General features: G+C 45.8%; 1 protein-coding gene and 1 pseudogene across 7 annotated transcripts in view; one reads left to right on the top strand and one right to left on the bottom strand.

The window, feature by feature from the left end:
- Positions 1-21,245: 21,245 nt before the first annotated feature.
- Positions 21,246-26,560, top strand: LOC101617564 (annotated as a pseudogene).
- Positions 26,561-60,731: 34,171 nt separating this feature from the next.
- Positions 60,732-72,089, bottom strand: part of Syndig1 (synapse differentiation inducing 1) — a 202,966-nt gene continuing 191,608 nt past the window's right edge. For all 7 annotated transcript variants that reach the window (XM_045155723.1, XM_045155720.1, XM_045155722.1 and 4 more), the window contains exon 4: positions 60,732-61,875. In XM_045155723.1, the coding sequence (XP_045011658.1) occupies positions 61,717-61,875 (159 nt within the window). In that variant the 3' untranslated portion in view covers positions 60,732-61,716. The remainder of the gene's footprint in view (positions 61,876-72,089) is intronic.

Below are 72,089 nucleotides of genomic sequence, written 5' to 3'. Positions count from 1 at the left end.
CTGCCTCAGCCTCCTGAGTGCTGGGACTCCAGATTTTGCTACCAGGTCCAGCTGGAGAGGCTTGTTACAGCACAGTATTGTTAGGTTATAAGATACATGTTCACTTTCTAAACATATTCCCAAAGAGGTAGAGGGATCTTGATCGTAATGTAAGATGCACTCCACTGACCCATGCTGACCTGTCCTGGTAGCATCGCTGGAACCCTGGTGTCCCTCAGAGGTCACGCGGCTACAGTGAAACAAGGCCTTGTTGCCTCTGCAACGTGTAAGATGCATCCCACTGAAGCTCGCACTCCTCCTCCTTCTCCTCCCTGTACCTTGTTTCTGAGGTTTAAGGTTAACACTCCATGTGTCTAACACAGAAACTCTGATGAATTTGTCAAGCCAACAGCATGGCTGAATTGCTAAACACACCCTTGGTGTCTTGGGTGGCTTTGCTTTTTTTATTTATTAAATTATTTATTTATAGTCATGTATCCATTCACTTACTTGTTCTTTTATTTAGACAGGGTCTGACCTGATCTGGTTTCCCAGGCTGGCCTTGAACCCATGGTTCCTTTGTCTTAGCTTCCTGAGTGCCAAGATTAAAATTATACCTAGATTTTTATTATTATTAACTTTCACTTCATTGATAGTAAGAACTTTTTACATGGCGTCTGTTCTTCCAACAACTTTTCCAGTTTTATTGAGGTACAATTGCCAAAAATTATACATTAAATAATTTCAGGGCTGGAGTGATGGCTCTGTGGTTAAGTATGCTTCCTGTGCAAACTTGAGGGCCCTGAGGGGGCCTGAGGCTGCCTGAGATCTCAAGTAAAACAGACTTAAATGAGACCAGCAAACAGGAGAGAGAGCTCAAAGAGATGGTGTTTATCAACTGTTGTTGGGCTGCTTGCCAATTTCAGGCCCCTATGGTCCTAGAACCCAATTTAAGGTCTGGGAAGTAAGTCTCCAGCAGGCTCAGAGGTCCTAAATCCTGTCTCTACCCCATGCTTGTCTTCTAGCCTCCCAGAGATGCCCTTGTTCAGGATCTACCCTCTAGCTCCATCTAGTCTTCCAAGTGACACTGGAGCTGAGCTTGCTCCCAGGACCCACTTCTCTGTAGTCACTGGCGTCGTAGGTGGGCCCAGACACTGCCCTGGTCAGTTTTGCAGACCACAACCCTGCCTCTACCCTTCACAGTTCACACTGTCAAGTGCCGGATCTTCTTCAGGTCTCTGTGGAAAGCGCTGACTTCATATTTGCTATTGCTGAAAGCTGTGCAAGTGCAGAAATCCTGGAGACAAAGCGATCTCTACGAGCTGGCCCTGTACAGCGTTTTCCCTCTCTGCACTGAAGTTACCCTTTGGATGGAGCGCCACCTCTCTCTCCCTAGACACCGGTGCCACGCTCTCACTCTCTATTACTGGAAGCCCTTCATTGGATGTCCACTTTCTGTCATGTTATGTCCTTTCTCTTTGTACCAAGAATCAAGCCAACTTGTTTGGGAACAAAGAAACATCACATAGAGTTGGGTGTAACTAGTACTGTAGGCTGGAAGACACATTCTATTAGCCTTGAGTTGTGCTCTAAGGTTCTAGAAAAGTGGCTGAATTTATAGCTTTAAAAAACTGCAAGGTGGACTGGAAAATTCCATCACTACTCTAGAGTTATAGTTGGTGCCAGCAAGAGATAAACTGTCTTGCAAGGCCTAAATCAGACACAGTCTCTGTTTCTGGGTAGGGTAGGGAAACGCGCACTGTTGGCAGATGTTAGCAAACAGTTCCAGAGAGTCGCAGCTCCACCCAGTTCGTGTTGGGTGTATACCCACAGACAACATAATCCTGGCTGTCAAACATCTCTATTCACTGCCTGGCCCAATTTTCAACTAGATATACCTTGTTAGTTTATGCCTCTGCTTTTTCCTGTCACATGGCTAGTTTTCATATCTTCTCTAACAGTACTGAAGCACTGAGAAGTGACAGTGGAATGTTTGGTACTAAATGAGACATCTCTATCACACCCTCCAGGGCTCCGTCGCTATTGTTGAAGAGATGTTAGAAAGAATGTAAGAGTCAGAGGAAGGGGAGGAGAGATTACAGTACTATCTTCCAGACACAAAGTGGCCTTGATATTCATGACTTCATAGCAGCTGATGCTGCCTACACAAGATCTGCGTAGTAGTAGGAAAAAATCATGCAATTAAAACAGAAGGATAGTTGGAAAGAAGAAGGGGGGATTTGGTTTGAGAGTGGGGGGAAAGGGAGGGTTGTGGGAGGGGCATATGTTTATAGTATATTGTTTATATATATGGAAGTTGTCAATAAAAGTGTTTAAAAAATAGAAATAGAAAAGTGTGCCAAGGGCAAAACAACAGCGAGGAAACATCATCCACCTGCCTGCATCCCACAGCCAAGCAGAGTCTGTGTTGGTTTCTCATCCAAGGGGGGAAAAGCACAAACAACAGCATCCACGATCCAGAAATAGAAATTGAGGCCATTAAGCAAATGTCCAGTTCTGTCTCGCAGTGGTGGCCTAATGTCCCGTCTGCTTTCTTCTCTGAGCTCAAAGCAGCTGCTGCCTTTGGCTGTGGCTGGGCTGGCCTCTAGTGCATGCAATAGGATATTCCACCCCTGGCGTGAGTCTATATTCTCAAGTGTGCTAATAAAAACAAACAGTGTTTGTTTCCATGCACAGACAGACATTTATTTCATCAGAGGCAGAAAAGTCCGTGTATTCTATGCAGCCATCCTGTCAATTTGCCCACCACCACAGACCCGGCACAGTCCCTCTGGGTAGAACTCCCAGGGCCTCCTCACTGGGTTTTCTGATGGCTGCCAGATTCCTCTGAGACAGTCATTATATTGTCATCTCGGAGGGAGGAGTTTATCTCTCTGGAAGATGAGCAGCATGAACCAGGCAATGTTATCCTGGTTGTATTTGCAAGATATGAGAGGTGATGGGCTGGCCTGGGGTGAGCAGAGCAGTAGGGTGTGTGTGTGTGTGTGTGTGTGTGTGTGTGTGTGCGCGCACACTTGTCTGTGGCTTGTCCCTTGTAGCATGAGCTTCAAGAATTTGGATTCCAGCCTGTTCCTGCCAGGCTTTCCAGTGGGGAGACACTTTCTTCTCCTCCTTGGTTCTGGGGAGGCCTCTTGGCTCATTATCGCACAACTCCTGCCAATATTTGCTGCCACACTAGTCACATCTCCAGTGACAGCCACCTCAAGGAACATGGATGTACTGCTTCCTTTCTGACACTAACTTTGGAACCATGTATCTTACAAAGGATTTCTGGGTTACTTCCAAGTCTGAGGAAGTTTAAAGATGCTGGCTGGATCTCAAAGCTACTGGGCTAGAATTTCCAGGGCAGTCAGGTAAAGTTTTCAATAACTGGTGTGTTTTTGAAGTCTGAGCTGATCACTGTGATAGATACACAACTTAATCAGGTAAACCAGTAGTCAGTGTTATTTGGAGTGTGTGGACTCATGTGGGTTAAATACCTGGTTGACATGATGGTATTTGGTGTTGTCAAACACCTCTCAGAGAGGTGGGCTGTACTCATGCACAAATGGTGAGGCTGGGGCTGGGAGGGGCTGAGCCCCGGCTTAGGGGCAGTCACTGTGAGAAGAGGACCTGGCGTTTAACCCAAGTTTCTGGCTCTGGCGCTCACCTTCTTCACCAGCATCTTACTGGTCTCTTATTTCCTTCCTGGACCTGGACACTTGATCACCTCCTGACTTTGTCTCTTCCTTTGGTCCCTTTAAGTATTTTTTTTTAAATTAAGTAAGTTAGTGAACAAATTTTTAGGTGTGTTTTAAGTCTACTTCAGTGATGGTCTCTTAGGAGCCTCTGGGTCTCTGCTTGTTAGGTGTTGAGTGTCCTCAGTGTCTGTGTCCTTCACCCTGGTGCTGATATCAGGTCCATCATGGAAGCAGCACTCTCATTCATTTCCCCAGTTCCTCTGTGGTGTCAGCTGGGGCGTGGATGACGTGTGATTAGTTTATCTCCTTGGGTCTCACTCCCATCTGAAAAAGAGAAGCAGATTATCCAATGGAGAGTGAAGATAGCACAGGATTTTTTTTTTTTTTTGAGGTAGTGTCTCATTTTGGCCCAGGATGACCTGGAATTCATTATGTATTCTCAGGTGGGCATTAAACTCACACTAATCCTCCTTTCTCTGCCTCCTGAGTCTTGAGAGTAAAGGTGTGCACCAACTTGCCTGGCCCAGTTTACATTTTTGAGGGGAAGTTTTATCCTGGTGGAGAAAGCATGACAAGAGCAGACAGGTAGGCATCACATCTCCATAATAGCATGGAGGAAGGAGAGAGCGTGAACTCTGAGTACCCAGTGGGGCTGGAATAATAGTAAACTTCAAGGTCTTCTCCCATTGCCACACCTCCTCCAGCAAGGCTCCACCTCCCAAAGGCTCCATCATCTGGGGATTAAGTATAAAACTTAATGACAAGCACATGAGGCTGTGGGGGGTGTTTTACATTCAAGCCACCACATACGTGTATTCACCCCTCGATAGGGCACTGATAACAGACCCAGGGAAAAATTCCAATCAATTCTTGCTTAGTTAACTGGTCAGTTTACTAGGGCTACTTATAGGAGTATGGCTAAGAAATTACTTACGGGAGTGTGGATGACTCAAAGACAACTGGGTCACTGATAAAGCCTACTCAGCCATCTTGGAAGCCAACTCATGGGAGCTGTGTCCCTGGAGCTTATGTCTCATCCTGTAGACAACTTGGTTGGTCAAGAAGTCTCATCTCCTAAGCAGTTATTATTCTTTATATCACCTTAAGCAGGGGCCTTTTCCTAAATATTAATGGGTGTAGTGGTTTGATTCAGGTGTGCTAGGTTCCCAGCTGATGCAGATTTGAGAATTAATGCTTCCTGGAGGCAGTGTATTGTTGGGGGCAGGCTTATGGGTGTTATAACCAGTTTCCCCATGACAGTGTTTGGCACACTCTCTTATTCCTGTTGTCCACCTTATGTGGGCCAGGGGGTGATGTCCACCCTCTGCTAATGTTGTCATTTTCCCTATCATTGTGGAGCTTCCCCTTGAGTCTGTTAGCCAAAATAAAGCCCTTTTCCCTCATAAGTTACTCTTGGTCACGTGACTTCTTCCAGCAACGTGAACCTGACTTCAACAATGGGCTTCCTTCCAAAACAAAATGTGTCCTTTTTGCCCTTTCTCTACCCACTTCTTTGTCATCTTTTATTGTACTCTCTTGGTCATTTTTCTTGCTTTTTAGGTTTTGTACACATTTTCCCTCCTTATACACATAAATATAAATACTTATAAGCAATATTTATCATATGCAAGCTAGAATCTGCATATGAGCAAGAACAAGTGGATTTGGGTTTTCTGAGTTTGGGTCATGTCACTTAACATAGTTCTTTCCAGATATATCCATTTCTGATTGTATAGTTAATGATTCTATAGAATTTGTATGAAAATGACTAGATCTAGTAAACTCTTTCAGTAAAGTTGTAGGATAAAAAAATCAACATACAAAAATCATACATACCAATAATGAACTCATAGAAATCAAGAAAAACAACCATTTAATTCTTGAGCAGGGAGTTTCATTATTTAAATTATTTATTTATGACAGAGAGAAAGAGGGAGAGAGAGAAAGAGACTAGGCATGCCAGGGCCTCCAGCCACTGCAAACAAACACCAGATGCATGTGCCACTGAGTGTGTCTAGCTTATGTGGGTACTGGGTAATCAAACCTGGGTCCTTAGGCTTCACAGACAAGTGCCTTAAAAGCTAAGCCATCTCTCTAGCCTTAAATTCTTTTAAATATATAACTTAATTGAGGTATTGCCAGTGGACAATGGATCCAAATTGTGCTGGCTTCTTGAAACCAGAATGCTAAATTTCAGAAATTTAAAATTAAGTTATATAAAGTCGCAGTAACTAAACTCTATTAAAACAAAGGTACAGACTCATCATCTCCTCCTCATCTGCCACGTTGTGGTATCCGTTATCCTGGGGTGATTTACACTTACTGAATGTGCCCCTCTTTCAGACCTGTGCTCAAGGACATCGTATTTGTAGCTTGGAAGTCGATTTGGAAAGACATTGTATATGAAAGCTTTTTGCATCCCCATTTTCTGAGGCTCCAAAGGACCTGTTGTTCAACTGTCCTATTATTTTGAATGCTAAACTAAAAATTGATAAAAAAAAATAAAATAAAGTTCCACTGACATACGGAAATTAAAATTTAAGTAGAATGTATTAAAATTCAAATAGACCTTGCCTATCCAAACTATTGTGAAAGCTCAGACAGGATTCTTGCATAAATCCTGCTAGCCTCACAACAGTACTGTGCTGATGAGAAATCAGGTCAAGAGGAGACCCTTGCTGAAGACGTCATAGTACTGTTATCCCTCTTCTGGTAATTTCTGATCCAAGCTCCATTTTGTAGTCGACTTTCCCTGAAGCCGCTTGTTAGACGCCCAGGTCTCTCTGGTGCAGGCGCATTGTAGCTCTGCCCTCCTCCGGTTCCCCAGACCAGTCAGTGCCTTCTGTCTTCCAAGGGAAGAACAGCACTAGGTCTGGATGGGAGTATTAGGAGGACGCTGAAGAACTCCTGTCTTCCTCCGTCAAGAACTAAAGACTTTCATTTTTCCTGGTGATCCAGTGCTGATAAACAAATGTGGGAAACCTTCTATTTTGTTCAGAGAACCCAGAAACCTGTAGAGATGATTCCATTGATTTCCTCAAAGGGAAAGAGTATCAAATGACAGGGGATAGAGTTACAGTGAACTGGCTATTGATGGGGTATGAATTACTTAACTAATGGCCACTGAGACTCTACCCAGACCTTCCCAGAAGACAATTAGCAGGTGGTCAGCTGGATATTGAAAATACCACTGATATATGGGCTATACCACTAGTAGAAGCCCTTTTCTGTGAGGATCCATACACAAGACGCCTTCTGGACCTCAGAGGAGGATCTTTGGGTGATTCTTGCTATAGAGGTACAGAGACCATGACATCTATTTGTGCTTTGAGGAGCTGGACAAACCCTTGGGTTCTGAGTCAAGTTCATGGCACCATCAATCTATCTATCTTCCCCACCAGAGGCCAAGATTACCTTCCCTTCTCAGACCTGAGCTACATGTTCATTGGTTTCCCACTGAATGAGCTCCCAGCCCCGTGTGACCAAATGGACAGAGATCATCACTGGGAATGCACAGGCCCTTCTCAGCCTGTCTAGTGTCCGCCCATAGCATTCTATTCTGTTCCACTCACTAGGCCATTTAAGACTGAGTTGCATTCTGTCCCTCCAAAGAGAAGCTGAGTCCATGAATGTGTACTCAAGGACCTCAACTTTGTGTCGAGGTCTCGGAGTCCCCTAGTGATAGCTGGTACTTTGGGGATCTGCTGATGGAGCAGACGTCAGAGCCAAGGGTTGGCTCACTGACAGGAAATGATTCATTGGTACCAGCTCTTCACCGGAGTGCAGTGTTCCGAGTTAAAGACAGGGAACCGTATGCCATTAGAGCTTGTTACCAAGCTGAGTAAGAGAGAGAGAGAGAGAGCCGGGCGTGGTGGCACATGCCTTTAATCCCAGCACCCAGGAGGCAGAGGTAGGAGAATCGCCATGAGTTCAAGGCCACCCTGAGACTACAGAGTTAATTCCAGGTCAGCCTGGACCAGAATGAGACCCTACCTCAAAAAACCAAAAAGAAAAAAAAAAAAAGGAGAGAGAGAGAGCGAGCGAGAGAGAGAGAGGGAGAGAATATGCATGTAGAGAGCAGACCTTCTTTTAGATAGCTCTGAGATGTTTTGGAAACAAAGTAGTGTTCTTGCACTAGTGTTCCTCACAACACTGTCACTCAGAGCAGGCCTCACTTCCCCCTTAATTCATCACCACACCATTGTCCATTGTCCTCTTGTTACCAGCTTCAAGTCATATTTTCTAAGTCTGAAACCATGATTCATTTTCAATGCATATATGTGTATGTATGCAGGTGTAGGAGCATCTTTGCATGTGTGCATGCATGTGCAGATCAGATGACAGCTTGGGTGTCATCCTCAGAACTATTGTCTACCCCCCCCTTTTTTTTGAGGTAGGGCCTTTCAGTGGCCTGGAACTAGCCAATCAGGCTACCCTGGCTGGCCAGCAAGCTCCAGGGATTCTCCTGTCTCTGCCCCCTCAGTTCTGGGATTATAAGCAGGCATCACCACACTTTACATGGATTTTGAGGATTGAGCTCAGGTCCTCACACTTTCAAGACAAATACTTCATGGGCTGATCTATCTCTCAAGACCCTTGTGATTCTTTTTTGACAGTTTTGTCTCCTGACTTATAAACCCAATTTTATGAAATCTTAGCAGGATACAAATTTAAGACATCACAGTTAGTGGTGTATCAAAAATTCACTTTGGGCTGGAGAGACAGCTCAGCAGTTAAGTATGATTCCTATACATGAGGACCTGAAGGAGCCTTAAACAGCTAAGTGTGGCTATGCATGCCTGTAACCCCAGCTCTGCAGAAGGGAGCAGAGGCCATGAAATCCCATGGGCTTGCAAAAAGTATCAAGCTATAGTATCAGTAAGAGACTCCAATTCAAATAAAAACAGGCAGAAGAGTGATGGAGTGGGACACCTGCCTGTCATACTCCAGCCACTGTAGGTGAGTCCCTTGTGGGCACCACAAGGGCACATAATATACACATTCAGTTTTATCAAAAGCCCACATCTTCCTAATTTCCTTAGGATTATGATAATGGTTCCTGTCACTATAACTCCTGTTTTGGGGACTTTCATGCATGACTCATTATTTAGTGGCCATATCTATTAAAAGGTGTCTCGCAACACTTTTATATCCCCCACGTGAGTAGCATAGCGTGTAACTCCATGTGAGGTAGATCTTCAGTAAATGCTGACATTCATATGCCAGTGCAGTTCTGTGGGATTCTCTCTGAAGTCACCAAATCCCAAGAAATGAATGAATTTCCTTATCTGCTTTTCCAGGCCTTACGAGCACAGCATACTGAACCCAACGGGCACAGTTCATGCTTCCCCAGTTGGCGGAAACACAAGCTAGTTAGTTAATCATATGATTCACAGCCAAGACCATTAACCTCTAATTAAATCATATCCTCTTGACACCTATAATGTTGGGATTATGGTAATGCATGAGGTTATTAATTATATCTAATTATTCAATTAATGAAGAGCAAATACCAGTGGAGATAAAAGTTTGTGAGTGATTTACTAGAAATGTCAAGATTGACAAGCTTGGAGCCTGCTGCTCCTTGCAAGAGAGGATTTTCCAGGGCACCATGGTAGAGAGGAGATACATGCCTGCTTGCAGTGGCCTAACATGCTTTTGGTACAGTTGGTTCTCATGAAACTCCTGGTGGAAATCAATCCACATTATGCGATGTGAAGAGTTGGGAACTTTAGGGGTGTTGAGGGCTCTGCCCTCATGAATAGATGAATCCATTCATTGAATTTGATGAATCAATCAGTCAGTGAGCAGTTTCCAAATCGCTATGAAGGCTGGTTTGGCTAGATCTCTTGCGTACTTCCTGTCTCTCAGCATGTTATGCTTAATACTGCTGTGGGAGTGCAGGCAGAATGATGGCCACCAGATGTATGGTTTTTAGAAAATTATTTATTTATTATTTCCAGTGTGTGTGGTACAGTGTGTGCACGTGTGTGTATGGTACATGCAAGTGTGAATACTGTTGTGGTCAGCTGGGGCTACTATTGCTAGGATGAATTTCCAAATCAGGCACAAGCTATGGGAGGAAGAGATTTATTGAAGCTTACAGATCCAGAGGATGTTCCATAATGGCTAAAACAAAACAACAACAAAAAAACTGGCCTCCTTTCACAGGTCCAAGCAGAGAGAGAAACAACCACCAGCATCACAAACAGGCACACTCCAGGAACCCCAGGCAGAGCTCAGGCACCCTGAGTGTCTTTAGACTGGCGTTCTCCAGATCCGCCCCCAAACTCCTTAGAGCTGGACCCTGGGATCCAGCTAGTGACACCTCCTCCTCCAGGTGGCTGGAAATCCAAGAGGCTTTTATAAAACTCCTGAATCTGTTGAGGAACATCCATTGAAACGGCCACAAATACAAATGCACGTGTCCTGTGCATAAGCTACAGAGTTCAGAGGAGGATGTCAGGTCTGTTCTTTCATTGCGTTTCCCTCTTATTTCCTTCAGACAAAGTCTCTCACTGAACCTGGAGCTGCCTGCTGTCTTTTGATTAGGTTGGTGACCAAAGAGCCTCAACAATTCTGTGTCCAACTCTTTCAGCACTGGATACACAGGCATGTATAGCCTTGCCATCTGTGCATGCTGGGGATTGAACCCAGGGCCTCATGGTTGTACAGCAAGCACTCTTACCCCCTGAGCCATCTGCCCAATCTCTCCAGCTCCCAAATGTATGACCTTTGATCTTGGGTCAGAACAAGCTAACACACCCACCCTCCCTCGCTGTCCACACGTTACCTGGTCTGCGGTATTATGATGCCATCAACAAAGAATGAGGTAAGACAGCACTTGTACTTAAGAAAGGCCAAACTGGTCAAGACCAGCCAGACAAGGGCCTGCCATCTTTCTCCCAAGCACCAAGGCAACCTCAGGTTCCAAACCCAGACTTCTGACTGTGTCTCCCTGGGGCTGTTCTGGCCTCTTAGCAAGTCTTAGCTTATTTCTTGAAGGTTGGCTGGGTGCTGAGTTGGGTAAGATAGTGAGAAATTCTATGCCAATTTAGAACGAAGCAGGAGAGATGGTGTGTTTCACACAGACACCCTTGATCCAAGGGAGTTGTTTTTAGCAACAGGAGAGAGTCAAATCTTCAGCTTCCATGCCCTGTCCTCCCTAAATATGACCTGGCTGGTGATCACATCTGAGATGCGAATCCCTTCGTGTTCCCTGGCAATAATTCCAGGCATTTTCTCAACATCTTGCGTGGACAGTAGGATTATTCAAAAGCTGTAGGTTGGTGCTGAGCCCCATCTCAGGCAGACTTTGTACTGTCTCATAGGCATTCTTTTTAAGCAGTAAGAAGTGGAGTGTGCAGAAAAATCACAGAGCAGAGCACAGTTTGAGGAACTTCTGTACAGATAGATTATTGCTACTGACTGCAGAGGCTTTAGGAGCAGTGTGTGTGTGTGTGTGTGTGTGTGTGTATGTGCACGTGTGCGCACATGTGTTTCTACCCATGTACAGGCCAGAGGACCACCTTGTGATAGCCTCTGGTAGATTTTTTAGCTCTTTTTTGACACAGGTATCCTGGATCTTGCCAATTAGGCTAGACTGTATGACCAGCAAGCTCCGTGGGTCCTCTGGGCTATTCCTTCCCAGTGATAGGATTATAGACATGTGCCAGTATACCCAGAATTTATATGGTTATTGGGGATTGAACCCAGGTCCCCATGCTGACTGAGCTATCTCCCAGCTCTGTTGTTTGTTGTCTTGATGATAGCCATGCTGGGGAGGTAGAATCTCAATGTAGTTTTTTTTGTTTGTTTATTTTAATGAGAGAGAGAGAGAGAGAGAGAGAGAGAGAGGGAGAGAGAGAGAGAGAATTGGCATGCCAGGGCCTCTAGCCACTGCAACCAAACTCCAGGTGTGTGTGTGTGTGACCTGTGTGTGTGTGTGATCTTGCACTTATATCACCTTGTGCCTCTGGTTTATGTGGGACCTGTGGGAGTCAAACATGGGTTCTTAGGCTTTGTTCTCAGGCAAGTGTCTTAACTGCTAGGCCATCTCTCCAGCTCTCAATGTAGTTTTGATTTGCATTTCTCTGCTTTAAGGAGCTTGAACATCTTAAACATATATTTATTCATCATTTACATTTATTCTTTTGAGAACTTTGATCTCAATAGTCTTTCTTAAAAGATGTATTTCACAATTTACCTCTCAGCAATTTTTATGGTCTTTCTTGAAACACACACTTTGCACACTAATTTGGGTTGAACAATGGGTGTGCCCCTCAATGGGTGTGCCCCTTCTCCCAGCAGTGAGTCCCATCTTGCAGTTGGCTTGAACCTATAGAATCTGGAACACTGGCCTTTCAGGCATGCCATGGGTGGAGCCTCTGTTACAGGGACCGGCTAACCCTCAATGGTCTTCATAAAACATGTTCATGCACATTATAGAGCAAGATACAATTTTCCTCTTGGAGGGTTGAACAAAGGGCCACTGAGCATAGGAGGAAAGGCCCACAGAGCAGGCCTCTGAGAGCTCTGCAATGAGGCCTTCTGGGTAGATTTCCAAGACATTGACCAATAATAATTTGAATGACTAGAATCAATTCCCTTTATGAAGACAGTTGGTTTCCAATTCTTTGCTTTCAACAAAATTAAAAGGCAGATCTAACTGCTTTAACTTAGGAGGTATTCTAAGAACTAGGTGATGTTGGTGTGATAGAAGTCTCACCTACCCTCAGATCTGATTCAAGCTTACCTGGGATTACAGGGCTGACAGGGAAACACTGAGAACAGGCTTAAACTCACACCAACAGTACCCGCTGGTACAATAGAAACACATAAGTGAGGGCGGTAATCAACTGCTTTCTAATTTGATATGAAGTCCACTCAGTGGGAGAAAATTCATGCCTGGTACTGGAACAAAGTAAAGAGTTTAGAAGGTCACAGACTCTAGAGGGAAGGCTTCCACTGTTTGTTGGCTAAATGGAGTTATCCAAAAGTCTTCTAGATGTCTGTGTTTATCCTCTTTGATCAATACTTCTCTCACTCTATTTTAAAAGTATATTTTATTTTTATTTATTTGAGAGAAAGAGAGAGAGAGAGAGAGAGAGAGAGAGAGAGAGAGAGAGAGAGAGAATATGGGAGTGCCAGGGCCTCTAGCTACTGAAAATGAACTCCAGACACTTGCACCACCTTGTGCATCCGGCTTATGTGGGTCCTGGGAAATTGAACCTGGGTCCTTTGGCTTTGCAGGTAAATGCTTTAAGTATTAAGCCATCTTTTCAGCTCTGCTCTCACTCTTAATTAGAGATGAAGACAACTACCAGGGAGATCCAAGACCCATCAAAATGACAAGCAAAGACAGCAAAGTGTCTAGCATTGGGTGAGTCATTTCTGTCATACCTGTTAGGTCTCAGAAAACAGTACAAAGGAAGTGGTGGACTACATATGAGTTCTGTTCTCACTGCTCAACATGGAAACTTTCCTATGGAGATGGTAGACTCTGAGAAGACTCAAAATTCATTAAAGCAGAAAATAAGAGGCTGCCTAGAGCCCAGCAGTAAAGGAGACTTCTAACACGGCCTCCAAGGTTCAAGAAACATTGTGGAAGGTGTGTGGGGGGGTGGTGAGAATGTAAGAGCCACAGGGTGGGATGGTGTACTGTGAGGCATTGTCTTCCCCACAGGAACAGACTGGTGTACTCATGACCTTATTGGTGATTACCAACAACCTCCGCCCCCACGTGGAGGAGGGCTACCAGTGACATGGGAGAAGGGGAGAGGGGACAAAAGGAGGATAACCCAGTGAGAATATGACTAACTTGCAGTATGTGCATATACTAACGTTTACCATAAAGCTATTCAAAAGACATTAAAGACGGGCTGGAGAGATGGCTTAGCAGTTAAGCGCTTGCCTATGAAGCCTTAGGACCCCGGTTTGAGGCTCGGTTCCCCAGGATCCACGTTAGCCAGATGCACATGGGGGCACACGCGTCTGGAGTTCGTTTGCAGTGGCTGGAAGCCCTGGCGCGCCCATTCTCTCTCTCTCTCTCTACCTGCCTCTTTCTCTCTCTGTCACTCTCAAATAAATAAATAAAAATGAACAAAAAACTTAAAAAAAAAAGACATTAAAGACAAAAATAGCAAATAAAATTAAAGCCAGATCTTTCTTGATTACTTCCAGAATAAGCACCATTCATCTAGGGAAACACCTAGTTTAAATGGCAATTCATATACTTCAGCATAAGTAAATTCATATCAACATGAGCCATAGGCATGGAGAGCAGTCTCCAGGTTCTCTCTAAACTACTGACCCTGTCAGTCCTAGATATGCACTATCTCTTCATCTGCTTATCTGAAAGGACAGACACAAATACCACGCCAGAGCAACTATGACATCATTTCAGTAAGGAAGGCAAGCTTCATATGATTTATTTTTATGCACAATTATTTTATCAAAAATTTCATTGCAATATCTTTGATCATTCCATTGTCCATCAATAACCATCTCAATGATTACTCCATCCAGAAAAATACTCAGTCACATGGAGCTTTTTGGTCACAGGAAATGAAATAATTTAAATTTACATACATGTTTTGGTTGTAAAATTTTATGAATTGGTGGTGATTAAGCCCTTTCAAGCATTAAATTCTATGACCTTGAGATACAAACTCAATGAGGGAAGTCAAATGAAACTGTGAGTAGCAGTAGAACAAATAAAGATAAGGTTGAATTTCCTCTTGCTAGTGTGCAGATTGGGCACGTGGTTTTTGAATGGACAGTGGTGGCTTTTCAGGAGCTGCACTATTGATTTTTTTCACTGCATAAATTGTGAAGAGAGTCACATTTTATTTTAAAATGCTACCACTTAAATCTGAGAAATTATATGGTTATATGGAAAAGTTAAGTACTCCCTCAAAATATGAGAGGGAAGTTTCCCAGTTTTTCAAAATTCTCCATAGGAGTGAGTTGAGTGGCAAGGTAACGTGAGTCCCTGGGCAAGGAAAAGCCTGGCAGGGCCAGGGAGCCAGGGCAGAGCCACTGTTTCCAGGAAGCTGCAATGGATTTGGCCTTTGAGCTTTTGTGGGGGTCTGCATGGGAAGAAGGCAGCTGCTGTGAGCCTGGCAGGTAAGATGATGGCTGGTCACAAAGGTCCCTGAGCATCCTAGAGTTCCCAGGGAGCACTGGAGCGGAAGGCCAGTGGTGGTGCTGGCCACTTCAGAGGTATGTGTGCTGCTCTGACGACGCACTAAGTGGCATGGGGGAGGGCAGAGGGATGGGAAGCAAGGCTGGGAGAAATTAAGGTCTGAGAAATGAGAAGGCAGAAGCAAGGCAGGAGAGGCCACAGGGAGGAAGGGAAGTAGCAAGGCAGATTTTTGGCAGGAAAACCTAACAGGTGTTGGTTACTCCCAGCAAGAGGCATGGATGGAGGAAGAAGGTTCAGTCTCAGGTTTTTGACTCACATTTTGGGCAGAAATAATGTGTGTGTGTGTGTGTGTGTGTGTGTGTGTGTGTGTGTGTAAGGGGTTATTGGAAGCAACCTAAAGTCATTGGATGATACCCCAAATTTTCAGGCTTAGAGAAAGATGAAGTTTTATTGCCTATGTTAAAGCCAGATGTGTGTGTAAATAAAAAATACAATTAAAAAAAGATAGAAACAACCCAACTGATCAGCATGATGTGACTAATTAATACAACAAAATATTATTCAGCTAATAATTGAAGCATACTGCAATCTTGCTCTACCTTGAAGACATTATGCCAAGAGGAAAAGAAGTAGATAATGGAAGCCACTACTAGTGATCACATTTATATAAAATGCTCACTGTCAGAAAAATCCATACACAGAAGGCTGATCAGTGGTTGACTGAGGGTAGTAATTCGATCTGACTGATACTGGGTTTGGGCTTTTATGAGATGATGGAAGCGTTCTAGAATTGGACCATGGTAACGTTGTACAATCTTGTGGATATACTAAAACCCCTTGATTTTTCTACTTTAAAAGGATGAGTTTTATGTTGTGTGAGACTATGTGAATCTATCTCCAAACTTCTCTGCATGTTGTGATGATGCCAAAATCTCAGTGAGGACAATTTCCCAGTAAGGAGCTTGGCTAGTATCATAGATGTAATGTATGGATTCACAGACATTTTTCTTTGTGCATATGACATTTTCTTCTCAAAGAGCTTTGACCTGGAGCTGGGAGATCAGCCTATCCTCTGTGAATGTCCCACATTCCTGGTGGTGGTCAGAGGGGACAGCCATGTCTGTGTCCCCCTGAGTGGGCCCTCAGTGTGCCATTTGGCACAGAGCACGTGCTTAACTGCAGGGAACTTTGCTGGATGCCTTCACGGCACTCACTCATCTGCTCACCCCTCCGTCACCCTCACGTTTCACACTTTAATGTGCATATGTGCCAACTGCTGCCACTTTGATTCAGTTCAGCAGGCATTTATTAAAGCACTTTCCATATTTCAAATGTCACAAGAGGAGGTTGGAGAAGAATGAAAGCCAAAGTGAGACTCATGCCTCCCAAAGGATCATACCTTCGGAAGGTACAAGCCCCAGTATTTTATACAAAGGCAGAGGTAAATACAGACTATGGTGGATATATAAACTAAGTGTCAAAGGCCCTGAGACTGGCTGGCTTATGTGACATTTGAGCTATTAATGAGAAGAGAGATTTCAGAAGAATCTCTGACGCCAGGTCGTTAGAGTGTGAATAATGACAAGGACTGACATGGAAGATGCAGGATTCCTTTGCTCAGTGTTCTGATGTCTGCTCCCTGTCAGGCCTTTGCCGTGTGTGGAAATGGAGTTTCCCACTTCAGTCTTGAGCAAACAAGAAGGGTCCAGAGCATGTCCTTTCTAAAAACTGGGGACAGGGACTGCATATAAGAACATACGTCTTTGCAGTATTCTACAAGGAAGAAGTCCTCAAGCATCCTCACTCTGCAAGGAACGGCTGGGACACTCAGGGTGACAAGTGGACCTTCACAAGGGCACCCAGCCACAGATGGGAGTCATAGGGCAACAAGTGCCACTGTTTGTCATTGTTTTAAGCAGAATGGGGACAAAAACCAAAGCTTGCCAATCACTTTCCCAACATTTGGTCTGGTCCTTACCAAGAATGCCTGAAACACCACCACTCAGCACCCGTAGTTAGCAGGGGAAGATTCCTTTTGGGGGAGATCTGCTGCGTTTACTGAGCCCACCACACGGTGTTCACATTACCATACATGTAGGCTGAGTGTGGTGGCATGTGTTTGTAATTCCCACGCTCTGGAGGTTGATGCAGGAAGATTTCAAATTCCGGCTCAGTCTGGGACTCACAGGGTCTGTCTCAAAGAAATGAGGAAATAATTTTTGCCTGACTTGCTTGCAGACAAGATTTCAAGTAGCAGATAAAGAGAATTCAAGTAGATATCTTTATTAGGGGAAAATGTAAAGAAACACATTGGAGGGCAAACAAAGGCCTGCAGTCTTTGAAACTGACCTTTATATTTTAGTCTGCATTTCCCAAGAGCTGCTGCAGTAAAAAGGAAACAGTAAATTACGTATGCACAGAAGTCTTTCCTTGCACTAAATTTCACTGCAGTGAATTACCTTGGGCTTTGAAGAACTCTGGAAGTTCCACCTGCCCTCCACATGGCAGGAGCTATTTCTTTTCTTTTCTCCCTAAATCTCTTTTCGCCTTTCTTCTAGGCCCACCCAGATGGGCTCTCAGACCATGTGAGTGTATTAATTTTCCTTCCCTTGGTTTTGTACTTCCATAAATACATATAATAATTTAATAATTTAAAAATAAGGAACTCTTGTAGAGAATTATTTTAATGGTGTTCTGGCTTCTGGTAGCACACAGCCATACAAAGCTCCTCATGCTCTCTCGCCCCCGTCTCTGTCCATTGTCTGCTAATACAACAAAAGGCTTGAGACTGAGTATTTAAAAAGAAAAAAACGATATTTTAGCTCATCATCCTGGAGCAGAGAAGTCCAAGAACATGGCACTGGTGTCTTCTGACGTTTGGATGGGAACCTCGGTTTTTTCCCATCATGGCAGAAAGTGGAAGGACAAGCAGGTGTGTGCAGAAGAGATGAAGTATTGGGGACAGCCTTGATACGCAGTACTCCCCTTGGTAACCCAGTCTCTGCAGGGCAAGAGCTCATTCCTACAAGTAAAGCTGTACTCACTCTTAAAGATGCCTTCTTCATCCCCACAACGGCAATCAGACTTCCATGTGAGTTTTGCAAGGGACAAACCATATTCAAAACCTAAGCTTTGCCTACTCAAATTAGCTCAAAGAAACAGACACAATGGGGACAAAACTTCCATATTCAGATAAACTATATATTAAAAAAACACCCTGCAACTTCCAGGTATACACTGTGAAGATGAGAAAATAAAATGAAATTTTGAACCAAACAGACAAAACAATTTAGTCAAGAGCCTAGATGTGCTTTCAGGTGTTGAATGTATGACAGTGTTCTCAGCAAAGACTGAGGTGGCCAGGCAGTCACTAGGTACCCTGACTCTGTCTCTGGTGGCCACATTAGGAAATCAAAGCCAGTGCCACTTACAAGAGAGCTACTTATATTAAGAGAAAGGAAAAATCAAAAGCAAGAGAATTAAAAAGTATATAACTAAAGAAGTAATCAGACATAGATATGTTATATCAGATAATGTGCACTTTAAGGTGTCAAACACTTATCAATGCTTCAAAGTCTTAATCATAAAAGGTAATAATTCTATATACACCTGTTAAAATAACCTAAGAATAGCAAAACTGATAGAAGGGAAAGGCAAATTATCTGAATATACAATGACGTGTGCAACTTTAGCCTGCATCTCTCAATTATTGATTGATTAAATAGACTAAATGTACACAGGGAAACAGGCCTCAATGAGATCAAGAAAATTGACCAGAGGGATGTCATAGGCATGGAACCAACTTCCTCAGGAGGTCCTTGTTAGTGAAGCAAGCGCAGACACAAAGCATGTCTCCTCAAGTTTCGGAGGACTGAGATCACTCAATGTATGCTCTGTGACAATACCAAAACTACTAGAACATTCCCACTTATCTGACCTTAGTCACTCTACTTCTGAAATCACCCACAGACGCATGAAGAGATCTCAATAGATTCATGAACTATTTTAAAATTTCTAGCATATTAAAACACAATTTCGTAGCTAAAACTGTGTTTAGAGGGAATTTTATTACCTTCATAGCACATATTAGGGAAAGATACAAGGCTGCAATTCATGGAATCTATTCAAGAAATTATGAAAATAATATGAAATTAAACCCCAAATGCATAAAAAACTCAAAATAGCTAAGATAACATTAACTAAAGAAATACAGAACATACATCTAAAAGAAAAAAATACAATGAAGAGTTATTTTTCCTTAGAATACCAATAACCCTTGCCAAACTGACCAAGAAAAGAGGAGAGCAAGTTACGGGAAATGATGTAACTTCAGGTTCTAGAAATACTGAGAGCAGATAGGGTTCTTACTACACTATTAGGAAAACCACCTTAAGTCTCAAACCCTTGCAGTTCTCTCTTCCTTTTAATCAAATGTGACATTTTCTCACCACAAGGCAATAAAAAAAAATTCTGAAAATGACATAGAAATCATTAAAAATGATGTCATGTAGCTGGAGCTGTGTTCAGATAAAATTTTCTTGACCTTCAAGAGATAGCTTTTTTTTTTCCCCCCCCACAAGAGTAAAGAAAACTAAATCAGCATTCAATTTGAGCCACAGATAAAATCAGCCTTTAGGAAGTCACCACCAAGAAATAAAGTGCTGCGAAAGGCGGAAGCTGGAGAGGTTGATAACGGAGAGGGAGGAAGAGGGAGAGACCCGCGGAGCTGGCGAGCGTGCGCATGCGCCAGACTGCGCACGCGCTGGGCACGTGCTCTCACGCTCAGCGCCACCAGCGGACGGGAGGAGAATGCGGCGTGGGAGACACCGCAGGAAGTTCCGGAACATTTGCTTATTCAGATGTACACGAAAAGGCACATGGGTTGATTTCCCGGAAATACGTAAGTCAATGGACATGATTCCATCAGATCCCAGGAAGCCTTAGCCGCTCAAGGGCCATATTATGGGCTGAGAAGTTGTTCAGCTTATGCTTAAAAACCCATCAGGGGAGATGGAGGAGGCCATTTCCGGGAGGATGAACGTCAGGGGCTCACGCGGAAGGAGCTGCCACCTGCTCTGCTATGTTGGAGGCAGGGCCACGCTGGTGCTCCACCTCATTGTGTGCTGCTGCCATCGCTGGGCTGTGGAACCGCGCGAGTGTGCTTGTGTGCTTCTTTGTGTACGCCCATGCACGTGTGTGCACAGGACAGATGGCGCACTCTCTGGAGGGGTGTGGGTTGCCCCTCAGCATGTAGAGTGGAAAGAAGATAGTCTTAAAAAAATAATTGCTCATTTTTTAAAAAAAGTATTTTTAGTTATTTGTTTGCAAGGAGGAGAGGGAGGGAGGGAGGGAGGGAGGGAGGGAGGGAGGGAGGGAGGGAGGGAGAGAGAGAGAGAGAGAGAGAGAGAGAGAGAGAGAGAGAGAGAGAGAGAATGAGAATGAGAATGAGAATGAGAATGAGAATGATGGCCCCCAGCCACTGCAAACAAACTCCAGACCCATATGCCACATTGTGTATCTGGCTTTACGTGGACACTGGGGAATCAAACTCTGGTTGTTAGGTTTTGGCAGACGAGCCCCTAACCACTGAACAATCTCTTCAGCCCCTGATTGTCCTTTTTGATCCATCTGCATCATTTTCACCACATTCTTGTCATTTTCAAATGGACTATAGACAAAAAGGTTTAAGGAAAAATGCCAAAATCTTGGCATGTTTACTTCTTACATGTGAGTCTGACACACGCACCACTGGCAACTTCAAAATGGGACCCAGTGATGTCACATGCGCTGTGGCCGGCACGGTGGCATCTTGTCGTCTCCTACAATGACTAGCCTGGGACATGACAAAATCCCAGGGTGTAGGTGGAGCGCCCAGCTCCTTTGTCACTTTGTGGATAATGATGAAAACCTTGGCTTAGGGGCCCAAATTTTCTTTCTGTAAGTGTTGTCACCCCATTCCTTCACCAAAAAATAATAAAATTAAGCCTGGAGAATGATTTCTGAACTGAGAATGGTGATTAATACCCACAGCTGTCAGTCTTTAGCAGAGATTTGTCATATTAATCAAAGAATTAAATTCCTCCTCCACTAAAAATATGACTAAAAGTATTAATTTTTAATGGAACGGCTTAAAGCAAGCAAGTCTTGCATGACAATGAGAGTTTCTGAACTTTTAATGAACTATTTCCTTGGAAATGTTCGAATGAAACTGACTTCAAAAAACAGTTCTTGTGGCTGTGGAGATGACTCAGCGGCTAAAGGTGCTTGTTTGCAAAGCTTGCCAGCCCTGGGTTGAGTTTCGCAGTACCCACGTACCCACATACAGCCAGATGCAGATGCACAAGGTGGCATATGTGTCCGGAGTTTGTTTGCAGAAGCAAGAGGCCCTGGCATGCCCATACTGTCTCTCAAATAAACAAATGGTTGCTGAGGTGTTGGAATACACCAAGGATGAGCAGCTGGAAAGCCTGCTCCAGAGCACTGCCTGGGTTTTTGATGACAAGTACAAGAGACCTGGATATGCTACCTACAATACTTCTAAGCATGCATTCTCAGACGTATCTGTTTTGGATAGTTTCGATTTGAATGAAGATGAATGTGAGGTGCTAATTAACCATATTAACAGGCATTTGGCCCCAGAAGCTGGCTAGCTATGGTTACGAAGACAATGAGGCTATAGAGGAAGCCACGAGAGCTGGGTTGGCTGTTCCATGGAAGCCATACCCATCAATGTTAAGCTCATAGCACTTCCTCAGCATGCCATGACAGTGACAACCCTGGAGAGGACAGAAGGCCATTTTGTCCTCAATCAAGCTACTGCCATCAAAGAAAAGACTGAGGAGAGAAGGGTGTGTTCAGTGTTCACATGGGGCCCAAAGTGGTCACAGACACAGATGAAGCTGAACATGCAAGACAGCTGGAAAGGCTCCAGAGAGAAAATGCAGACGTGGATGGAGATGGCGGTGCAGAAGAAATGAAGCCGAAGTGGAAGATTAACTTGTGGGCAACATTCCAGTTCGAGGAACAGGAAGTAGTTTTGCTGACCGGAAACCCTAGACTTAAAAAGTCTTCCAGTATTGAAAACTTGGAAGCTGAGAAGTTTTCTTTTCCAAGCATTAAGTATTCAACAGACCAGACCATGAGATGCCCTCCTGGATGCCAGCCATTTTCACAGAGAGGCTCAAACACATCAAGCATTTTTAAGGAGGTGGCTTGATTTGACCAAAAACAAAATTTTAAGAACAATTCTAGAATCGGGCTTATGATTTCCCTTTCTGGTATCTCCAGATTGGCTCCTTTGTGTAGTTCAGGGCCTCCATGAAATTTGTCAGGAGCACTGAAAAGAATCCCAATCTTTCTATAAAAAAAAAAAAAATCAAGCAAACATCAATCAACTTTCTGAGATATTTAAAAAAATGAGTTTTTTAAATTAGTTCTCTGATAATGATCAAGATCTATGATTTCCAAATAAGCTCCTAGGTGACAATTTTCAAGGGAATTAACCTCGTGATCAGAGTGGATGAGCAAATGTCACTGTGGGAATCAGAGGTGGGAGACCATGGAGGAGGGTTGTCCCTGTGAAGCCAGTGAATCACACCATATGGCCTCCTAGCCTTGGGTCAGCCGTTTCCCGGCTCGCTCTGGGCTTTGCCAGGTGGCTTCTTTGGGATGGGGCACTAGGAATTGTGGTGCAAGCAGAGACTTGCAGATGCTTGCTGACGGGAATTTGTCTTCCTGGAAGACTCCCTTATGGAAGCCAGCTGTCCTGCAGTGAGTCCATCTGGGCTGAGACCACCATGCCAGAAGGAACCCCGAGGTACCCCAGTGGTCAGGTCACATGGACAGGGAGGTCACAAGACTCATCACCACCTGGCTGTCAAGCAGGAGTTGTAGCTCTCTCCTGGAGCACCAGGTTTTTGAGGATGGGGTCCCAAGGTGCAAGCGTTCTCTACCAGAGGGGGAGACCTGCACATATGAGCCACTACATTTTGAAGCGTTTGGCTCTGCAGCAATAGAGAAGAGAAGCGGAGGCCCTAGCCGAGACACACCCTGAAAAGGTGGCAGGCTTTTTCAGGTATCAGACGTAAATATAAAAGTAGAAGCAGCTCTTCGGTCCGCAATGGTGTTCCTTCCTCTCCCACAGGGTTCTGTGGAGGGATAGCCAGTGCTGGCCCTGTGCTCAGCATGTAGCACAGGATCACGTGTACTGCTGCCCCCTGAGCAACATGAGTTCCAGAATCTCAGGCCCTGCCCCAGACCTGCTGCGCCCGATCAGCCTCTTAACACAATTCTGTGTTTCCTGTGCATGTGAAAGTTTAAGAGTAAGGAAGTGGGCCTGGGACTGGGTGTGCAAGCCCTAGGCCACACTCCCCATCCAAGGAGCATGGAGCAGACAGAATGGGAGGGTCCTGACTCTGCACACCCTGTGTGCTTGGAGAGGTCTGTGAGTTCTTCTGGAAACTTCCTGTAGTGAATGACCCTCCATAGAAGGTCCTGCTGCCACTTGTATGCAAAATGTGTGTGTGCTCTCTATGCTTCAGGCTTCAGGCAGTAAGCTTGTAGGCTATATGGGCCATCCCAAAGTGTCAGGAAATAAGATTGTTAAAGAGTCAGAACTGGGCTGGAGAGATTGCCCAGTAGTTAAAGTCTCTTTTTTAGCAAAGCCTGATAGCCTGAGTTCAATTTTCAGTTACCCACGTAAAGCCGGATGCACAAAGCGCTGCATACCTCTGGAGTTTGTTTGCAGTGGCAGGAGGCTCTGGCCTGCCCATTCTCTCTCTCTCTCTAGCTGCCTCTTTCTCTCTGTCAAAAAACAAACAAATAAATTAATTAATTAAAAAAAAATCAAAGGGCGGTTAAGGCACTTGCTTGCAAAGCTAAAGCCAAAAGACCAAGTTATGACTCCCCAGGACCCACATAAGCCAGATGCACAAGGTGGTGCATGCGTCTGGAGTTCATTTGCAGTGGCTGGAGGTCCTGGAGTGCCCATTATCTCTATCTCTATCTGCTTCTCTGTCTCTCTCAAATAAACTAATAGAATGAAATACAGAAAAAAAAATTTAAAAGGAATAGTCAAAGCAATTATGCTTTATTAAACAAGAAAGGGAGAGGAAGGCAAAGTGCCCTTACCTGAGAGAGGCCTTGGAGCTCTGTGAGACAAGGGCGACCATGAGGCTTCACAGGTCTCTGGTTGTTCTCTAAGTGCCTGGAAGGTTGACTGGGTCCTCCATGTTAAGGTGCATACTAAAAAAAAATCAGCTTTTCCTTCAGTGTTCAGGCCTACCTGGAGATTCTACTCTGCGAGAATCTACTTGTGGCCATGACACCAGAGAAGTGATTTTAATTTACTTTGAAAAAAAAAAAAAAAAAAAGAAATCAACAGTGTGAAGCAATGACATACCAGTAGTCCCACAGCAGACTAGAATGAAAAGACCCTTACTTGTAGCGTCTTCTGATTTCTGTCTGGTTAAACTTGGGCTCACCGCGCGGACTTCATTCTGCCAGTAATTTACTAACCCCTACAGTGTCTGACCTTTCAACAGTCAGGTCTCTTGAATTTGTCTTAATCGAATGTGTGGCCCCTGGGAAGCGCTTTTCCCTGCGGCAATGCTGAAGCCAATGCTGTACCAAAGTGACCAGCCGTGGTAACACTGGGGCTCACCGGTGCCGGGACCTGTGACCTGCAGCAGCTTGCAACAGGGAGAGCGGGGAGTTGATGTCTCGCTGGTGCTCTCAGTGATCTCGCGCTGAAAGATGGGATCCAGTGTTGCAATTTTCTGTTCTGTGATCTAGTGATGACTCCAGGTGAGGTTATCTGGCTCCTTCTGTGAGTGTGTGTGTGTGTGTGTGTGAGTGTGTGTAGAACTCAGGACCAAAGACAGGCTGGGAGCTTCATCGCCACCTGGTGGCAGGAGCCGGATCAGTCTCAGTGTTTTGACCTGAAGCTGAAAGGACAGCTGAGACCCTTGTGGGATCTGTACCCAAATCACGCATGAGAGAGCTGCTGTGTCATGCCTAAACTTTAATCAAAGGAGACAGAAGCCAGTGGAAAGCTCTCCTTTCCTCTGGGTCTGCTAACCTCCATCAACAACAGTAAACTGGTCTTAGTGTTCAGGACTCAGGGAAGTCACAGTCTTGCTCCTTGTGAGCCTTGGCTTGTTGGTAAACCAGCTGATCAACATCTTTTTTTTTCCTAAAAAATCTTTTAATATTTCATAAGAATCCAAGCTTTTAAAAGTCATGTCAAAAGAAGATGCTCTTTAATTTTGTCAGACTCATTAGTAATGGTCAGTACATTCTTGCCTATGTGTGTTCTCCTTTTAGTAACAGGCTATGCATATATCCACATGATGTGGAGTGACATGACACTGTCCCAAACCACTTAGGCTGGCAGCTCTGCCATGAATCTCGCTGGATGAATGAAGTGCTGGTGAATGGACGAAGGCCTCGCCATTTATTTAGGATCTGATTCATCTACCCCCTTTGATCTGCCCTTTATAGCAGAGTTCTCATAGTAACATGCTCCCTAGACATGTGTTTAAAATCCAAGATCCCTGAGGGAAGGGCAGGTGTTGTCCCAGGGCCCCAGGTGTCTTCTGGTCCTCGGTGTCTCCCACAGCAGGCTGACAGATGTGTCGTCCCAGGGAAATACTCTTGCAGGAAATTCTGCATGAATGCTAATTTGCTTCCATCCCCTGCTACAAACAGGAAATGAAATGCCTTGTATTTCTTATTCAGGGGTTTTTCATTTGCTGTTTTGCTGTTTCTGACCAACGAAATCTCCAAGGTGAGCCAGGGGGAGAAAACCCCTGAAATAACAAGTGGAGAGCACCCCAAGAGGAATGAGCTGTCACCTCATCTCATGTTGCAATTGGCCAGAATCCTATCCATGCTCATGGCCTAGGGCTTCCTACAGGCTACACACACAAGCAAAGGCCTCCTTGGAGAAGCACCAATTGTTTCAGTTACTATGGCTGCATACCAATTCACCCTAAACCTTAGCAGCTTAATCAATGATATTTACTGCACTCATGACTCTGTGGGTCAGGAATTTGTACTGGGAGCGGAGCACTGGCTCCTCTAGCTCCAATCACATCTGAGCCTTCATCTAGAGAGATGGAAAGCAGGGCTCTGCATCATGCAAAGCTCCTATGTGTTTTTCCACATGTTCCCTAACAGGGTAACATCAGAGTGGTCAGCCAACTTGTCACATGGTGGCCCCAGGCCCCTAAGATACAGGGAACCCAGGAAAGAAGCACCTCAACCCCAGAAGCTACATTCTATCACCACTGCTTCTGCTATTCTGCTGGTTTTGGATGTGACACTTGGCCTCAGGGGACATGAATACCTTCCTCACAGAGGCAACTGAGAGTTATATAATGAGAACACTAGAGATGGACAGCTTTTGGTGCAACTGGCTTTAAAAGGTCACTGCTGGGGCCATTGTTTGGTGAAGATGACCTCAAAGATATGCCACCTGACAGGGATGTGTCCCTGGGGCAGGAGAAGCCTGGCTCTGGGGATGGCCCCACTGAGGAAGGTCCCCCAAAGCTAGCTATCCAACTGCTGTAGTGCTGTGACTCATCTATAACTTGATGGCCCTGTCCGTGACCAGGGCCACCGTGAAAAATCAAGGTTCTTCATAGCAGACGAAGAGGATATTGGCACCAGTGCCATGCTGCTCATTGGCTCATTTGACCAGAAATCCAGCCAATGGCAAAAGGCAAAGAAATAAGGGACAGAAAGATAGCTAAAGGGTCTGGCATCCAACAAGTGTGACCTTGGCATGGGCCGTGGTCTCCTTAACCTCTTCTCTTAACCAGAGAACCCTACTGTTCCAAAGATCCCAGGTCCCAGTAGCAAATCTCACTCCATCTCTGACCACTGCAGGCCTGGGACCCTGGTTGCCCTTTCTGCTCTGGGAAGGATGAGAGGCTTCAGACAGAGGCTTGGAAGTGGAGTCTGCCTGTTCAGAGTCTAAGGAGTGTGTCACAGATGAATGACAGGCAAGAAGAGCCAAGGGTGTGTGCTAGATCCACCAAGCTGGGCCGGGTTCAGCCTCCCCCAGGTGATTCTATGGAAAACCCTGAACCAGATGTGAACATGAGCACATGTCCCAGACCTTGTCCCTGTGCTGCTTTGAAGCTGTACCTCCAGGGATCCTTCTCCCTCTTCCTTCTGGAAGCCTGCAGTGACATTAAGATGCGCATAGAAAGTGCCTGGGAACAAGGCTTGTGTTTCCCACTTTGAAAATCTTCCCAGGTCATGTCAGACATTTCTGTGTCTACCATAGCAAGCACTGATTACCAGCCAGCTCACCTGGGAGGGTGGCACAGGAGTGTGTGTGAGTTAGTCTACAGGTCAAGTCACCCGTTGGCATGAGGAATGAAGTGTGTGACTTCGGTCAGGGTGCAGAGGTATAAATGCTTTACTCTCCATCCTCAGTTTCAGGCAAAGTAAGGATCTATAGTTTGGGGGACCTACAGGCAACAGGAGCATGTTTGGTGCCCACCCTGCAGCCTTCATTCTGTTTGCTGGGCCTCAGGCAGTTGCCTGTCTCCTCTAAACTCTGAAATTACACTGGAAGGTTAGATATTGTCTTCAGAAAACAGAGCAAGTAGCTACCTCAAGACACAGCGGGGTGACGTGCAAGGGTGTTGGAGGGAGTGTTATGTGGCTTGGACCCATACTGGGATGGTCGTCTATGGAGAGAAGCTTGGGGTCCAGGGAGGGGGCTGCAGCATGCCTGCTTTACTGTGTGACCCCCACTGTGGGTGCTCCTCTCTACCCCATCAGGCCAGGCCCTCTGTACCTGGTGTGCCAGGTGGTGATTTGATTCAGGTGTCCCCTATAAACCTAGGTGTTCTGAATGTCAGGTCCCCAGCTTATTGAAACTTGGGAATGAAAGTACCTCCTGAGTCAGTGTATTGTTGGGGGTGGGCTCATGGCTGCTATAACCAGCTTCTTCTTGCTAGTGTTTGGCAGACTTTCCTGTTGCTATTGTCTACCTGATGTTGGACAGGAGGTGATGTCCACCCTTTGCCCATGCCATCATTTTCTCTTGCCATCATGGAGCTTCCCCTCAAGTGTGTAAGCCAAAATAAACCTTTTTTCACACAAGCTGCTCTTGGTCCGGTGTTTTCTGCCAGCAATGAGAGTCTGACTATAACATGCCACAAAAAGTTGGCTTTTCCTCCAACTTATTGGATGTCATATATCCTTGCATGCCTCAAATTAATGCTCTCTCCACAACATCAGACAATAGGGTTCAACTAGGAGAGGGATTGGTTATCAGTATTGTAGGGTAGGCAGCTGTGGAACAGCCTGTGGGTGAGTCTACAGGTCAAGCCACCCGTTGGCATGAGGGATGGAGTGGGTATAGGGATACTGGAAGGGAGGCAGATGAAGGATGTCTGGGCAGGGAATGTGTGGGGAGGTGGACAGAGAGACAGAACCCAAACCCTCCCAGTTCCCAGTGACTTTGCTCAAGGCTGAACTGAGGGCATTGAAGGCTGGAGAGAGGCTTGCATAGGCCATGGCCCTGCCTGGACTAAGATGTGTGGACACTTAATTAATGCAAATGTTCCTTAATCATCCTCAAATGGGGCTCCTGGTGAGGGTTGCCATGGCCACAGGGCTCTGTCCTCCACATTAACCCCATATGTCCATGTCTAATTTAGGCAGTGTGTGCTTGTGTTCCAAGCACATACCACAAGTTAACAGGGAGCTTTATCCTTTTACCTCAATGGCAGTCACTGGGTAGAGGGAGAGGGTGATAGCACTGAATGGTCTTATGAGTTTTGTTCCTGGCTTTGGTGTTTTCTGTGTGCCTTGAAGCAACACTATCAGGCGTAGGAAGGGCAGGGGTTATTCCATCATCAGGCAGAAGAGAAAACAGGTTCACAGAGAGTGACTCACACAAGCTCGTTTGTGACTGTGTGGGGCTTCATGCCTGGTGAGGGCATTAATGATATTGGGTGAGTCCATGGCACCAGATACCAGGCTGGGATGTGCATTGTCTCTCCTAGCATCCCAGCAACTGAAAAGGAGCTAAGATGTCACGCTGCCTTTAGGGTGAGGAGGGAGGATCAGAGATGGTGGGTAGCTTGCCTCAGGTCTCAGAGCAAGAGTGGATGAGCAGAGATTTCATGCTTGGGAGCAAAGTCAGGCCTTCAACTATACTCGGCATTTCCTATCTTAGGCCCTGTATTTATAAGTTGGCATAGTAAGGGTGTCTCTCTCCTTCCCCTCCTGGAAGTGCTGCTGAATCCCATGGTGGTGAGGTGAGAAGCTCAGGGTCTATAGCAGTTACTTTCTCATTGCTGGGGCAAAACACCCCATCAGAAGCAGTTTATGGAAGGAAAGGGTTTATTTCTGTCTCACAGTTTCGAGGGGAAGTTTCGTTATGGCAGGGAAAGCATGAGGGGCAGACAAGCAGGTGCCACACCTCCACAGCAGCAGAGAAGCAGAGAGAGTGAGCTCAAAGCAACAAGCAGGGTTCGGCTTTAACAACCCTGAGGCCTGCCCCCGCCCCCACCCCCCACAGCAACAGCCCTCCACCAGGCTCCACCTCCCACAGGCCTTACCTGCTGGGAATGAAGCATAAGACTTAACCACAGACACACGAGGCTTTGGGAGACAATTGACGTTCAAACCACCATGGGGTCACCCTTCAGTTATAGCTGGAGCAGGTTACAATCTCCATCACATACTCCAAGGCTCAGGGCCCATTGTAGAAGAGGCAGCAGAAAAAAATGTAGGAGCCTAAAGAAGGGTAGCAGACTTCTTGCAATATTATCTTTCAGATACAAAATGGCCTCAAGTACTCATGACCTCATAGCGCCTGACACTACCCACATAAGACCTTCATGATAGGGGGGGAAATGATGACATCAAAATAGAAGAGAGACTAATTGGAAAGAAGAAGGTATTCAATGGAGGCTGGATTTTGGGAGCGAAAAATGGGGAAGATGAATGGAAATCATCATGGCTTATTGTCTATACTTATGAAAACTATCAAAAAAAGAGTTTGAAATAAAACAGTCTGGCCTAACACCTCTTTATCACAGGAGGGAGACCCACATAGATGTGAACCTTGCTGACTTATGTCACCATACAGAGATAGACCAGATGTACGGTGGGCCTGCAGCAGCTGCCCATGTGGGGAGGGCAATCCAAGCCATTGTGAGATTCAGGTGCTCTAAGCAGGGGCACTGAGAACTGGGCCAGGGCCTCCGCAAATCATGTCACTTGCCTTGCTGTCTCTACCTAACTTATTAAAGCAAGATGTGATAATTTTCAGTTCCTTACAGCATTTTCAGATTTTTTTCACCCTACAGGGCCATGAAGAGCTGTTAGTCCTAATCATATCAGAGATTATGGCAGACATGTGGTCATACATTCACACCAAGATACTGGGTGTTCAGCATGTAGACTGTCACATCTTCCCCTATGGTGGTTTGATTCAGGTGTCCCCCATAAACTTAGGTGTTCTGAATGCTAGATTCCCAGCTGATAGAGATTTGGGAATTAATGCCTCCTGGAGTGAGTGTATTGTTGAGGGTGGGCTTATGGGTGTTATAGCCAGTTTCCCCATGCCAGTGTTTGGCATACTCTCCTGTTGCTGTTGTACACCTTATGTGGGCCAGGGGGTGATGTCCACCCTCTGCTCATGCCATCATTTACTCTTGCCATTGTGGAGCTTTCCCTCAAGCCTGTAAGCCGAAATAAACCTCATTTTCTCACAAGCTGCTCTTGGTTGGGTGATTTCTACCAGCAATGGGAACTCAACTGCAACAGTAAGGTGGTACCAAGAATGGGGTTGCTGCTAGTCACCTGACTGTGTGGTTTTGGCCTTTTGGAGCTGATTCTCAAGAAGAATTTGGAAGGATTTAAAACCTTGGCCTAAGAGATGCCTTGTAGTACTGTAAGTACACCTTGATGGACTATTCAGGCCTGAATGCAGTCAGAGCTATGGACTGTGAGGTTTGGCTTATGAGGGTGAGAAAGAGCTTTGCTTGGACTGGGCTAGCAGTTTGTGTGAGGCTTGTGTTATGCCTGTGTGTGCTGAGAAGTTGTGCAGGGTTTCTTTGCATATAAATAAACTGGTATGAGCAGAAGGATATGGCACAGAAAGAAAAACCTTTGGGTGAACTACTGCCCATTCAGCTGCAATTGAGAGATTACAACCTTTGAGATTGGGCCAGCTGACCTGCGCTGGGGCAACAGAAAGAATGTAGACTCTTTTGGAGGGGCCTGAATGCTCAAGGAGTGTCCTATTCTGTAAAGTCTGCTTTATTCTCCCCTGGATTAACAAATTGGTACCCTACCTGGTATTGTGGAATATAAGAAATGCTGAAAAGAGGGTCATTGAGTTTGCAAGACGATTTTGTGTTTTAGAAATAGCCATGGGCAGTGTGAAGCAGGTTTGCTGGATGCCTGCATGGAGACCCCATGGGGCCATGAGGGTGAACTGTGGATTGCAGTGGATTCCCAGTGGAGATGCCAGGACCATGAGATGGCCGCTAAAGAAAGCTGCCAGCCCCAGTGAAGTTTTCCAGAACTGTGAGTAGCCTAGCTGGAGGGGTGGAATTAGAATGCCAGAGACTTGTTGCTGGTTAGAATTATCAAACTTGGGGATTTGTCACTGCCTAGAATTGTTGGCCTTGGAGTTACAGAGTTTGATATTTGCCCTGGTTGTTTTAAATCTTGTATTGGTTTAATATTTCTTTGCTATGCCCAATGCCATCTTTTGCAGTGTATTTATTCTGTGCCATTATAGGTTTTTTGAGGTTATTTTTTGATATTACGGCTCAGTTATAAGACCTTGCACTATGGGGATGTATGAACATCATTGGAATTGATAAAAACTACAGGGACTTTTAAAATTGGGCTGAATGCATTGTATTTTATATCATGTATGGATATCAGTTTATGGGGGCCAGGGGTGGAATGTGGTGGTTTGATTCAGGTGTCCCCCATAAACTTAGGTGTTCTGAATTCTAGATTCCCAGCTGATAGAGATTTGGGAATTAACACCTCCTGGAGTGAGTATATTGTTGGGGGTGGGCTTATGGGTGTTATAGCCAGTTTTCCCTTGCCAGTGTTTGGCACACTCTCTTATTCCTATTGTATCATCTCTCCCTTCTTACTCTTTGATTTCAAAAACTTGAAATCCATGGGAAGGCTCAAATGGTAAGAAGGGAGAGAGTGAGGTAGAAATGACCGAAGGTCTTTCTTTCAGATCTGAGACCTTAATACAGAGGAAGGGAAAAATCCATGATTTAGCATGTAGAGGAGGCTGGTACAGAACACTGTGATAATCAGGGAATGCTCTGTCTTTGGACTGCTTGAATCAGGGAAAGCTTTTAGCTAAGCAATGGAAGAGTTTCTCAGTCTGACTTGTGAAATTGAAGCATGTGGGGGAGAATAGCATTGGTCTGAGTGTTACAGAAGCAGGAAAATGGAACAATGTAACTCCTCCTCCCTTCTTGAGACAAAGGCTGAATAATTCAAAGGGATATGAGGAAAATAAGTCACTGATGGAATAGCCCATTTGGAGCTATTAGGAACCCTTGTTTATCCCTGAGATGATGTTCCTTATGAATAGCGGGGACTGGAAAATAATTGAGGAAGAGCGCACATTACTGGAGGAATGAGGCACAAGAGGGGCAATGTTTGATATGCAATACACTGGGTCAGAGAGGATTGTGTTCAAAGGAGACTTAAGAAAGAATTGAGCAGATCTTGGAGCTTCAGTGGCTTTGTTGAGCCCCATGATGTGTCATGATCTTTATGAGGTAGTTTATGATGTAGTTGAGGTTCTGGTGAATCAGATCAGCATGGAAATCAGGTTTATCAAGTGCTGAAACATTCAAGAGGTGTGAGAAAACGAAAAAATAACAGACAAAAGGGCATGTCTGGGTCACTCAAATGAAAATATGGCAACATTTATGTCAAGCTAGTATTCCTGGGTGGTGGTGGTGGGGATGACAGAAAGCCCAATTCAGCTTGGGAGCCTCTGGAAGGCTTTAAAGCTTGAACAACACTTCAAGGATGAAAGAAGTGAGTAATGGAATTGTACAGCTGAAAAATATTAGTCTCAATGGTGGGCAGTTACCCTGGCTCCTGAGTATGCTATGCACATTTCTCCCCTAGTGCCGGGAGCCATAGAGCAAAAGCCTCTCCATTTTACCTGGGCCTGCTCATAAACTGACTCATTACTCAGAAAGCTGGTCCATCCAGCTTTCTGTTAGGTACTTCTGGAATCGGTCAGCAGACTACTTACAGAATCTTATCTTTTGCAAAAGGCCAGTTTATGGTCAGGATGTGAAACCTGGTGCAGTCAGGATGTTAAGCCAGTGAGGCAAGATTAGATGAACACCTAATTACATCCCCTCTAGATTTCCTGACAACTCCTTGCCCTGGCCATGTCCCCTTCCCCCTACAACCCTATATAAACCTACATAAAAGAATAAACTCTCAAGGCCGTGACAAACATCTAGCATGGTCTCCTTCTTGTGTCTGTTTGCCTTCTTTCATTCCCTCGCTTCCTTGTTCGATTCGCCACTGGCCGGGGCACCCTAGAAGTGGAGATTATCTAGTCAAGGGTCCTGAGAGCATCCAGGTGTGGCCAATAGAGATGTAGCCACGAGCTGCAGCCCCAGTTCTGAACCTGCCAGACTCGGAAAGCTGGTGTGGACAAGCCATTTCTGCTAAACAACTTGTGGTGGAGAGATGCACAGTGGCCTTAAGCCAGCACCTTAGGACAAGAAGACAGGATAGCTCATGGAGAATGCCTGTGGATTATAGGGACCAAATAAGGGAGTGCTGCCTATTTATACAGCGGTCACCAACATTGCTCTACTGGGGAAATCATTGATACAAGTGATGAAATGTTTTCATCCTGTTGTACCATGGTATTTTAAAAAAAATATATTTTATTATTCAGTTATTTATTTAAGTGAGGGGGGAGAGAGAGAGAGAGAGAGAGAGACATACACACAACAGATGGAGAGAGAGAGAGAGAGAGAGAGAGAGAGAGAGAAAGAGAGAGCGAGAGAGAGAGAGAGAGAATGGGTACACTAGGGCCTCTAGCCACTGCGAATGAACCCCAGACACATGTGCCACAATTTGCATCTGGTTTAAATGAGTTCTGGGTAGTCGAAGCTGGATCCTTAGGCTTTGCAGGCAAGTGCCTTAACCATTAAGCAAACTCTCCAGTTCCCATGCTATTTTTTTTTTTTTTAGCATGTTGAATCTCAAAACAAAGTGGCTCTTTCTTAGAACAGACAGCAGCTAACCTTCAGAAGTATTGCCCCTCTCTCCTGTAAAGTTCCATTATGTGATGCTAGTGCTGAGTGCCTTACAGATCCATCCAGGTATCTGGAAGATGTGAAAGGATACCTGAAGAAGCAAGAATGGGAAATCAGTCTGCACAGGGTGCAGGGGTTGGGCATAGCTGTGAAACTCTTAGCCGTCTAATGGTTGGATAAGAGGAAGTGATGCCCAACAAGGTAACTGAAGAAAGCCTATAACAGGCTGTGCCTGTAAATGTAAAGACACCAGTTAACAGGGTCAAACTCAGAATGTATCATGAATGGTTGGAAAGAGGCACGCCCAAAGGATATATAGTTATTGAATGAAGAATCTCAGTGCCAGGGGTGGGCTAACTCCTTACCAGTTGTTTGCTAGAGAAGTCCCTGAGACCTTACACAATACAGGATATTGTCACTGCCATTGGTTGCATTCCAGAGCTAGGTGGTAAGAAGCTATTACCGAAGGCACCACACACTTGTGTTGCAGGACATGGAGAAATAGGTCTGGGACTGAGCCGAGAGCTCCCTCCCTATTCACTAGCGTCTGTGCTGCTGGAAGGTACTATGCAGCCTGCGAGGGGAGAACTCTCACTAGTGGTCTTGCTCAGCTGTGGATACAGCATGTCAATGCCACCAGCCTACAGGGCAAAATATGGTGGCATGACTGTTATGGGTGTAACCAACTACTTTCCGACTTGGGTCTAAGGTCCACCCCACAAGAGGGAACCTATCCAGGGAATGAATTATCCTTTGTCTAACATATCCACACTGCATATACTACCCATCTGTTAGTTACTGAGAATGTCAGAGATGTCAGCATGCTATCCTGGCATCATAGTGCTTATGTTCAAGTACCCATTATTTTATTAATGTCGCCAAAACATAAGAATATTGATGCTGGCAACTGGGACATGCCAAAGAGAAGCAATAGAGTGTACTGCCTAAGTGAAAATGTCAAAGTTCTCTACTTAAGGAAAAAAATCAATGGCTGAGGTTGCTCAGATCTGTGGAATAAATGAATTCTCTATCTGTGCAACTGTGAAGAAGAAGAAGAAAAAAATAATGTGTCTTGCTGCTGTATTTCAAAGTACAAAAGATATGGCTATAGTGTGTGGCAAGTTCTTGGGGGTGGAGAGTATTATAAATGGTGGGGTTCAGTACTTGCTGAGTCAGGTACCACTGGGCTTAACAACACTGGTCTAGGAGCCTTGGAATGTATCTCAAAGATAATGCTGAAGACGGTACTTGGACACCTTGCAGAATATGATAGTGGAGCCATGAGACTGTGTTTGGCCAAGATGGTGCCCACCTGCATTTCATCTTCTTGTTCAGATTTTTGGCTCCACTTCAGTGCACACCCATGCTCATTGGGTCCTCCATCTTCCCTGTATCACATCCCTTCCTCTGGCTCATCCCCATGGGGCCACAGAACTCTGGCTGTACAAACACGGCCAATCACCAATCCTCTCATCAAATAGCCTGGGTCCTCTTCACCCTCTTAAGGTCAAGCTTTGAGGCCTCAGTTTTCCCCTTAAGGGCTTTAAAGTATGGCATTCATTCTCTGCCTTCTCCCATTTCTTTCTGAGGTTACTCCCTGGCTCTCTTCCCCATGAAGTCTTCCCTATACATACCTCCTGAAAGTGTATCTGAATCTCTATTCTAATACTGTAGCCCTTTATATACCCTCTCTCAACCTTGTACTTTTCCCAGCTAACAATGATTCTGAGTCATCTTCTTACTGGTGTGGCATTTGGCTGTGGCACAATGTTGGGTAAATTCCACTGGAAAGGAAGAAGAGGAATGGAGTCATCTGAGTGTCTTAACACAGCTTCTGCCCACCTGCTTAGCAGCTAAAACAGACACAGTACTTCCATGAGCAGAACTGGGATAATGAGGTTTTCATTGGACCATGTGCCAAGGCCTGGTTCCAGCCATAAGACCTTCAGGAGAGGATAAGGGGTCTACGGGTAAAGGTGAGCTTAGAAGGCCTATGGCACTCTGAAATGGATTCCATCGCCAGTCACAAATAACCCTCTTATTCTCACCAGATTTGGGGCACATGAGGGGACTTCCCATCATTGGTGAAACTATCTTCCATTGGGGTTTCTTAGAACCCTTATGAAAGGCTCATCCAGGAAGCATTCTCCCACGTCTTTTAAGGCAATGGTCTCATGTCTAGTTATTCATGTTTGTTTCATCACATGTATATTATTAGATGATTCATATGCAGTCATCCCCCCCGCATGCGCGCATGTGTGACACCATTCCTCTTCTTTTCCTATTTGATGGAATTTTCACAGCACAGTGCCTGGGCCATGCCAGGTGCCCAGTTGTGTTTGTTGGACGAATCACTTGCTACAGGAGCGAATGAATGAATGCAATTGCTAAAAATTCGTGCATCTTCAGCTCTGCTTTTTTGTTCTCCTAATCTAGGCATACTTAACTCATACTTGCCATATCAGCTATAAATTTTCCTATGTGTGGCTATAGTAGAATCTAAGGGGGAAAATAAGGTGTTGGCCATCAAGTTGGTAAGGGTACTAAGCTGTGTGGCTGCCGGCAGAGCTCTCAGACTGCACCTACCCACCTGCTGCCAGCGCCGCAGCAGGAAGCCGTCACGTGCTTGCTGGTTGTATGGCAGGATCAAGTTGGTCATGGAAGGAGTTTTTTTTCATGGAACCAAAGAGAGTGGAAACCAAGTACTGTAAAGCAAGGCAGGCAGTGAGGAGAGTTCGTCCTTAAGTAAGCACATGCTTGAACGAATGAAGTCACTGGGCCATGAGGCTGCCGAGGAAGTGGAAGTGAATAGTCCAGATGGAGCTGCCATGGACTCAAGAGATATCAGGCAGCCTTTCTCAACAGTCATTGCAGTCATAGCCAGAGTTGCTGAGCAGAGGGGGAGGAAGACATTGCTCAGGGACACTGTGGATTTATAGCCATCTTCCCAAAGGAAGCCTGGCTGGAGATCAAAAAGAAAATTATCTCCTGTAATGCTTCATCTCTTTAAATTTACAGCAGCAATAACTCCTTGGGCTTTCACTGCCCAGATCCATACACTCAGCAGGTGGAAGTGGAACATGAAGAAGACATCCTTGGGATGGAGGCAGGTCAGCCTTTCCTTCAGATGACCAGGGGCTAAGGGCTTGGTATCTTCACACCCTGTAGGTTCTCAACCTGGGCACTTATTCGAATCAACATGGAGCCTGAAAACACCTTCCCTTACCATGCTGAACAGGAAACCCGTGGTGAGACTGTGTTCTGTAGGTCAGGCCATCCTGGTCCTAAGGCTTGGGCCACTGAGCCAGCCTCAGGTAATAGAGTGCACTGCTTAGTGACTGCCAGGGGTTCAGTTCTTCCACGTGCAGAACCAGTCTAATGAGGTTTTTATCAGATCATATCTCAGGACCTGTTTCAGCTACAAGACGTTCGGGAGAGGATAAAGGGTCCATGAAGAAGGAGCGCAGGACAAAGCAGAAACAACCTGTGTGCCATGGGGCACAGGAAGCCTTCTCCCATGACAGCACGAGGCATGTCCACTCTCTGTTCTCAAAACACTCTTATGTGTCCATAGGAGCTATGTGGAGGGCTTTCCTCTAGTCAAATGCTTGCTCCCCAGGAGAGCTGTTTCAAGGATTGCTCTTCCGTCTATCCACCTGGCAGAGCTGGGCTGGGCCCACCATACCTGTTTGTTCAGCTGGATCTCTTCCTCCCAAGGCCTTTTATTATATTGCTTATCATATTGTTGACCTCCTCCACATCAGCCTCTCTGAATTACCAGCTGGCCTTGACTTCTCCTGAAAATTGGATTTGTCTCAGCGTTCAGCAGCACCATTGTTGAAAATAGTCTCAGAAAGAGGCATAGCATGGAACTTTGGCTTACTCAGAACAGTCACGGACACTAGTGGCTTCCATGTCAGTGGGGTCAGCAAGTGTAGAAACTTGAACTCTGAAGGCATTCTGCCTGCGCCTATATGAGGTCACTTCTTCTCAGAGTCTGCATTTCATTAGTCAGATAATTACTGAGTTAGGCGATGTGCCCAGTTTTGTCTGTGTGACAAAGTCCCTGTTCAGCCATCAGGGAATAAATCCATCCATCCTTGCTTCACTGAAGGCTAGGGATCCTCCCATGGTGTTCCTCTTTCACTGGCCATGCTGGGAACCCCCCTGTTTAGCTCGATCATTTCTCAGCACAGGAGTAAGTATGGAGCAGCAAGCTGGGCCTCTGCACTTTGACGTAAGACAATTACGCTGTTCCCACTCAGGGTCTGAGTCTTCCCTTAGCAAGAATTTCAAGGCCAACATCTCAGATGTTTATGAGATCCTTTTATGTTTTCTCAAGAGTGAAACGTGTGGGATCCTGAGGCTGGTGCTCTGTATACTCTTTGCCATGTGGATGTGTGTGTGTGTTTGTGTGTGTGTGTGTGTGTGTGTGTGTGTGTGTGTGTGTGTGTGTGTGTGTTCAGGGGGCAGCTCTGCTCAGCTTCATGTCATTCTTGGCCAGTATCTGAACCACTCTCTTGGTGCTTTTGGCATTCTGTGGCCTTCTGGATTCCTGGAGATTTATTGATTGTCACTCAGCTCAATTGGGCCTCTGTGGCCTATTTCAAGCTGCATCTATGCTGACTTGGGTATAATCTTTCTGCAAGAATGTGGGCACCAGGAAGGGCCTCAGCCAGGAAAGTCCCCCACTCTGATGCTGGGAAATTGGTTAAATTTCTCCCAATTCCTGGGCTGCCGCCAAGCCTACTAAATTTATGATATCTTAAGTAGTGTTTAGGAACTAATTTTTAATGCATATATATGATATTTTAATTTATTTTTGACATTTTTGTACTTACATATTGCATTTTGATCTATATACCCCACATTGTTATTGATATATACCCGACATTATCCTCCCTTGTCCTCTTTAGCCTCTCTGTACTCCATCTTCTCATCTCTTACTAGTTGCTATGCCTGAGAAGAGAATGATGCCCCTCCCCGGCAATCTTGAACTGTCATTGGCTCATTAGGAAAGGGAGTGGCTTACCAAGCACCTCTCCTATCTATGACTTGGCCCCGTCTTGAGCAGGTCTTGTGCAGGTAACCACATCTGGTGTAAGTTCATAAGTGTAACAGCCTTTTCATGTCCAATAGCTAGAGTCCCACAGTGCTCAGTCCCATTCTCCAGCTCTGGCATTCTTTTGTCCCATCCTCCATGATGTTCCCTGAGCCCTGGAGGGGATGGATGGTGATGATGATGATGTGTGTGTGTATTGCTTAGGACTGAGCACTCATCAGTCACTTGACTTCAGAACTTCACCAGTTATGGTTCTCTACATTAACTGTCTAACAGTGCCAAACAAAAGAGCTTTTCTGACTGGGGCTGAGAGCAGAACTGATCTATGGATATAAATATCAGTGTTTAGGAGATAGTTTGACAACCTATCTGTTTATCAACAAAACAAGAGTAAGGTCTCCCCTAGGTCTTACATTCTCCACAGCCAAGGGTTTTTTGACTTTTGTTTCAGTACCAGGTATTTATTTACTCCTGAGAATCAGGCCTTAAATCCAGAGCTGTTGGTTACCCCCATAATCTTCATACCACTACTTCACTATAGGTACCTCTTGCCTCAAGAGTCAGTATTGTAGTCTGCAGGATTCATTTCTGGGTAATAATGTAGATGAGTTTTCTCTGCCGGCAGCCTGCTTGGCCCTGTCTGCCACTCTGAAGGCTAGCCCGCAGGAAGGAAGCTTCTGCCTCAGCTCCAGCTAAAGTCTACGTCCAGAACCCATCAGTGTGGTTGTCTGCAGCAATAGTGTCTGACCCTTCAGTCCTGGTGGGGAGCCAAGAGCCATGGGATTAGCTTGTACAATTTGGGGGGCTTCAGGGGCTTCTCTGGCCACTCCTCATTGGGATGTATTCCACTACCGGTACTGATGTTTTTGTTGGACAGCCAATAGCGACTAGGAGCATTATCCATCTGTGTAGAGTATCTATGTTCATTCTAGTTATAATTTTTTTATTAACTGAATAGTAGGTTTTATTATGGCTTTTTCTTATCTCCTAAGTTTTGGTTAACCCTTCCCCATCCCCTCTTCTCACGCATCTCCCCATCTTCATTCTTACTTAACCCTTTCCAATCCCAGTGCCTACCCTTACTGTTTTCATATCACTTGTGCTCCACTACCTTCTCCCCTTAAGGCCCCCCAAGCCCTCTTAGAACTTCACAATCTGTGGAGACATACCAGTGTGTACACAGAAGTCCGGAGATTCAAAGCTAGGATCTACATATGACGGAGAACATGGGGGTATTTGTTCTTTTGAGCCTGAGTTACTTCACTCAATAGAAGTTTTGAAGCTCCACTTATTTTCCTGCAAAGGCTATAATTTGTTTTTTCATCATTGCTAAATAAAACTTCAATGTGTATATGCATCACATTTTTAAAAATTATCCATCCAGTTGATGGACATCCATTTCCTAGCTATTGTGAGTAAAGCCCCAGTGAACATGGATTACAAATATCCCTGTAATAGGCTACAGAGTTTTGGGGGTATAAGCTCAGATGTGGTATAACTGGGCCATATCATACTTGTGCTTTTAGCCTTCTGAGAAACTTCCACACAGTTCCCTATAGTGGCTGTTACTAAGTTACACTCCACCAGCAGTGAATAAAGTTTCCCTTTGCCTCACAATCTTACTAGCATTTGTTCTCATTTGTTCTCTTGATGATTACAATTCTGACTGGAGTAAGATGGAATTTCAAAGTAGTATTAATTTGCATTCTCCTGATTGCTAAGGATGTTGAACACTTTGTAATATATTTACTAATCATTTGTATTTCTGCTTTTGAGAAGTCTCTGTTTAGTTCTGTATTCTACTTTTTGATTGGGTTGTTCGTTTTCTTAGTGTTGATTATTTTTTTATTCTAGCTATTTCTATAAATTAACTCTCTGTCAATGAATTGCAGGCAAACATTTTTCTTCCATTCTATAGGCTGCCTTTTGGCTCAGTAGAGAGTTTTTTCTTTCTGCTGCACAATAGCTTTTTAGTTTTATGAGATTCCATTTGTTAACTGCTTTATTTACTGGTCAACTGGAGTCTCATTCAGAAAATCATTCTATACCTATATATCTTGAAGGGTGCTCCCTAACCAGTGGCTCAAGCCCATGAACCATGATTCAAGTGGCTGCTGTACTGCACAGTCTAAGCAGAGAGCATCCTGTCCTGGTGGGAGTCTCTCTTGGAATGTAGTTATGGCTCTAATGCAGTCGTAGAGGCCACAGGGTAGTAGATATGGAACAGAGGACAAGAGCTATCCCAAGGGAACATGCCTGTTGGATGCACAGAAGCTGGACTTTGGGCTCCTTTGTGGCAGCTGCTATGGTTCAGACTTTGCAAAACTAGCTCTGAGGGATAGCACTGCTTCCAATGGGTTCCTAGGCAAGGGTGGAAGAGGGCTGCCCTCTCTGTTACTAGGGAACCTGATCCTTCTCAGAGTTCCCTAGAAGGCTTAGAGTGGAAGGGTATGGTTCAGGAGGCTTAGAACCCGAGCCAAGGCATTGGACATTGGTCATGAGCTACTGGGGAGAGTGGGACTTGGTTACCAGGGAATGACAGTGAGGAGGATGACAGAGACGCTCTCTAGACAGACACACTCCTGTACCTACTGGGAGAGGTCAGTCTGTGAAAATGGTTTTCCACCAACACCCAAAATGAAAATTACCTCAATCAAGATAATGCTTAAGAAAATGCATCTATGTGAATGATGTGGGGAAATAAAGGTCCTCTTTGTACATGCCTCCTCCCTTTTAATAGGATAAGGCAATTTTGTAAAGTGTAGAGAGGCAAGATACAGGCATCAAAAGTGTCTTTATCCCTTTACCAGAATAGACAGGGTTGCTATAAAATGGATGGGGGAAATATGTGTGATTTATTTACTGCTGTAAAATGAAAATTCATTCTGTATTTCATAGACAGGGACCATTGCTGAAGAGGTAGCAGAAAGAATGTAAGGGCCAAAGGAAAAGGAAGAATGCTTATATAGCTGTCTTCCAGACACAAAGTGGCCTTGATATTCATGACCTCACAGTGGCTGATGCTACCTACACAAGACCTGCATAGTAGGAGGAAAACAAGGATGACATCAAAATAGAAAAGAGTCTAGTTGGAAAGAAGAAAGGTTTTAGTTGTGGAGGAGTTTGGGAGTGGGGGAGAAAGGAGAATGGTGAGGGAAGATTATGATCATGGTAAATTGTCTTATATTTATGGACGTTGGCAATAAGAAATTAAAAAATTTAAAAAAATACCTGGGGTGATGGAGCACAGCTGTTAATGGAAGTTATCATTGGAAGCAGGATTGTGAGGAATTTCTACATTTCCAAATTATGGAAATTTTTAATAACAAATAAAATAATTACGATTTAGGATGAGTCATTCATCACCAAAGGCCTTGGGTTTGGTGAAAATTTTTCTGTAACATGGCCAGGTAGTTTGCTTCTGGGACCCAAGAACTTCTTTTTCAAGGAAATTATGCATCTGCGTTTTGTATAGGGTTTATCTGCACATCAGCCCTAGGCGTAGCATAGCCTCATGGCGTGCCATCACACCTACTTCCACTTCATATGCACCGCCACACGCTTCCTTTGGGAGGGTCCTCATGTCAGAAATAGGACAAGGTCTTAGGCAGTGGTCTTGGAAACTACACACAAGGCAATGGGGACATGGGACAGGAAAAATACAGAAATATGTCAAAATGCTACTCTTGGGCATTTACCTAAATGAAACTGGAGCTTAGCTTCCCACAAGAACCTGCATACATGTTTCAAAGTTGTTTTGTTCATTGGCTGCTCCAAACTAGAAACAATCCAAATGTCTTCCAGTTGTAGTATGGATAAATATTGTACATCCACACCATGGGACACTACTTAGCTATGAAAAGAAACAAATCCCTTGATGCCAGCAATGACCCGGAGGCATCTCCAAGGTGACCTCGGGGCTCACAAGTCTGCACAGTCTGAACCTCCTTTCATGTGGCAGTTTGGAATAAGGCAAGACTATAGGGACAGTGACCAAATTGTGAACTGTAAGTAGGGCAGTGTTTGATTCTATCTATGAAGCACATATGAATTGGAAATAATGATTGATACTTATCAGTGTCTATTTACCAACACTCCTGGAACTTTACATTAAAAAGCTTCAGTTTCAGGCTTACACTAAACAGCAGAGATGAATATTGTGGGTGTTGGATACATGAGGACATTTCCATACTTGAGGATAGAAGCTAGAAAGTAGCTTCCAAAGAAGCAGGTTCCTGGCACTTCTCTGAGGCATGGTGTGCAGTGTAGGAATCTGTCTACAGTGGCTTTAGTAGAAATTTAAGGGGATGAGCACCCACCGCCCAATCCTGGGAGCTGGCAAATCTTCATGAGAACAGAAAGAGGAGCAGGTTTGTAAAATTAAGCTCTCACCTTCATAGAGGCATGTATATGAGAAAAGATAGCTCTGGGTGGAAAGAATGTGGAGGAGAGTGTGGGAAGGCTACAGCCTCAGGCTATTCACCCCTTGCCTACAGACTTGGTGTAGTAGTTTGTTGGAAGGCAGTCGCATGAAGCACTATCAGGGGTAGGGAACTGAGACAGGGAAGGCATTGAAGCTTATAGAGATGACATTGAAAAGCAGGTGATGGCCATGGAAAGCTAAGGTTTAATCCTACCCACCAGGGACTCTGAGAGACTACAGACCACCTTTCTGAGTGTCTTCTGAGGAAGCTGAGGTGTTTGCGCACTGATTCCTACCACCATTGGCTGGAGCTGAACCCAAGGGTCACTTACTTCTTATGGCTGACCTGTCTTTCATCCTTGGTAGAGGTATGGTGGTGGCAGTGGAGGGCAGGATGTGGGCATCATAAGCTTTCTAGGAAACACAAGCCTGGGAAAGACAGCAAGATGGATCTTCCTTGCTTGGAGAAAACATGTCAGGAAATGAGCATTCTTTGACATTTTGTGTTGTTTCAGGTTGTTATCTCACCAACACCCCCATGAAAGTGTGAGTAGAAGATGGCATCTCTTGTCCCCATCATTATCTTCATGATTAAAACCACACTGTGGCAGGCACATCTAAAGCAGATAGGTTGGGCCATCTGAAGAATCCCATGGGCCCTATGGATGCTGGGGTAGGATCAGATCTCAGTGACTTCTTTCTGAATCCTTTCTCACTTCTGTATTGTGCAGTGAAATCATACAGATCCCTCCCTTTGAGCACAGAAACTGCCAAATTCACTGCTTTCTGTAATATTAGTAATGCCATACTTTTCTCCTCCCCAAAGATGAAAGCAAGAAGGTTGTCATAGATATACTGTGAACCACAGCTCCTTTAAGGAGAGTTTTCTTTTCAACATCTCAGCACAGGATTTTCTCAGTGCAGCAAGTTCCCTGGTTCCCTGCTAGGAGGTACTGAGATCTCAGCCAACAGTGGCTTCTGGTGTCTTTTGTGGGTAGTGGGTGGTAAAGGGTAGGTGTCATTTGCTGAACCTTTAGATTGGTTTCTTTTCAAAGTTGGGTGTGACATTCTCAGATGCAGAAAATATTCTTTTGGTTTCTGAAACACTCCTTTGTAAGAAGAGCAACTGCTTTGTCTATAGAAAGGAATCTTCACTTGAATTCTCCCTACTTGTCAATTACAAACACCCCCAGGATGGGATTTCTCCTAGTGAGCTCTTGGTCAGGGAGGTCCCTGTGACTCCAAAACAATCATATACGTTATTGCCAAGGCTCTAGGTTGACCATCAAAACTGGATGGTAAGGGCCTGTTGATGAAGACATCACATGTTTCTTTTCTCGAAAGAAGAAATACAAATGGCCAATATATATTTTTTAAATGTGCTTAACATTCTTAGCCATTAGGAAGTATGAATTCAAACTACTTTGAGATTCCTTATTCACCCTGAAAGAATGGCTGTCATCAAGAAAACAAATGCTAGGGAGGGTGTGGGGCAAGAGGAGCCCTTATTACATTGGTGGGCAAGAGCCAGTATGGAAATCAGAGTGGAGATTTCTTCAGGTGCTAACAATAAGGGCTGGGGAGACGGCTTATTGGATAAAGTACTTGTCATGTAAGTGTGATGACCCTGAGTTCAATCCCTAACGCCCACGTAAATGAGGGTGGATATAGTGACCCACTTTTGTAATTCTAGCATTTGAAAGGTGGAAACAGGGAAAAGTCTGACAAGTGTGTTCTGGATTCAAGTGAAAGACCTTGCCTCAGAAAATAAGGTGGAGAGTAACCAAGAAAGACACTTGACAATAACTTTTGGCCTACACATGTGCATACTTACACACAAGAGCAGGTGTACCCACACACATGTGCACCCACTACATGTGAATATGCTCACACAAATGCACACAACACACATAATATATTCAAAAAAGAATTAAAAAAAGAGCTATCATGTGACCCAACTATACCACTTTTGAACATAACACCCAAAGGCTTCTACACCTTACAACAGAGATACTTGCTGTTCATATCCACAACATGAATATGTTATTCACAATAGCAAGGAAATGGGATCAGCCTAGATGCTTATCATGGATGAATGGAGAATGAAAATGTGGCCCATATACACAATGGAATTGCATTCTGCCAAAAAGAAAAACGGTTTTATGAAATTTGCAGGAAAATGGGTGGAACTGAAAAATGTTATATTAAAATAGCACATGTTTTCTCTAATATGTGGATCTTGTCTTCAAATCTTTATTTATGCATGTTTATGTAGGAGTGAGAGTGTGTAGACAAGAGAAAACTAAAGAGGGGCCTATTAGAGGGGGACAAGAGGCATTGGGGGGAGGAGGAGGGAAAGTAGTAGAACCTGTGTGATATAGTGAGTGTGGGAATAGTGCAGGCAGGAAGGTATAATCAGGATGGGGGCAGGGAGACAGAGGGAGGAGGCTGAGAGAGGATTAACTAGAGAAAAAATACAAGATATATTTTTCTGTACAAAAGCTGTCTACTCTAAAATAAGTCTTAAAATACTGGGGGAGTTACAGTTGTGTGGACAGCAGTGATGCAGGGAGGGACTGAGAATCACAATGAAAACGTGATCATTATCGCTGTTGCTCTCCAGAGCCTCGTGTCCCCTATGTCACCTCACTGAAGCCTCACGGCAGTTTTCTTTTAAAATTTTTCCAAGGTAGGGTTTCACTGTAGCCCCAGACGACTTGGAATTTACTATGTACTCTCAGGGTGGCCTTGAACTCACAGCGATCCTCCTATCTCTGCCTCCCGAGTGCTGGGATTAAAGGTGCGCACCACTACGCCCAGCTGTCACAGCAGTTTTGTGCCAGGCAGTTTGCTCCCACTTTGAAGATGTGCAAAGTGAGACTCAGAGATGTTTCCGGTGGCTTGGTGAAAGGAGCGGCAGCATTTGCCAAGCTTACATCTTGTGATTGGAGCAGCTTTGTTGCCCTGAAAAAAAAGAGAGAGAAACAGCTTGTCCTTGGACACAGGGTTATGAGTTCTCAATTAAAAAAATATTTTATTTGAGAGAGAGAGAGAGAGAGAGAGAGAGAGAGAATGAATGGGCACACGGGAGCCTCTAGCCACACAAACTCCAGACACACATGCCACCACATGCATCTGGCTTACATGTGTACTATGTAATCAAATCTGGGTCCTTAAGCTTCATAGGTAAGTACCTTAATTGCTAAGCCATCTCTCCAGCCCCACGTTCTCAATATCTTTATTCCTCAAATCTAGCAGAGTTCCACGTTCATACTAAATCTTTGTCTTGAAAACCAAAGCCATGAACCATATCATCTATTTAAGAATTACGCATGAAGATAGAAATGCACTCCCCTAGCCTGAGTGATGAACATTCACTTCCCAGCAATGCCTCTGCTGTCCGTCTCTCTCATCCCTCCTCCATGGGAGAAAAACTACTACCTTGAAATGTATGTGACACTCTCCAGCTTCCTGAAAATGCTTCCTCACCCATATATACTTCACAGTTAGTGTTTCTTGCTTTTGAACCAGATTTAAATGGATCACATCACAGATCATTTGAGACTTGGGGTTTTGCTCACTGTTGCATTTTTAAGCCTCATTTTGCTGATGTTCAGTGGTTTTCAGCACTCCAGAATCACTGCAGGCAGGATTAATGGTGGGTCTCCAATAAACAGCGTGGAGGGGCTGAATGGAAACCCATGTGGGTCTGGGCACAGAGAGAGGAGCTCTGAATGGAGGCTTGTTGGGAGCTTTATGAGGTGGCGGCAATGACCTGAGTCTTCGGGGGTGCACATGCCTGTGACGTACCTGTGCCAGGTGAGGTAGCTGGGAAACAGGGCAGAATAGGGTGTGCCACACTAAGGAGTCGGAAAACTCAAAGGTGGGAAGAGGTATAGCTGGAGTCTATCCATGGAGGCAGGACGTTGATCTCACTTCACTGTGACAACACCTCATGTACCTGTGTCCATAATTCTGTTAAGTTGTTCTTTTCTAACATATAGAAGAGAGAGAGTGGGGGAGAGAGGGAGAGGGAAAGAAGAAGAAGGGAGGAGGATGAGCAACAAGAGTAGGAAGAGGAGGAGATGGCACTCACCTTCAAAGGTCCTTGGTTCTCTGAGATTCTTAGCAGGATCGCCTTCAGACCAGGCTAGCCTTTGTCAGTGGCCCCAGAGGTGGCTGAAGTCACTTCATGCAGCCTACAGTGGAATTCCTAGAAGCCTTAGAATTCAAAATAAGCTCTCTTCCTTTATAATCAGGGGGGCTTGGAAGAAGCCCAGTCTATGCTCTGAGAAGCCAGGGCTAAAGGCAGGAATCTAGGGTGACCCCAAAAGGTGGGCAACTCCAAATCACCCTGTTTTCTCAGGGGCAGTGGACAGGGTTAATGAGACATCAGTTCCCAGGATTGATAATCAAATGATATTGCACTCAGTCCTTCATTACCAGACAGCATGGTCTTTGGACTCCCTGCCCTGGTTCATTTTTACGATGGGCCTCTTACTGAAATTTGGACAGACAGCATGTTTTCTCCCTGCTCACAGGAAGAGAATAGGCTATGCATCAAATCACAAGCTCGGTTTAATCAAATTCAACACACACTGAGTGAAGGTCTCTCCTGCACATCATTTTAGACATTTCAGCGGAGCTTATTGTAACGACTTTTCATTGACCCGCACTCTGTGGTGCAAAGAAACAGAGAGCTGAAGGCCTAGCCAGCAGGAGGGACACTGTGGACCAGTGAGCATTCTCTGCAGGAAGCCAGCGCACTCAAGCCTGGGGAAATCAATGCATTTTAAGCAAACATGTGGAAAGAACACTGGAATGACTTTGTGTTTTTCCTGCTATTGATGAGGGAGGGGGAGGGGTACCCAAGGGGGATGGGCAGTCTCTGCCTGATGATGGCTCTGATGTGCTCCAGGAAGAACTATGCCATCACTGGTGGTCCTGAAGATGGGTGAGGGACAGTTGGAATACCTGATATGCTATTTATGGAAAATGAAAATAGTACTAACCAGCAGGATAATCCTGCAAGCCAGACTGTCTATGGACTTGGTGTTGTGTGGAAGGGGCTGCACTGTACAATATGCAGATCATGCTGTTATTGCATGTTTTGTGCTGGGACACCTCACTGCAAATCCAAAACATACATATGGATGTTTGATATCATTTAAAGTAATGCATTTTTTGAATATTACATTTCCTGTTATAGCATTTTTTACATGTGTCAAAACTATAGAGGTGTTCCTGCCCACAGGAAGTTTTCCCCTTATGTTTGTCCCCTCAAGACTAGTTTTGTTCTCTTTGAACAAAAATGCATTGTAAGTCTTGTCCCCAGCCCCTGGGCATGAGTGACAGGTGCAGGGCAGGTGAATGAACTGTTATAATGTTCAGATGGTGCAGGAACCCACCCCCCCCCAGGCCTGTGGCCATGGTCAAAGAAAGTGTTCTAGGGAATGAAGCTTTTAGCTGCTTGGAAGATGGGCAGATGCTGATGGGAAGGCTCAGTAGTATCCAAGGTGAGACCAGCGTGCTCTGGATAGTCATTGACCACATCTCAGCTTCCAAGCCCTGGGGCGGTACCTCTGGGGGCGGGGCATTATGAGCTAGCTGATCTTTGACATTCCAGGATGGCAATGCTCCTTAGGGGTAGAAAACCTTAGTCTGTTCATCCATGAACAGGTGTGTAAAGCCTCAACCATATATTTGTGTCTGGAAGATCCTGAATGTATGCCAAAGGTAGATTGCTGGGAAGACCTTAGCCTGTGGGTGTGGGCAAGAAGGGAGGGAGGGAATGACACTTGGTTCTCTGCTTCTTGGCTCATAAGACTCCTGGGCTGCTGGAGAGGGCCAGGCAGTCTATCTGCTCCAGTATTGTCCTTTTGCATGTCCCCAGGCCAGCCTCTTAGAGCTGTGGCTTTGCTGCGAGGAGGAACCTTGTCTTGATTCATTTTTTTTCAACAAGTCAAATTTACTTTACTAACTTTCCAACTGAAAAAAAAATATGTTTATTTTCTTCTTTGGTGTATAACTTAGAAGCAATGTCAGTTTTCCCAGCTGTACCATCATAATTCAGTTCTGCCTCTGGAACGACACAGCTGAGCCCGGAAGGCGGTCTGTTTCACACGTGATATGCAAGTGAACACTGAGGAAGTTTAATTGCACAAGGAGTCACAGAATAAAAAGTGGCCCAGGCTGCCTTAGCACGATTCAAGTCTCACTTCTGCAAGCATCCATGCTGCACTCCACACTCCTCTGTTCATCCTGCTAATGGGGTCCTCTGCTAATAAGCTTAAGCCCGTTTTATTTCCCAGTAGGAGCCAAGCATGCATGCACTGTGCTGTGGGCTCTGGGTAAATTTGCCAAGCCTGTCAAACGTGTCTTTGTCCAATGAGTCTGTGGGGGAAGATCCTGTGATTGCAGCTGCCAGATAGTGGCCTCTACAGAGAGCTTTAGTGGAGGAGGCTGTTGTGTAGAGAGGAGATGATGAGACTAGATGGATGGCATGGGAAAGACCACAGGTGTGATAGCCCACAGGAAGAATCCAGTAGCAGCCGCTGGCAAGGCTGGGTGCTCATCACTGAGGAGGAGTCTGAGGGGATGACAGTGAGGTGTATTAAGGGACTTTATAATTGCTAACTGGGCTACTGGCTATGTCAGAGGGGAAGTCACGGCAGGGGGGGAGGGGCTGGGCTCTAGCTGTATAGGATTTCTAGGCATGTCCAGGCACCCTCTTTGAGCCTTAATGTGCTAAAATCCTAGCCACCATTGTTCACAAATGGGAGTGGTGCAGGCTGGCACTTCCCAGAGGGAGAGGAAATGGGTTTAGTGGGGAGCAATGCCTGTGAACTGCAAGTGGGGGAGGCTATGGGGAAGGAGGTGCAGAAGCCTCTTGTGCTGAGAAGGAGTGATGAGACCCACTGGGGCTTTCTGGTGTAAGAGCTACTGCTGGGGAAGCTGTGCTCGGGGAAAATGCCCCCTTCTGCTTCCCGGAGATGGAGTGTGGCACATACTCAAGTGCCAAAGGCTGCCCACTGGCCACACTATTGGGAGCCAGGCCGCCACTCTAAGCCGAGCTGCCGTGAGGGGAAAGCAGGGCCGTGGTAGCAATAGCGGAACACAGCTGGGTGTCTCAGGGAACACCGGGTTGGGGCCTCAATCAGTCTGAAAATTTTGCCTGCCAACTATCTCTGAGAATTCCTCAGGGCCATCCTCCAGAGTTGTTTGGGCACATAGGCCAGTCAACACCACCCTTTCCAATCCCCCTCTCTGCTCATACCTGGGTGTGTGTGCCCCTCAAGTGCACCCAGGCAGCTTCCATGTGGTCTGAGGTTTGTGTCTTGGTTGGTGTCACCAGCTGCTCTGTCACAAACACAGGGACTGCTCATTCCCAAAGGCTCCCCTCTGCATGGGAAGAGCTCCAGGCTGAACCATGATGCCTTGCCTCTCTGTCTTTTAGGACTCAGGTGTGGCTCGGCTGAAGGCACGCTGGGCGAGAAATGTCTGTGGCCTCCGAGCTTGAGAGCCAGTGACTATAGCACATGTCCAGCGTGGTCCATTGTCTCTGGTGCAGTGTGGCCTGTGCCAGCAGGATTCTGGGAATTCAGGCCTCTATAGCTTATAATATGGCCACATCTGGATTTTTGCCCAGATGTATGCTAGACTCATTGCCATGACAGGGAAGAGTAGGTCTAGGTAACTAATACTTCCTACCCATATATAGGCAGCGCGAGCCCTCTGTGGAATAAACAGCAGGCACAGGGGACAGACGGGCATATAGGCAGAGCTGAGGGCAGTGTTTGCGGGGGGTGGTGTGTGAGGGCTCTGGTGCAGTGTCGGTGTCTGTATGACAAGGGGGTATCCCAGGATATGACACACATGGGTTCAGGTAGTGTTGTAGCTACGTTTTATCTTTCTCAAGCTCATGGGCTACATTGCTATTCTCCAGACCTCAGAATATGGCTGTATTTGGAGATGAGGTTCTTAAAGAGGTGATTAAATTTACATGTGGTTGCTAAGATAGGTCAAATCCAACAAGTTCTGCTGTCCTTAGGGAATCAAGACATAGATACATGTATGTGAGGATACTGGAAGAAGATAGCCATCTACAAGGAGAAGCCAGACAACATCTTGATCTTGGGCTTCTAACCAGTGCTGTAAAAACATTCCTGCTGTTTAAGCTGCCCTGTCCACAGTGCTTTGTCAAGGTGGCCCATGCTGATTACTGCAGGCGAACACACTCAGGCTTCCAGATGCATGGCTTCAGCTTCACAAATCTTCATGTATACAGCTTGGTGATGCCTCATTCCTTCAGGGCATCAATGCATCTTTGCTGTCTCTGGGTCCTCACTTCACGAGTGGCACAAGCAGGGCCCTGGGGGATGCCCCAAGTTGCATCTATAACTGATGCATAGTCATGATGTCAGCAGCGAGAAGATAGAGCCTCTTGATGGAGCTGTACAGACCTGGATTCCATGATGGATCAGCTTTGTCAGCCAAGCCTCAGTTTCCCCACTTGTAGAATGGGAATGTTAAGCACCATGCCCACCTGGAAGTGTTGTGGAATTTCAGAGGAATGGCATATGACGATATCGATTGTGACACTGCACATTGTAGTCGGACCTCTGGACACACAGATGGCCTGTCCTTCATTCCCTAGGGCTATCCACCACCCCCATAAGTATGGGACGCAGACTTGGTTTTCCCAGACTCAGAATAATATGTGGCAATTTTTTTCCAAATAAGTGGAAGGGGCTCAAAAATCTCAGAATAGAGAGTAGGTATAACTTTCTTAGACTTAGGACTTTACACTTGACATTACTCAACTCTGAAAATGGCCTCTCTTCTGTTTCTTTTTTAAAATTTAGTTTATTTGACAGAGATAGGAAGAAGGAGAGAGAGAGGGAGAGGAAGGGGTGCACTAGGGCTTTCATCCACTGCACATGAACTCCAGACACATGTGTCACCTTGTGCATCTGGCTTATGTGGATCCTGGGGAATTGGACCTGGATCTTAGGCTCTGCAGGCAAGCATCTTAACTGATAATCCATCTCTTCAGCCTTCTTCTGTTTCTTGTAAGGAGTATGAGCAAGCAAACCTAACTAAAAAAAAAATAGACTCATATTGAATCTAGAGCCATTTGAACTATTGACTTTGGATTCAGATTGAACTGAAGCATAACTCAGATTTTATTGGCTGTGTGAGCAAAGCAAATCTCTCACCTTGTTAAGCCTTGAAACATGGAGATGAAGGTGCCACATAGAGGGCAGCATTGGCAGAGATGGCATCCATAGAGAGATGGGCCACAGACAGATACCTTATTGTCCTTTCACATCTGTTTGCTCCTTTTCATAGTTAATATCTGGTTGACTTTAGAATGATGTAGTAGCTGGACAAAAGCTTGTTGTTGCTTATTGCTTTCTAGGTGGCCTTTGTGGTCAATGAGGTCTCAGGCTGGAGAGGTGGCTTAGTGCTTAAGGTGCTTGCCTGCCAAGCCTTAGGACCCATGTTTGACTCTCTAGGTCCCAAGTAAGCCAGGCACACAAGGTGATGCAAGTTCACACATGTGCACAAGGTGGCACATGCATGTGGGGCTCGATTACAATGGCTGGAGGCCCTGGTATGCTAACTCTCTCTCTCTCTGTCTCTCTCTCTCTCTCTCTCTCTCTCTCATAAAAGGCTGTTGGGCTTGTCTCAAAAGAGATCTCACGTTGCAGTGCCTACCCCAGGCAGGTATTAGTAGTGACCCTCTGAGTGGATAAAAACATTGTAAAATCCTCCCAGCTTAGGGGAATCTCTATCCATTCCCCAAAGCTGGACAAGAGCAGGCAAATACCCCAGCCCTGCACAAGTATAGATGATGTAGGAATATTGGACAAAGTGCTTCTGTACAGTTAGTAGACACGTAAGAACTGCAAGACTCTCCTGAGAGTCCAGAAGACTCCAGTGAAGTTACCAAGAATCATAGAGAGGAACTTGAGTGTTCTTCAAGGTTGCCTGTGTAGCCCAAGTATTACTCCTCACTGGAGAAATGGCTTAGCAGTTAAGGCATTTGTCTGCAAAGCCAAAGGACCTCGGTTCAAATCTCAGGACCCACGTAAGCCAGATGCACAAGGTAGCACATGTGTCTGGAGTTTGTTTGCTGTAGCTGGAAGCCCTGGTGTGCCCATTCTCTCTTTATCTGTCTGTATGTCTGTCTGACTCTCTCTCTCTAATAAATAAAAAAATAAAATATTTTTAAAAATCACACTCTTGCACTGGGTAAGACTGTATCCTGGGTGGCATGCAGCCACAGATCGTCCCCCAGACTTCGGCCTCCCTCTTCATGCACCACCGCTGGAGTCTGTCTATGCTGTGCTGTCTGCCACGGAGTTGCGTTACTCACACTGGGTCTCTCTCTGGTCTTTTTCTCCCAAGGGCCCATCCTCGCCTTTGTGCATGCCAAGTGCTCAAAAAATGCTTGGTGAACTGTGATGAAATAGGACTTAGAATGGGAAAATCCTGCAGAAAACTGAATTAGAGCCTAACTCTTGGAACTTGGGGTCCCTGAGAAACCCCTTGGCCCCTGGAGTTCTGGCTCTGTCATCTGAGAATGGGGGCTTCAGCCCTTCTAGAGTGGAAGAGAAAATTTCTCTCTAAAGCCCACGGTCTGTGTGCAGGTAAGGGCCGATGGAGGTTCACTGCCAGGCAGCAGCATGGCTTCCTCCCTTCCTCCCCACCGTCCTCCTTCACGGGACTGCAAGTGGGTCTCAGACTCACTCAGCTGAGCGACATGCCACCTGTGTGGGCGATACTCTCTTGGATGGTCTCAGAGTTACTGTTCAAACGTGAATATTTATTTGTGCTGTGACTCACCCCAACTGCATGAGGAACTTGAAGAGCAGACACTTCTTCTCTGTATGTGTGTGGTGTGTACGCACGTGTGTATAAGATCTGCACACCCCATGCGTACACCAAGTGTCCCCCTCTATTATTCTCTGGCCTTATTTACTTGAGATGAAGTCTTTCACTGAACCTGGAGCTCATTGTTTTTCCATGAGGACGGTGGCTGATCAGAGAGCCCCATTGCTTCTCCTGGCACGAGTCCTCTCAGCCTTGGGGATAGGCATGCATGCCCATTTTTTTATGTGGTGCTGGGAACAGAATTCAGGTCCTCGTGCTTATGCAGCAAGTGCCCTCAGCCCCTGAGTCATCTCCCGAGCCTCCATACTTTCTTGATACTACTGACTCTGGTGGGCTGTTCTAAGCATTGTAAGATATCAATTAGCATGTTTGCTCTCTATCCATCAGACAGGCATTGTGATAATGTCTCAGTAATGACAAGTGTCCGGTGAAGAGTGGAACAAAGCTATCCCTGGTTTGTTGTTCTGTTTGCTGTCAGATCTAGCATGTCCTTTGATTTCAAGTGGTCCTGGCCTCATGCCTTTGACCTCTACCACCACAGTTACTACCTCCCTGGGAACTTACATAATACCATAGTCACTATTTCCCTGTGACTTACATGAGGTCAGGGGAATGTCCCTTCTTTGTCTGGAGAAGACATCTGCTCTAGGAAAAGTCACAAGGCATGTGGAGGAGGCCTTAAGTCCCAGCTTTTCTCCTGCCATGAATACTCCAAGAGGGTGCTGTGTTGGGTGACCCCCACCAAGTGTTCTTGCTGCTAAGTTCTTAGTGACACTCAAGTTGGGGATACCTGCTGCTGTCTCTGATTATGGTTGTCTCTGCTGGCCTTGGCATTTCCAGGCTGAGTCCTGACATTGTGAGGGCCTCAGTGAACCCACTTCCTCCTCTGAGATTGAGGATAATGACAGGAGCGACTCAGGACATGATGGCTGCGAACGTGAATTCAGATGGATTTAAAATGCAGTCTTCAAAATCAGTGGGCACTAATTTTAAAACATTCATTTCTTGGAGATCCTTAAGATGCCATGTGTACAGCTGGAGTTCTTTAGAAATCAAAATGAGTTTCCTTTGTGAGGGGGTTCACATTTAATTCCCATTTTTTCCCATCACTAAGTAAGAGAAGTGATGAAGAAAACTGAAGTGGGCCTGTTCTCTTTTCTAAATTAAAGACTGTCACTGGTCAGTGACTGCCTCTTGCTTCTAATAACACAAAGGACTCTTGAGAGAACAAATGGAAGCCTTGCCTCATGCTAAGTGGGAGACTGTGCAGGGGTTTTTGGCTCCTTGCCTAATTCTGCCTCATAGCAGGTTCTGCTTACCCTCAGGAACACCCCACTAACTAGTGGAGAGGGAAAGCAGACACTGCTTAACGTGTACGGGGACATCTAGAGAATGAAGATGTTAGTTCATGTGACTTGGAGGAATGCCAAGCGTCTTGCTAAAGGAAATAACCGAGAACCAAAAGAAGGGCTCTCTGGTTCTTAGCTGAGTCATGAGCTAGAGTCAGATGTCATTAGGTGTCCAAAGATGGAATGGAGGACAATAGGTCAGAGCAGCGTGAGGTACTACTGTTCCCAATTGTGCTGTCTTTCCCTTACATACAGAGATATCATATTGGTCCCTTCCCCATCTATTTAGATTCAAATTGGTCTTGACCTGACTCAAATAGAATGACTTGATCTCAGTGCAAAGCATAGCCCGGTGCCCTGGAAGCTATAACGTGTGGTCTTGAGCATTCATACAGCACCTTGCTTTTACTGTCTTTACTCCCTGTACATGCTTGTGTGCCGGGCAGGCACATGGGCCTTTCTGTCCACCTGGGCAAGGGCCGCCTTGGCTCATGCTATGCTGGAACAATGGCTTGGGATGAGAGGGCTGGCTGTGGTACTCAGCTAAAGGGACTGTCATCACAAAGCCTGGAGCTGGATATGTCATGGTGACCCCTGCATGGCAGAGATGGGTACAGGAGCCATGGGAAGCTGTGACCCAATGGCTGGTGGAGGAAAATGAGTGTCAGGCAATGGAGATGTCTATGGAGAATGTCAGTGAGGGTCTTGGTCACTAGAAACGATGGCACTGTCCTTTGACTTTTCATTAGTGGCTTTGGCACGGGGCAATGAAGGTCTTGTAGTAGACAGGCAAACTGTCTTGGAACTCAAGAAGGCACACACAGCTCACTGGTGCCATACACAACTTGCGTCTTGGCACTTGCCATCCTCTCTCATGGGACTTCCCTCAAGGGTCATCATGGAGAAGCACAGTGGATCCTGGGGCCTATGACAGCCTGTCTTAGCAGGGGCTCTCTTCCTGCCTGTAGACCAGCCCCTCACATTGCATGGGCACAGGGCATCTGGAGAGAGAAGGAGGAAGTGGCATGGGAGGCTCATGTTAGGGACTCATCCCTGCTGCACCTCACTGTCACCTGGCCTTCCAAGGCTCTCTTTAAGATGTCTGTCCTGCCCGCTGGTTTTTGCAAACAAAGGAAAAGAAACTATAGCACCAATGACAGCAGTGACAAGACCCAGAGGTAAGCCCTTGACCTTCTGTGTGGAGCAGAGGCTTGCTTGCCAGTTTTCAGCTCAAGCAGAAACAGGTCCCATCTGTGTCTCTGCACTGGTCCTCTCACCGTTCCGAGTTTGAAAAGCCTAGACCAGTACTACCCCCGGGAGTGTCTCCAGCCTGGAGCCTCTCCAGGGAAGTGCCCTGTTCTGCTCCATCATTGCCTACCTCCCTGGATGTCTCCTTCTGCCCATGAGTCATCCTACTGCACAGACCCATGTGGAGTTTCCGTCCCGGCATTCTGTCCCTGATGTGTGGGCAGCTGTCCTCGCCTTCTCTGCAACACTGTGTTCCATGTCTCAAATCTACAGAGGCGAACAGCTGCGCTGGGTTAGAGCCCTGCCCTACCTACCATGCAGGTACAGCAGCTCCCATCCCTGCTGTCTCTCCCTGCCCAGGGCTCTGACCCACTTCTGGGGTGCTCGGCGGGGCGGGGGAGGGGGGCTGACACATGCATTACTCCACTTACAAGCCTGTTTGGCAGGGAGCCAACAGTCTACAGGTGCCATGTGTTTGTGGGTTTAGCAAACACCAATGCCCGGCAGAGATGAGTGAATATGAGCTTACAAGAGTAAAGCCCACCTCCATCCCTTGCCTCTTGGGCAGCTGAGATTAGTTCAAATATCAACAGGCTACAGGGTGGGGGCATTATAGCCATGGTCATCTCTGGTTTATCTGATACTCCTAATTTGTGACAACAGAGAAGATGTGCAAGCTGACCTGTCACAGGAGACAGATCTGCTTTCCCAGAGTCCAGGTGGCTGGGCTCAGGGTCAGACTTGACACTTCATGGTTTATTAGCATATTATGTCAACTAATGCAGGTGAAATCAAACACATGCTGTCATGTGTGGCTAGTATTTTAACCAGTCCACCAGAGCCTCAAAGATACTATAAATGTTTAAGGGTAAGGGTTCTGAGACTCAGGCCAGCATTTGACCATGGTCTCTGCTGTAATATCCACGTGACATTTATATCCATGGAGAAGAAGCAGTTGTAGGCAAGATGAGGGAATGCCCAATATTACCTTTTATTCCCAGAGGCTTCTCTGCATGTTAGCTGGCCTCTAACAACCTGGGTCTGGTTAGGCTTGTGAGATGACCCTGCCTCAGCTTACGAGAAGGTGTTCTTATTGTCCTACTTAGACATCTGGTCCATGAGCTGGAACCCCGACCACCACTCAAGTCTCACCGACCTATAGGTGTAGCCTCTGCCATGGTGCTCTTGGGATTCACTGTGGTTCCACGAGGACAGCTGGGAAGCCGGGATAACTGATCAAACGAGAAGAGCTGGTTAGGTCAGTGGATATGCCTGCTGAGACTGAGGACACCCAAGGAGGAGGGCGACTTGTGGGTCGGAGAGATCTGGAAAGTTGGAGATGCCTGCTGACATGGGAACACATGCTGAAGTCCAGAGACCTGATGTAGGGACTCCTGGAAAAATCAGGAATACCGAATGAAACAGACAGAAAGAAGAAATTAGGGAAGTAAAAGTGGGGACACCATACACATCTCCCGTGATGGACAAGAGGGACACACAGAGGAGGAGATAAAGGAAGGGCCCTGTGGCCATGTCTAAGGATGGATCAGAGCACCATCTACCGTAGGAGACATTGCCTAAGCACCCTAGGTTTTCCCACCCTTCTCCTTAAATTGCTTCTTTAACCTGCTGACAAAAATCAGGCTGTGGGGCTGGAGAGATGGCTTAGCGGTTAAGTGCTTGCCTGTGAAGCCTAAGGATCCCGGTTCGAGGCCCGGTTCCCCAGGTCCCACGTTAGCCAAATGCACAAGGGGGCGCACGCGTCTGGAGTTCGTTTGCAGTGGCTGGAAGCCCTGGCGCGCCCATTCTCTCTCTCTCCCTCTATCTGTCTTTCTCTCTGTGTCTGTCACTCTCAAATAAATAAATAAAAATTAAAAAAAAAATCAGGCTGTGATATATAATCATGTGGTAGTTTTTATGTGAAATGTGCCCTGTAGCCTCATGCTTAATTCCCAGCTGGTGAAACCTTTGGGAGGTGGAGCCTTGCTATAGGAGGTGTGTCACTGGGCGCAGGCTTTGTGGTGTTATAGTCTAGCCCCATTTACCATACTCAGTTCTCTCTCTCTCTCTGTCTTTGTCTCTCCCCCTCTCTCCTAGCTCCCTGCTGATGGAGAGATGTGATGCCCAACTGTCTGTTCTTGTCATGCTTTTTCCACCAGGATGAAACTTCCCCTGGAAACTATATGCTGGAAACAAACCCTTATCCTTCCATAAGGTCAGGTGTTTTGTCCCTGCAGCAAGAAAGTAGCTGCTACAAACCCCTACCATCTTTTACATTCCTACACATCTCTGTGTGGTGTGGGCCATTCCTCTTGCCTTGTGGGACCGCGGAGACAAGGACAGCACTAAAAATCCCAGGATTGCATTTTTGCTTCACCATGTCTCTGGTTCAGGATGCTGGGAAAAAGACGTAAGAGCTCTGGGTCTCTGTCAAAAATGGTTGTGGGAAAGGGTTTTCACAGGACTTGAATGAACTAGTGTGGAACAGACACTGAGCCCTCAGCACCCAGCAGGCGCCAGGTGCCAGCAGCCACATTCTTTCTGCCGGTAGGGAGGCAGGATGGGACTGTTCAGATATGGCTCTGCCCTTGCATTCCACTGTCTATGTCTGTGGTTTTGGGTCAGTTCTCATCCCTCCCCCAGAAGTATTCTTGGGAAGGTGCCCATCGTCCAGGCCAGAGGATAACCTTGGCAGTACTTAAGTCAGAGTGGTGTAGGGAAGTCCAGGCTGCTGGTAGACTACCCTGATTTGCCCAAGACTCTAACTCAGCCACTGAGGTGGATGTTCACCACCACCCACACAGTCACTAATGCCAAGTACTGTTCTACTCAATGCCCACTACGGGAAATTCTGTGCCACAAAGCTCCATTCCAGTAGCTCTGAACCCCCACACACTTGTAGCTATTCTGATCAATATGACATTGGAAATGGGCTTTTGTCTCCTGGACCTGAAGAAATACTCAGCAGACTTTGAAAATCTACAGGGAGGGTGGCACCCTTGTGAACTAAGGCTCTACCATCTGGAAAGACACGGCCGGGATAAGATCCATTATAATCCAGGCTATCTTTGGCCAGCTGACTTGGCACTCATGGGGTGCCTGGGCATCTTTTACATATTTTCTTTTTCCTAGGGATAAGGTTGTGTTTTCAACTGAGACAAATGCTCGATTTGACTCAGGAAGCCAGCAGTAATAATTTAGTAAACATTACAAGTTCAAGGTCAAGGGAGAGATTGGCAAGTGGGGGAGACCAAACCTATCCTAATTCCGGGCAGTGATTCTCGCTGCGCTGCAGCTGTGAATTGCCACTCACTGTGCCCCTCCCCAGTCCAGCCAGGATTTCTGGAGATGTGATGCCAGGGTTCCAGGCACTGGGAATATTTTACTTGCCACAAAGAGGAGCCCTGTCTTAGACAGAGGCCTCTGGGTCCTCTGGAGGTACTCAACATGGAGAGTTACAGGACTGTGATCCTTGCCCTGGTTGGTGAGCCTACCACTGTTGCAACAGTTAAGTCTTGGCTGGTTCTGCCAATATTCAAACGCAAGTAAAACATTAAAATGACACCCAACCATTCCAATTCATCAGAAAGAAAAGTCATAAGCAAACAAGCTAAAAGATAATTTTTGTTAAATAATGAACACTCGTAAAACAGCGATGACATGGTATTAAAACGTCTGTGATTACTTATTTCTCAGCATTCATCTTGCAACTGAAGCAGCATGAAGCAAGAGTTGCACTTAAAAAAATGACAAGAAAATAGCCATTCATTTAGTCGACAGAGTAGGCCCGTCTCGTTTCTCAGATCACTGGCATCTGAGAGTGACACTCCCCGTGTGTCCTCGAAGCTCCTTCCCCTCGGGCTCCTGGGGCAAACACTGAGCTCGTTCTGAGCGGGGGCTGCAGTCCCCATGTAGACCAATGAGGTCCCAGGATCACTATGGCTGGGGAAGCTGCCGAGGGGACACCATCCGCAGCAGGTCTGGTGTTCTGAGCTGGGGCAGCGTGCTGGGAGTGGGTAGGGTCCAGGCGGGGACTGTGTTCCTCTGGTTTGCATTTCAGCCAGGGCCCCTCAGCAGAGGAGGCCTCCTGGAAGGTACTCCTCTTCCTTCTTCCTCACGAGCTTCTGGCAGGGAAGCCACGTAGACGAGGGATGCAGAGGTGTCACGCAGGCCACAGACAGCAGCGTCGTGTCCCCTGTCCTCTGCCTGCTGCACCATATTCCATAAAAAATAAACATGTTTTTTAAATAACTGTTTATATATTGCTAATGGGATGGTGGTCCAGGCACTGGCAGGCTGCAGAGCTGGGATGTTCTCGGTTCATCAGAACCCGTCCGGGACAGCCTCTGGGCCACAATCCTGGGCACTTCCACGTGGAAGAATCAGCAGCTTCCCCCTGCCTGGTGCTCTGCACGGTGCTGAAGATGAAGTGGAGGATAAAAACAAAAGGAGTCCAGGAGTAGAAGATTCCAGGGCGTCGTGGAGTCGCTTGGCAATCACTGGCACTGTACAGCGTGGCCCAGGTGTGTCTCTCTCTCTCTCTGCCCTCGCACACCTGGCCCGGTTCCTCCCCTTCGTGCTGGCCCGCGGGGAAGCTCATAGGTGGTTGTTCTTGGAGAGGTAGGCGATGAGGGCGACAGCCACACCCACGTAGATGCCAGTTCCAATGGTGATGGACAGCACGGCCAGGAACAGGGCCCTCCGGGAGCTGGTGCTGGCCTGATGGAAGTCCCCCTTGGCCACGGCTTTGTTCGTCTGCAAAGTTGGAGGAGAACAAAGACAGTGACGTCAGCAATTCGGAAAGGTTAGCGAGCAGAGGGCTTGGCTATAGTTCCTTCCCAAACTTCAACGTCAACTGATTCCAGAAGAGGACCTGCCGTGGCCGACCGAGGCCAAGAGTGAAAATGGCATCTGTCCTCAAGATGACCAGATAGCGCACATGCAGGCACAAGGCGGCTCTCTAACTGGCAAGGGAAGGTTTGTAACTGCTCCCTACACCTGCAGGGGAGCAAAGCCCCCATGTTGTTTTGCCTCATGGGAATAAACAAAGCTTGAGGCAGCCGAGTGAGACCGCTGACATAGTGTCTGGGTCTCTGAGGTCGGTATGCCAGGGTGGGTGAGGCTCACATGCCCAGTGCCACCTTTTCTGGCCACCAATGGCGTTTTTTCCCCCATTTGAATAGCACTTAATTTTCTAAAGCACATTCACACCTTCTTGAACCTTTACAGTCCAGTAGAAATGTGGAGAAAGGAAATGATAGTTCTCATTTCTCAGAGAGAAAACTGGGGCACAAGATTATTAAATGCGTCCAGAATCTTGAGGTGTCATCCTTCAGAAGTTAGTCACTACGTGGCCATGGCACCATTGATCCCTGACTTTACCTCACTCTTGCCATAACCAGAGCTGGTAACATCACCCACTGATAAAAAAAAAAAAAAAAAATTAGATAGAGCCACAACCTGTGTGTTTGAGCACTGATTATATAACCAGGTGCTGGTTTAGAAAGATTCACATTTTTTGGACTGGAGAGATGGCTTAGCATTTAAGTGCTTGCCTGAGAAGCCTAAGGACCCTGGTTTAAGGCTTGAGTCCCCAGAACCCACGTAAGCCAGATGCATAAGGTAGCACATGTATCTGGAGTTCGTCTGCAGTGGCTGGAGGTCCTGGTATGCCCATTCTCTCTCTCTGTTGTTCTCAAATGCATGCATGCATACATACATACATACATACATACATACATACATATATATATACATACACACACACATATATATATGTATATATATGTGTATATGTATATGTATATATATGTGTATATATATATGTGTGTGTGTGTGTGTGAAGAAAATGAAAGATTCACATCTCCTGAGAGCATGAAGTAGACAAGAACATTGAGGGTAGATGTGGATCAACTTCAGTATTTTGTGGCAGACTTTTAAAGCCTTCGCCAACCTCTCCCTTCCTTGTCCACTCTTACCCTTGGGTTTGGGGAACACGGTGCAGGGAGGTCTCTATGAGAACTCTGGGAAGGCTTTTGCTCTCTGACAAGACATGGGGTCCCTGTGGAAACACTGCCCCTCCTTCCTACCTGAGGTTATGGGCGTGGAACTACTTGTGTAATGGGTGTCCTGGAGCCGGGAGGAAGGCTCCAGGACTATTACAGCAACCTGAAGTCACCTGTCCCAGATCTGCTGCATGAGGAATATGGCGTTTAACCTGCTCAGACTCCTCTGGCTAGCGGTAGCCCTTGCTATGGGAGCCTTCCTGAAGTGGTGTTGCTGTGGAATTTGGCTATGGAATCATGAAGGAAACCCCCCCCCCCATCACATGGCTCACTGGGACAGTGGGGTGGGATGCTGCCAAGACACATGGTCCCTTGGAATTTCGAGAGATGTGAAGGAGGGCTGAACTCAGGCTTGCAGAGGATGCTGTGGTCAGAATAAAGCAGAATCCTCTCCAGATGTCGTCACTAGCCTCAGTTCGCATGGGGCACCGGTGATATTTCTGTTCTACAGTGGGGTATGGGAGGGCAGGCTGTTGAGACTGAACACACCCATGTATGCCATGCACCACAGAGAGTCGGACACGTCAGTAGATCTTCCTCTTCCACAATCTCTCGATCCTGACTGAATAAGGTTGGAAACCTGTGATGTGTGCAGAGGTCACTCCCATCTGCCACTGGCTGCCTGCTCCCATCCCTGCCTCCTGGAGCTCAAAGGCTACATTTTGTTTGTCCTCCTCCCCTTTTTGCCTTGGAACTGAACTTGGGAGCTTACTATGGCCAAGTTTTGAATGAAGCAGACTTGAGGGAATGCAAATTGAAAAGCCTCTAAGGACAGCAGTAATTAATTAATTAAGCTGTAATTAGCTAGGCTTCATTTTATCCGGCAGTGCTTTCAAACACTCTGATATCCTATAACATAATCCACTGTAATTGCCCTTCAGGGCATTAGCCCCAAACAGCCATTGGGACATTAGAAGTGTGGCTTATCATTAGCCTTCGTCACTGCCATTGTCCCAACAGTCACACAGTGTGCACAGGCCAGGATGGATGAGAGGAGGTAAAGAAAGTGCAGAGGAGAGAACGAGGCTCACTTCACATGACCAGGCATCTCCCCGAGTATCTCCTGGCATCACTTCCTTGTCTCATCAGAGTTTTCATGTGTGGGTACTGATTTGGGGAGCAGGACCCACACCTCCCTCAACCTGGCTTGTTTCCCAGGTGTCAGGGATACGTACCTGGGTTGATGGTGGTGACGGCGAGGTCGTTGACTATTAATGAGCAATCAAGTGTGCCAGCTCTGCAAGATCGCCTTTCAAAGCTCCCCTAGAGAGCCTGCTCTTTGCCTTTCCAGGGAGGACAGCAGAAAGCAGTGGGATGTCTGACCCTTAAGCTGAGCTCTGACCCCATTCTTTGAGTGACAGCACAGGACACCAGAGCACCCACACACAAAGCTGCCATGTCTGAGAGTCAAGCTCACTCTTTCCTTCTCCTATCTGTTTGGAGGAACTCTGTGTTTTCATACTTAGTTCTGGGGCATCTATTCCAACAAAGACCCAGAGGTGTGACATGAGGGCACCATGGCGGAGAAGTCAATGCAGCAAGCAGGTAAGGCCAGACAAGCAAGGTGATTCCATACCTCCCTCACATTGCAGATAAAGATTTACTGTGTTTATCAAACAGCTTGCTCATCCTTTTAGGCAGGTGCGAACTAGAAGCACTATCTTCGTCCTTACAGTTTGTGGATTACAGTGTCAACCACTATAACAGGTTTTTGTTTTTTAATTTGCTACGCATAAAGGTACAGGATATCCACTAGTGTCCATGGGTTAGTGAACACAGATACTAAAGACTAGACTATGTACAAAGGTATTTCCATGATGAGAGTCAGTCCAGCTCAGTGGATTCTCCAAGAACCCTCTGTTCCCAGCTGCTCCTGTCCACTTCCTGAGGGGTGGAGAGGAGGAGAGGAGGGAGAAGGGATAGAAGCAACCAGTGCTTCCTGCTAAAAGGCACACCAAGTGCCTGTTGGCTAGATGAGAGGAGTCATGTGCTTGTCCTAATTGGGAGCCGAGACTCATCTATTCCTTGTTCTGCACACAAACTTCCCATGGGTAAGTGACCATTCAGCATATACGCCTGAAACCCAGCCTACTTGTCCTTGTGTAAACTAGCCAGCTGCTTTCCATAGCTCCTATGAGCTGTGGTGTCCAGCTGTTATTGGACAGCTGAGAAACATGTCATCCCCCATCTCTGTGGCCGAAAACGGAATGACTCGCTGTCCCGTGGCTCCTGTGGTCAGGGTTCAATGAGCCCTGGCTGGGCAGCTCTGACTTGAGGCTGCTTGCTGCCTGGACCAGGGAATTAGAGGCTTTTGGAGCTGGTTTTCTGGAGGGATGGAAATGAGTTTAGAACTTTGGGCTAGGAGATCCTACAATGCTGTAAGAAGAGCCACTTTTGTGGGCATTTGGAAGGCTAGAATGCCAAGGAAACATGGACAGTGGAGTTCTGGCTTATGGGGTTTCAGAGGGGAACAAGGACTCTATCTTTAATGGGGTTAGAGACCATGCTCGATTCCTGACAGAGTCTGGATACATTCTGCCCAGGTTCTGAGGACTTGAATGAGATTGAATTTAAACTTAAAGGTAATGGACTAATTTGTTTGGTAGACGAAATTTCAAGACAGCACAGCATTTTGGCTGTGGCATGGTTACTATTCACTTCTGTTACTCAGATATATAGTGAAAGAGACAAAAAAATATGAAAAAAAGTGAAGTTTAGAGAGGAGGGGTTAGTGAACCAGTTTAAAGTTCCAGACAAAGAGATTGCAGTCAATAAAGCATCTGTAATTTTTAAAGAGATTCATGAAGTTAAAGAGAAAACTGACTCTCTTCACTGGAATAATAGAAAAGATACCACAGGGCAAGAGACCACCCATTAAAGTCACTAACTTGTGAGAATGCAAATTCTTTTGAAAGGGGAAAGCCTGAACAGAGAACGCTGCAGGAGGGGTTCCCTGCAAAGGTTGGTTTGAATGGCATAAAGAGGCTGCTATGGCTGTGGTCCACCAGGTGACGTCTCAAACTGGCACAGAGCTTGGCAGCAACATCCACATGCTTTTGGAGGCATGAAAGATGCAAGATTGTGGGCATCATAGAGTCTTTCTCCATAGTTGTAGAAACCTATTGAGGCTAAGTCCCTGCAAAAAGGTGCTGAGAGGCCATTGTGTGAAGCTATGGAGATGAACCCTATATATCAGTGGAGACCCCAGGATGCTGCAGATTCCAGAACTATGAGCTGTCTGCCAAGGCATGCTGAAAGCTCTGAGTGGAGCCAATTAAAGAGAGAGGCTGTGTGTGCTACAGGCAGCAGAGCTGGAGGAGTGGGGCTATGCAAGCCCGTTGGGGCCTGAATGATTCTTAAGTCCCATTCACTGTACATGAAGCTGCAGGACTCTCTCAATGGGTCCACATCATGGCTGAGTCTGGCGATCTACAAGGCCAACTTCACCTAGCTTTCCTCATATAATCATGGGTTATCTAAAAGATTTACCTTTACATAGGTTGGCATTCTATAGTTCTTCCTTCCTTCCCCTCCTTCCTCCCTTCTTCCTGCATTGGCTGGCTTGCTATTGACAGGAGCTTCAGCTGGAAGTTCAATACCAGACTCAGTGTCAGGACATGTGATCCTAGATGGCTCCACATTTGGACATGATGAAACAGAAGCAAGACTTCCCTGACAAGGCCTAGTTTCCTGCTGTGAAGTGAGCCGATAGTCCAGAGTCTGGGCTCTTCTCTCAGAAAGGACAGCAACCCTGAGCTGATAGTTCCCTTAGCTCTAGATTGAGTTTCTGATAAGCTTTTTCAAAGTGTCCATTTCTTTTAGCTGGATGCTTCTAAAGTTTGGGCTTTAAAGATAGTTTATTTTTAATATTTATATTTATATTATTATTTATTTATGAGAGAGAGAGAGAGAGAGAGAGAGAGAACATACTAGGGCTTCTAGCCTCTGCAGAGGAACTCCAGACATATGCACCCCCTTGTGCATCTGGCTTATGTGGGTCCTGGGGAATTGAACCTGGGTCCTTTGGCTTTGCAGGCAAGCACCTTAACTATGTTTTCTTTGGTGCTAATACTTTGTGTACCTTATAACACATATTTCCTTTAAAGATTTATTTTTATTTATTTATTTATTAGAGAGAGACAGAGAGAGACAGTGAGAGACAGAGAGAGAGAGAAAGAGAGAGGGAGAGAGAGAGAGAATGGGTGTGCCAAGGCCTCTAACCACTGCAAACAAACTCCACATCTACCATATGCATCTGGCTTACAAGGGACCTGGAGAAATGAACCTGGGTCCTTAGGCATTGCAGTCATGTGCCTTAACTGCTAAGGCATCTCTCCAGCCCCACTTTTTAAAAAGATTTATTTATAGTTATTTATTTATTGGAGAGAGAGGGAGAGAGAGAGAAACATTTTCTTTAGTACCAGTACTGTGCCTACTTTACAATGGTTTCTCTAGTGGCAATACCTGACTAGCTGGCTTACATTTCTTCGCATTACCACAGAAGCTGTTTTCAGGGTTCCTCACGATCTGACACTCGCTGTGCCATGACAAGGTGCCGATAGCTGTACTTGGGAGAGGCAGGCTTGGTCGACCATTTTGAGTGAGAGCAGCCCAGCAATCCCAGCATAAGCCCCGGGACCGGGAAGGCCCTCAGAGGAAACAGCACACACTCCAACTTCAGTATGCATATTTTCCCCACATGTGTTGAATTCCAGCTGACCTTTGATGACTCACCTGCCCCAATTAAAAACTAACCTTCTATTAAGGTTAAGTCTGAATGGGAGAAAGGAGACAAGTTACAAAGCCAAAGTTACAAGTTGGGTACAATACAACTCAGAGATAGGTGACCAGGCAGTTGACAGTGCTGGCCTCAGACCACCTGCCTCCTACAGGTCTGAGTACTATACCCAGAGCAGGAGACACTGCAGGGAGAGCTCTGAGCATCCTGGTACTCAGATTAGCCCTTCTGTGGATCTTAATGCACACATGGAACACAACTGTGACCATGTAACAGCAATAAGCCACAACCATGATTCTTGGCTACTGCAAAGCAGGTAAGCAACCAAATTCCAGATACATGTGCCACTTTGTGCATCAGGTTTACGTGGGCATTGGGGAATCAAACTCATTCAGTTTTGCAAGCTAGTGCCTTAACCACTGAGAAATCTTTCCAGCTTTATTTATTTATTTTTATTTGCACATATGTGTATGTATATATATGAGCATGCTAGGGCCTCTGGCTGTTGCAAATGAATGCCAAATGCTTGTGCCATGTTTTGCATCTGGCTTATGTAGTTGGCTTGGGAATTGAATCCAGGCCAGCAGGCTTTGCAAGCAAGTGCTTTTAATCACTTAGCTATCTTCCCAGACCCACTGATTTCATCGAACCATTATTAACTCAAAGATCATCTGTACGTGTGTGTGTGTGTGTGTGTGTGTGTGTGTGTGTGTGCAAGTATGTGTGGTTTCACACCAAATGTAACACTCCCGAGTGCACAATCCATCCACTTGAAGTCTCAGAAAAGACACACATCCATGTCACACCACATTTGAGTGCACTGGGACCTCCTATCACAGACCCCTTAGTGCCCACAAAATTGTGTCTGGCCCTTCTCCCTACATTCATCCTGTCATGTGACATGATGGGATCAATTAAGAGAGCATATCTGTTTATTGCCCATTTCCCTGTGAAAAAGCGTTTTGATGGCTTTTATGGATAGGGCTGATGTAGACATCTAGTCTACTTTGGTGAGCACATAGACTTATTTCTGTCAGCCATGTAAGTAGGAGAATGACTGATAGCAGGTAGCAGGCCATGCATAGGCCAATGTTTAAAATATTTCCTATAATCAGAGAAATAGGTACACAGAATGTTGTAAAATAATTCAGTAAAACTGTCTTAGGTACTCCCTGCCTATGAGGCCTTTCCCTGAAGATAAAAGTTTTAAAATATATTTATTTACATATTTATTTGAGAGAGAGAGAGAGAGAGAGAGAGACAGACAGAGAGAGACACAGAGAGAGACAGAGAGAGAGAGGGAGAGAGAGAGAGAGAGAGAGAGAGAGAGAGAGAGAGAGAGAGAGGGAGAGAGAGAGAGAGAGAGAGAGAGAGAGAGAGAGAGAGAGAGAGAGAGACACAGAGAGAATGGGCATACCTGGGCCTCCAGCTGCTGCAAATGAACTCCAGACACATGTGCCACCTTGTGCATCTGGCTTATGTGGGTTCTGGGGAATTAAACCTGAGTCCTTTGACTTTGCAGGCAAGCACCTTAACCTCTAAGCTATCTCTCCAGCCCCTTTTATTTTATTTATTTGCCAAAGACAAAGGTTTTGAACTTGTTAGTGTATTTGTCTGTTTACTTCTTCATTAAGATCTTATAACTTTAATTCTTTAATTGTCTTTGCATTTATCAATTTGTTAATTGTTTACCCCTGCCTACCTATTACAATAGATGGAGGGCTAGCTTCTTTTGGCCCATGCCATCCAATCAGTCCCTTCCCTCCCCTATCCTTCTTAAAGGTCACCACAGAACTTAGTTAAGCCTTTGACCATGTGCATTCCATGAACTTCTAGGTCAACTACTATGAATATATATATTCCCTTCTGGCCCCTATTACTATAGTTTTCACCTGCTCCATGGAGTTACTCTTTTGTTCAAACACCAGGACCCTCTGAATACATTTGTTTTCATGATAATATCAAGCCTATCAGATAATCTATCAATTCCCTCATACTTCCTAGAGCCACATGCCTGCATCTTCTGTCCTTTTTCTTTGGTGCAGACCTGTACCTCACCTTGGGAGTTCATTCAGCTCGTCTCTATGCTATGGATTTTGTCCTTGGGCCTCCAGCCTCCGTTAAGGAAGACCTATCCTTGCAACATCAGCTCCTGAAAGCCCCTGGAAGTCAGTGCTTGAGATCTGCACATCTGTAAGTGACTGTAATCCACCCTTTCTCTCCTTGGGTTTCTTAAAGACTTGCTCCACACACTCAAGGGGTCATCACCACTCCTCCACTCTGCTTACTGCTGCTTTTAAAAGGTGCCCTTCATTCAACCTGTGAAGTAACCTTCTACCTGCCACCTTTCCCCCCTTTTTTGTTCTATTGCTTGTCTGTTGCCCTTGTTATACTTTATGGGAGATTTTTCCTCAACTGCCCTCATAGGCTTCTATGGGATTTTGTTTTGAACATTATATTGTTTAATTTCCAAGGACTCTTTTCATTCCCTCAATGCTGTTTTGTTATCACAACTTCCTGTATTTAACTTTAGAAAATTAATTTCATTTCTTAGGTCTGAAAAAATATTAATTGTACAGATTGTTTTGAGAGATCTTTCTGTGTTCTGCCTGTATTAAAGTTCTCCTTAGGCCCTCTCCTCCACTTTTTCCAGTTTCATGGTTGGTGGGTGTAGAGTATTACTCAAATGTCAGATGATTCCTGCCTGTAATTTAACACTTACTTAATAGCACCAAGGCCAACTGGATACTCTACATGTATATATGTATTGAGCTGAGGCATGGGAGTGTTTCAGTTCCATATGTATAGTGGTTCCTTTCCTGTTGCTGGGACAAGACTCCTGGTCAGCTTATGGAAGGAATTTGCTTCTTTCCGGCTTATAGTTTTGAGGAGAAGCATAGTAGGAACAGATAGCTGGGTATCACTTCTTCTCGTCAGCATGGGGGAAGTAACAAGAGCCAGCTGAGTTCAGCAAGCAGAGCTGGACGATGGCAAACACTCCAAGACCCACCCTTAGTGACATACTTTTCCCAGCAAGGCTCCACTATCCAAAGGTCTCACTAGGTAAGGATTTAGGAGGGAGAGAAAGAGAGAGCAAGAGAGAGAACTGGCATGCCAGGGCCGCCACTCACTGTAATCAAATTCCAGACTCATGTGCCACCTTGTGTAACTGTGTGACCTTGCACGCTTATGTCACCTTATGTGTCTGGCTTATGTGGGATCCGGAGAGTCCAACATGGGTCCTTAGGCTTTGCAGGCAAGTGCCTTAACTGCTAAGCCATCTCTCCAGCCCTTCTTTAATTTTTTAAAGATATTTTATTCATTTATTTGAGAGAGAAAGAGGCAGATAGAGAGAATATAGGCATACCAGGGCCTCTAGCCATTGTAAATGAACTCCAGATGCATGCGCCATCTTGTGCATCTGGGTTTATGTGGGTACTGGGGAATTGAACCTGTATCCTTTGGATTTTCTGGCAAGTGCCTTAGCCACTAAGCCATCTATGCAGCCCTATCCTTTTATTTTAAATGTCACCCTAGCTCAGGCTGAGTTCTCTGAGTGACATGGACACAAAGATCCAGGGCAGACAGTCCTGTACAGCTGGTCCAAGGAAGGGTCACTGTGAAGGTAGAGGTTAGGAGAGGAAGCAGGGCCCATTAGCACACAGGGAAGGTTGTGTGCATCTCACATAGATACGTGGGAAATATTCCAAGGTGGGCAGGGATCTGGGCTGTTCAGCTTAGTCCTATCACCAACACTGAAGGCAAGCTCCTCCCTTAAGTGGACTACCACTCTTTATGCCCTCCTTGCCCATAGCCTGGCACTCTGTTGCGAGCAGATGAGGCTTTTTTTTAATGGTGGTAACAGGTCTATTTGAGTGTCAAGGTATGTGGCACACTGACATCTGCTGTGTCCAAATACTTGCCTGTGGTGCTTCCACGATTTCCCGTGTCCCAGTCAGCTGACTGGCAAGCTCATCAGGACACTTTGGATTTCTGAAGAAGGGCTAACTTCAGCCAGGCCTGATGTGAAGCACAAAAGACTTGCTGGGCTGGGTGTGGTGGTCTATACCTGCAATCCTAGCAGTCATGAGGTTGAGGCAGAGGAATCAGGAGTTTGAGGTTAGCATGGTTACAGAGTGAGATACCATTTTAAAATAATGCTAAGC

This window comes from Jaculus jaculus, chromosome 8, assembly GCF_020740685.1.
Source record: "Jaculus jaculus isolate mJacJac1 chromosome 8, mJacJac1.mat.Y.cur, whole genome shotgun sequence".
NCBI classification, from domain to species: Eukaryota; Metazoa; Chordata; class Mammalia; order Rodentia; family Dipodidae; genus Jaculus; species Jaculus jaculus.
Note: the sequence above shows the minus strand (reverse complement) of the source record. Positions and strands in the feature narration are given on the sequence as shown.